This window comes from Pseudophryne corroboree, chromosome 3 (assembly GCF_028390025.1).
Source record: "Pseudophryne corroboree isolate aPseCor3 chromosome 3, aPseCor3.hap2, whole genome shotgun sequence".
Lineage (NCBI taxonomy): Eukaryota > Metazoa > Chordata > Amphibia > Anura > Myobatrachidae > Pseudophryne > Pseudophryne corroboree.
In genome coordinates, this window is record NC_086446.1 from 296,356,348 (window position 1) to 296,428,436 (window position 72,089).

At 43.8% G+C, this 72,089-nt stretch overlaps 1 pseudogene; it reads right to left on the bottom strand.

Moving 5' to 3' along the window:
• Positions 1–30,916: 30,916 nt before the first annotated feature.
• On the bottom strand, positions 30,917–31,035 carry LOC134893459 (5S ribosomal RNA; annotated as a pseudogene).
• Between the last annotated feature and the right edge of the window lie 41,054 nt (positions 31,036–72,089).

The window sequence follows — 72,089 nt, forward strand, 5'->3', positions numbered from 1 at the left end:
ACGATCGGGTCTGAATAAGGCCCTATGTTCAGAGGGTCCCCGTGTCTAATCTTCTGTCAAATCTTCTTACAGTCCTGACTATCACCTGGTCATTTGCTTTTATCAGGGGCCCTGATAACAGCATTTTCCCCGGCTAAATAGAGAAGTCACTTCCTGGAGTGGCTGAGGTGGAGCCCATACCCTGCTCTCAGGAAAACCCGGATTCCGGACCACATACAGGTTGTAAGCCTGAAACAATGGGTTCTCCCTGGATTCAGGCCACTTTTTAAGTCCTTAAGCTTTGGCACCCAAGTCTCTGCCACACAACCAAGACCCATTAATGAACTGAAGGCTGCTATATACCAAGGAATGACAATATTATATTCACATCCATTTGAAACTAAACTGTATTCCATGCACTTTTATAATATGTACTAACATTTTTAATCATTTTTTGATAACCTGTAAAATCAGAGTTTTTTTTGCCTCACCCTTTTCTTAGCTAACTCAACTCAGAAGTAAGTTTTGTGGAATTAGCATTTAAATATACCTGTTTAAAGTCACTGCCATGAAGAGATTTGAGATAATTCTAATTTAGTTCTGTAAATAATCTTAGAAAGTTGTATATTCTTATTGATAAACGTGTCAGTTTTTTCCCCCAAAGTAAAACTTTTGATAAATGACCTTAGTATTTCAAAAGTCGCCAGAAGAAGACATCAGAAGGGAAGTGTAAGGGAGCATTACATCTAGGTAATGTCGCCCTGAGGAGATCTGGAACAAGACGTGCCCTTGGACTGCGAAATGGCTCACATCTCATAGTGCTTCTCATAATGACCTGTCTGCCTGGGGCAGAGGGGCTCACCTATCCTGCTACTATAACCCCTTCCCTGCCTGGCAGGTCTGAGTTACAGCACACATGCGTCACCAGATGACCAGCTAAAACAGTTTGTTTTAATGCTATATTACAGTATGTCTGCATAAATTCCAAAAATGCTAAAATACACTTTGTTTTTCTGCAGAAATTCCTATTCAGAGATTCGGGTGGAAAGGTAGTGGCTGGGTAAAGGACAAGGGGTGTGTTGGCTTACGCAAAGCTTATTTTTTTAACACTAAAACACCATTCAGTATTATCAAATTGATCATTCATCATCATCATCATCATCATCATCGTGTCTTGAGTATGCTATCTTCATACAGATACATTTTCTTGTTAATTTTTTGAATTGTACCTGTGCACTTTTTTGTCAATATTATTTAATATGATTAAGGGGCATATTCATTATTGTGGTCTCTGAATCTGTATATGAAGTGCTATGATGCTGCAGCCATGGCTTTTTTTCCATGCCGAGTACATTGTACTTCATATAGAGACTCAGGGGTAAATTTACTAAGGTGGGAGATTTTTAGAACTGTTGCCCATGGCAACCAATCAGATTCTACTTACCATTTATCTAGCTGCTTCTAGCAGATAATAGATATAATCTGATTTCTAAAAATCTCCCACCTTAGTAAATATACCCCTCAGTCGCACACAGATATACAAGTTTCCTGGTGTGTCCTAGTCACATTGTGCTGCAACTAAAACTAATTTTCAGCAAAAAAGATGCCAGACGCTAGCAGAGTTGCATGTGACCTGGTGGCTCACTCCCACCAGGCATCTCGCTCTGTGGGGTGTAGCGAGGCTAGATATATGTGGACACATCTGTAGGCAGCCCCATTGGGTTACTAATGAAGAATGGGCCCGTTACTTAAAACATGCAGAAACTAGTGTTTCCGCATATGTGGCACGCCCATATCAGATGATGGAAAGGCCCCTAAGTATTTTGGTTTCAGCTAGGTTACACAGATTCCAGTTATGCCTATACATTCTGTTAGCATTACTTATAACATTTTCTTTACTTTCCAGTTAGTTCTGGGGGATCACAGGGCATCTGCTTTGCAGAGCTTGCAGTTTTTGCAACATTTATTTTGTGGTAGAGGAGCAAAATCTTAACTGTCTCTAGAGATCCAGGACTTATGGTCTCGCTGAAGTGTTGCTTGTTGGATGTTACAGGAGGAGTGTAGAGGGAAAACAGCTGGAATTTCTAGTGACACGCAACTTCCAACTGAGACAGTGCCCTGCTGATGGCCAGCTCATAAATCATGTCACCTAAATGGGCATATTAGCCACTGGTGCTCACATTAATAGCTGTCCTCTGGTACAGGAGCAGGCTAACCTTGCTTTATTTGTTCACTCTGGGGGCTCCTGTACAAAGTCAACTCAGAGTTCTCATTAACAGACCAAATCTGTGTAATAAGTTAAGGAGGCGATGATGACTCAAACCATGTAGGTGTATTAAAATTTAAAAATGAGCCAGAGAGTAGTCACACGTTATGAGTAAATGTCAGGCAAAAGACAATACATGATTAAACAAAAACTAATTAAATATGAGCTAAAAAAAGAGGCTACTTTGGTTTTCAGTACAGATTACCACTCACTGGAGATATGTATATATATATATATATATATATATACATATATTTATAAGTGAATTAGGCAAAGACCATGTATTTAAAGTTATCCAAAATTATTGAATTATATATCTATATACTGTATATATATGTTTATATATATATATATATATATATATATATATATATATATATTAGAGATGAGCGGGTTCGGTTTGTCGAGATCCAAACCCCCCCGAACTTCACGTGTTTTACAAGGGTCCGAGGCAGCCTCGGATCTTCCCGCCTTGCTTGGTTAACCCAAACAAGGCCGAACGTCATCATCCCGCTATCGGATTCTCGCGAGATTCGTATTCCATATAAAGAACCGTGTGTCGCCGCCATTTTCACTCGTGCATTGTAGATTGAGCGGAGAGGATGTGGCTACGTTCTCTGCCTGAAAAGCTCAATATCTGTGCTCAGTGTGCTGCATTGTGGTGACCACCAGTGTATTATAGTAGTACAGTACAGTAGGCCATTGCTGTATCTTGCAGCTCCGTGTCAGACTCAGTTCTAGTATCCTGATCAGTGCTAAATATCTGCTGCATTGTTGTGTGACCAGTATATAGTAGTACAGTGCAGCATTTTGGTGACCACCAGTATATAGTAGTACAGTACAGTAGGCCATTGCTGTATCTTGCAGCTCTATGTCACTTCAAGTATCCATATCTGTGCTGCATTGTTGTGAGCAGTATATAGTAGTACAGTGCAGCATTTTGGTGACCACCAGTATATAGTAGTACAGTACAGTAGGCCATTGCTGTATCTTGCAGCTCTGTGTCACTTCAAGTATCCATATCTGTGCTGCATTGTTGTGAGCAGTATATAGTAGTACAGTGCAGCATTTTGGTGACCACCAGTATATAGTAGTACAGTACAGTAGGCCATTGCTGTATCTTGCAGCTCTGTGTCACTTCAAGTATCCATATCTGTGCTGCATTGTTGTGAGCAGTATATAGTAGTACAGTGCAGCATTGTGGTAACCACCAGTATATAGTAGTACAGTACAGTAGGCCATTGCTATTGATATAATAATATTACTGGCATATAATTCCACACATTAAAAAATGGAGAACAAAAATGTGGAGGGTAAAATAGGGAAAGATCAAGATCCACTTCCACCTAGTGCTGAAGCTGCTGCCACTAGTCATGGCAGAGACAATTCAGTGCCATAAACGTCATCTGCCAAGGCCGATGCCCAATGTCATAGTAGAGAGCATGTAAAATCCAAAAAACAAAAGTTCAGTAAAATGACAAAGAAATCTAAATTAAAAGCATCTGAGGAGAAGCGTAAACCTGCCAATATGCCATTTACAACACAGAGTGGCAAGGAACGGCTGAGGCCCTGGCCTATGTTCATGGCTAGTGGTTCAGCTTCACATGAGGATGGAAGCACTCATCCTCCCACTAGAAAACTGAAAAGAGTTAAGCTGGCAAAAGCACAGCAAAGAACTGTGCATTCTTCTAAATCACAAATCCCCAAGGAGAGTCCAATTGTGTCGGTTGCGATGCCTGACCTTCCCAACACTGGACAGGAAGAGGTGGCTCCTTCCACCATTTGCACGCCCCCTGCAAGTGCTGGAAGGAGCACCCACAGTCCAGTTCCTGATATTCAAATTGAAGATGTCACTGCTGAAGTACACCAGGATGAGTATATGGGTGTTGCTGGCGCTGAGGAGGAAATTGACAAGGCGGAATCTGATGGAGAGGTGGTTTGTTTAAGTCAGGCACCCGGGGAGACACCTGTTATCCATGGGATGAATAAGGCCATTGACATGCCTGGTCAAAATACCAAAAAAAATCACCTCTTCGGTGTGGAATTATTTAACATAAATGCGGACAACTGGTGTCAAGCCGTGTGTTGACTTTGTCAAGCTGTAATAAGTAGGGGTAAGGACGTTAACCACCTAGGAACATCCTCCCTTATACGTCACCTGGAGCGCATTCATCAGAAGTCATTGACAAGTTCAAAAACTTTGGATGACAGCGGAAGCAGTCCACTGACCACTAAATCCCTTCTTCTTGCAACCAAGCTCCTGCAAACCACACCACCAACTCCCTCAGTGTCAATTTCCTCCTTAGACAGGAATGCCAATAGTCCTGCAGGCCATGTCACTGGCAAGTCTGACGAGTCCTCTCCTGACTGGGATTCCTCCGATGGATCCTTGAGTGTAATGCCTACTGCTGCTGGCGCTGCTGTTGTTGCTGCTGGGAGTCGATCATCAACCCAGAGGGGAAGTCGGAAGACCACTTGTACTACTTCCAGTAAGCAATTGACTGTCCAACAGTCCTTTGCGAGGAAGATGAAATATCACAGCAGTCATCCTGTTGCAAAGTGGATTACTCAGGCCTTGGCAGCTGTGCTGGTGTTAGACGTGCATCCGGTATCCGCCGTTAGTTCACAGGGACTTAGAGAATTTCTTGAGGTAGTGTGTCCCCAGTACCAAATGCCATCTAGGTTCCACTTCTCTAGGCAGGCGATACCGAGAATGTACACAGACGTCAGAAAAAGAGTCACCAGTGTCCTAAAAAATGCAGTTGTACCCAATGTTCACTTAACCACGGACATGTGCACAAGTGGAGCAGGGCAGACTAAGGACTATATTACTGTGACAGCCCACTGGGTAGATGTATTGCCTCCCGCAGCAAGAACAGCAGCGGCGGCTCCAGTAGCAGCATCTCGCAAACGCCTTGTTCCTAGGCAGGCTATGCTTTGTATCACCGCTTTCCATAAGAGGCACACAGCTGACAACCTCTTACGGAAACTGAGGAACATCATCGCAGATTGGCTTACCCCAATTGGACTCTCCTGGGGATTTGTGACATCGGACAACGCCACCAATATTGTGCGTGCATTACATGTGGGCAAATTCCAGCACGTCCCATGTTTTGCACATGCAATGAATTTGGTGGTGCAGAATTTTTTTTAAAAATGACAGGGGCGTGCAAGAGATGCTGTCAGTGGCCCAAAGAATTGCGGGCCACTTTCGGCATTCAGCCACCGCGTGCCAAAGACTGGAGCACCAGCAAAAACTCCTGAACCTGCCCCACCATCAGCTGAAGCAAGAGGTGGTAACAAGGTGGAATTCAACCCTCTATATGCTTCAGAGGATGGAGGAGCAGCAAAAGGCCATTCAAGCCTATACATCTGCCTACGATATAGGCAAAGGAGGGGGAATGCACCTGACTCAAGTGCAGTGGAGAATAATTTCAGCATTGTGCAAGGTTCTGCAACCCTTTGAACTTGCCACATGTGAAGTCAGTTCAGACACTGCCAGCCTGAGTCAGGTCATTCCCCTCATTAGGCTTTTGCAGAAGCAGCTGGAGAGATTGAAGGAGGAGCTAATATGGAGCGATTCTGCTAGGCATGTGGGACTTGTGGATGGAGCCCTTCATTCGCTTAACCAGGATTCATGGGTGGTCAATCTGTTGAAATCAGAGCACTACATTTTGGCCACCGTGCTCGATCCTAGGTTTAAAGCCTATGTTGTATCTCTCTTTCTGGCAGACACAAGTCTGCAGAATGTACAAAGACCTGCTGGTGAGACACTTGTCAAGTCACGCGGAACGTGACCCGCCAACAGCTCCTCCTTCATTTTCTACCACCACTGGAGCTGCCAGGAAAAGGATCAGATTTCCAAAACCACCCGCTGGCGGTGATGCAGGACAGTCAGGAGCAAAAACTGACATCTGGTCCAGACTGAAGGACCTGCCAATGATTACTGACATGTCATCTAATGTCACTACATATGATTCTGTCACCACTGAAAGAATGGTGGAGGATTATATGAGTGACAGCATCCAAGTAGGCACTTCAGACAGTCCGTACGTATACTGGCAGGAAAAAGAGGCAATTTGGAGGCCCTTGCACAAACTGGATTTATTTTACCTAAGTTGCCCCCCCTCCAGTGTGTACTCCGAAAGAATGTTTAGTGCAGCCGGTTACCTTGTCAGCGATTGGCGTACGAGGTTACTTCCAGAAAATGTGGAGAAGATGATGTTCATCAAAATGAATTATAATCAATCCCTCCGTGGAGACATTCACCAGCAATTGCCTCCAGAAAGTACACAGGGACCTGTGATGGTGGATTCCAGTGGGGACAAATTAATACTCTGTGAGGAGGGGGATGTACACAGTGAAAGGGGTGAGGAATCGGAGGATGATGATGAGGTCGACATCTTGCCTCTGTAGAGCCAGTTTGAGCAAGCAGAGATTGATTGCTTCTTTTTTTGGTGGGGGCCCAAACCAACCAGTCATTTCAGCCACAGTCATGTGGCAGACCCTGTGGCTGAAATGATGGGTTTGTTAAAGTGTGCATGTCCTGTTTATACAACATAAGGGTGGGTGGGATGGGTGGGAGGGCCCAAGGACACTTCCATCTTGCACCCCTTTTTCTTTCTTATCTTTGCATCATGTGATGTTTGGGGCCAATTTTTTTAAGTGCCATCCTGTCACTCCTAGATGGGCCAGGTGTTTGTGCCGCCCACTTGGGTCACTTAGCTTAGTTATCCAGCGACCTCGGTGCAAATTTTAGGACTAAAAATAATATTGTGAGGTGTGAGGTGTTCAGAATAGACTGGAAAAGAGTGGAAATTATGGTTATTGAGGTTAATAATACTATAGGATCAAAATTACCCCCAAATTCTGTGATTTAAGCTGTTTTTGAGGGGGTTTTGGAAAAAAACACCCGAATCCAAAACACACCCGAATCCGACAAAAAATTTTAAGTAAGGTTTTGCCAAATCGCGTCTGAATCCAAAATACGGCTGCGGAACCGAATCCAAAACCAAAACAGAAAACCCGAAAATTTCCGGTACACATCTCTAATATATACAGTATATATATAAAATATATATATCTATATCTATATCTATATTAATATATTAGAGATGTGCACCAGACTCTTTTTGGGTTTTGTGTTTTGGTTTTGGATCTGTATCTCCTGTCGAAGTCTGAAAATATTACAGTACACACATTACGTACAAACACCACATAGATGGCCTCCGTGTGTGTACTTATTCGGCCGTGCGTGCACATATTCGCAATTTGCGTATGGTCGCTTCTGCGGTCCTGCGTATTAGAGTGTGGTATGAGTAATTACAGTGGAATTTGTACTCGCATGGAAAAGCCACAAAGACATATCATATATCTGATCCATATATTGCATAAATCACCCACTGTCTGCTTTCTCTTCTAATAGCATGAAGATGGGTCACACATAAATTAAACTCCCAGAGACTCAAATACAATGGCCTTATTTACACAAAGCTTTGAAATTCTATGAAGAAGGCAAACACCTTTGTTTACTCCCATTGTTCTAGGGTAGCCCAGTTTCTGTCGAAGACAATAAATACTGGATTGTCATTGTCTTATCTGAAGACAAGACAAACAAAAAGACAATACCCAGGAACCTAGTTTGAAGAGAAACTCAATTAGCAATAGCTAACAAAATTACAAACCAAACATTTAGAAATCTGAGGTAATAACATTAATAGTCTAAACTCTTGGAGATATATATATTTGTATATATATATATATATATATATACATATTTATATAGAGATTTGGATATGCAAGCACTCACCAGTAAATTCCAACAGGTATTTATTAATAACTCACAGAGACATAAAGACGGTGTGTCGACGTTTCGGTCATCTCGTGACCTTCTTCAGGACATCATACAGGGACATCATGAAGACAACTGTCCAGTGCATCACCATTCACCATATGTCACACAGGCTTCCCTTAAATAGCAGAGACAGGCCCAAGCCACTCCCAACCAGTAATTGCCACAGGAAGTGCCGCAAAATGCACTAATTTCTGCACACAAACAACTATCTTAACAAGGACATAAAGCCTATATGGGCAATAATGCTATAATGTGACTCAAATCCTGATATCTCTACCTAGAATGTCACAAATAAATCAAAAACCAGCAAAACACGGCCGCGACCGGAAGTGCCATGCGTTCCACTGTCAGTGGAACGCATCATGACCGGAACCGGAAGTGACGGCCGGGACCGGAAGTGGTGCGATACGCGTCAGAAAGAGCTCATCATTATGTTAAAAAACAAGTGGGAGGTGCTACATAGATAGTAGGCCACACTCCGCCCCCCCCCTGGCTGACATATCACCATGGTAACCGACCACTTTAAATGTATATATGGAAGTAATGAATACTTACTTACTCTATCACAAACATGTATATTAAATGTATCAGACAGCTCCCAATACAACAAATAGACTATCATAACAAATTAGTCTAGCCAGGCGATTATTATGGGAGTGTCAAGTGCTGCAGCCTCACCTATAAAAGGGGAAAAGCCTGAGGACAAACACCACATAAAACAAATAAGTACAAAAATACCAGGAACTGCTTGTACGGAGGCAGGCAAAGTCAGACCCCCATCAGACAGCTCCCAATACAACAAATAGACTATCATAACAAAAAATTAATCCTAACAATTAACTGTAAAAATAAAAAATATAGAATGTATATCGTACATTCCACAGATTGGAATTCCTCGGGTCCCTACCCACCCCTAACAAAGAAAAATATTATATGGATTGTGTTCATTTTAACCACGAGGGAACAAAGTGTCCAATTGGTAAATCCAACGTGATTCACGCTGACGCAGCAATTTATCACGGTCACCACCGCGTAGAGGCATAGGAATAAAGTCAATCAGCATACACTTCACGCTTGAAACTGAGTGGCCCATTGTTAGAAAGTGCTTAGCCACTGGCTTATCCGTCTCTTTTGTGGCCAGTGCTGTACGGATGGAGTAACGATGATTCGCCATCCTATCCCGAAAGCAACGGGATGTCATACCGACATAATATAGGCCACACGGGCAGATGATTATGTATATTACATAGTCCATTTTACAATGGAGTCGATGTCGGATGTTGATTCTTTTCCCACTGTGTGGATGCGTGAAGTATGTCCCGGTCTGTAAGGATCTGCATGTGGTGCAGTCTGGACACCTGAAGCAACCCTTCCATCTAGTGGGTAGCCAACATGCAAGGGCTCCACTCGGTTGCACAGTAGGTCTCATCAATAATTGGTTCAAGTTTGGCCCCCGTCGGTAGGCACACATAGGTGGTTGTGCACTTAGAGCCTTGAAAGCAGGATCAGTAGAGATGATCGGCCAATGCCGCCTAATGGTCTTTTCCGAATAGATAGATTTAGTATCATATGTAGAAGTAAAGATCATTCTACCTGCGTTCTTGTTTGTTCATGAGTTATCAACCTGTTGTGCATATTTGTTTCTAGCCCTGGTGAGGCATCTGCAGATAGTCTTACGTGAATAGCCTCTTTCGATGAACCTCTCTGTCATATCTTGAATCTGTGCCTCCGTATTGATGGGAGATGTATTGTAGCGTAATATCCGTATCAACTGCGAAATCGGCAAGCTGTCCTTAAGTCTATTGGAGTGGTGGCTGCGAGCGTGTAACAATGTATTCCGATCTGTCTCTTTTCGATAGAGAGTAGATATCAACCGATTATTTTCAAAAGAAATAGTTACATCTGAAAAATTGAGTGAAGATTGACTAATCTGGTATGTAAACCGTATCGGGCTAGGTAGTGCATTCAGATACTCAACCATTGCCTTGAACTCAGTCTCGGTGTCACCCCAAACAAAAAATAAATCGTCAATATATCTCCCGAAGTTTATTATTTTATCCCCATACTTTGGTAGTATGAATGTATTCTCATACTGTTGCATGTAAAGATTTGCATAGGCGCGCGCCAGGTTAGACCCCATGGCTGTCCCTGCCACTTGCATAAAATAATCTTTACCATAAAGAAAATAATTGTTGGTCAAGACCAGCCTAGCCAAATCTACAAGAAACTCAGTGGGAGGACCAGTATGTGGACTTGAAATCAATGCTAGCTTCATAGCTTCCAGACCCTCATTATGCGGTATAACCGTATATAATGACTGTACATCCATAGATGCTAGCCATACATTAGCGGGCAGAACACCCAAAGATTTAATCTTGTCCAGGAAATCTGGAGTATCACGTATGTAGCTATGCATCCGCTGGACGTATGGCTGTAAGAGCTTATCCAAGAACACTGCTACTGGCTGAAGAGTCGAACCCCTGGCCGAAATAATTGGGCGGCCAGGTGGGTCAACCAGTGTCTTGTGGATCTTGGGAAGTGTGTATAATATGGGGCACACGGGGTGTTCAACTTTCAAATAAGCACTAATGCTGTCATCTAACCAACCGTGCTGTGCACCCAAATCTATAACAGAATCCACCAATTTTTGAACCCTGACAACAGGGCTAGCATGCAATTTATGATAGGTATTAGTATCGGCTAATTGGTGGCGGATTTCACGATCATAGGCGTGCCAGTCCTGAACGACAATGGCCCTGCCCTTGTCCGCCTTTCTAATCACCAAACTATCATTGTGCATTAGATCACGCAAAGCCTTCCGTTGTAAAGCCGTTAGATTGTCATAGCTAGGCTCACTATTTATGGTAGACATATCATGTTCAATCAATCTCAAAAATGATTTAATACTAGCATTAGAGGTTTGAGGGTCAAAAGAACTGGGTTTGTTGAGATTAAATTTGGTATTAGGAACAGATTCTTTATCAGCAAAAAATTCTCTCAATCTAAGTTTTCTACCGAACTTATACTGATCTACTGACCAACTGAAACTATCATGGTTAATTTTAGGCACAAAGGACAAACCAAGTGATAACAGTTCCATTTCATCGTACGTAAGTATGTGACTGGAGCGGTTAAACACTGCCGTATCTAGCGTTTGCCTCTCCCTCTTCTTCTTGAATTTGCCCCTCCGCGTTGGGTACCTGACCCGCGATTTCGGGACAGATTGGCGATATTCCTGGTTGTACGCCCTAAAAAAGATGGAGTGGGCACTGAACCACTTGGGGGACGATTATCAACAAATTCACTGTCTGAATTGGACTGAGAGGTGGAAGTGTCATCAGTATATGTTGTCCTAGATCTAGGATGAGGATTATATCTCCGCTGAGGGAAATTCCTAGTTTCTCCTCTAAGCCATCTATATACCTGATTGTTAGTATAATCCGAGTTTACCACAGTAAGTTTTTTCGTTTAAATGCCACCAATTCTTGCTGGTAAGTGTTGATCTGGTCACCCAAGTTGCTCAGACAATCCTTGGTCTTGTCACTGGATAATGTAGTTAAATGTAAGGTGTTAAAAGCGGTAATATCCTGGCGTACCTGTTTAAGTTTAGTGCCCACCTCTTCAATTACCAGAAGGATGAGATCAAGTGAGCACTTGTTTAAAACACCGCACCATTTGGTGCAAAATGTTAAGTTGTTCCTACTAATAGTGGGTACGTTATGTACGCGAAACCCCCTTGGGATTTTTTTATTTCTATAGTAGTCTGATAGAAATTGTCCGTGAAGGGTTAGATCCACTTCACTTCGTCGTAATCTTGAGATTTTATGAAATAAATCAATTGGTGTCTCATCTGGGAGTTTGGAAAATTCGGTGTGATCAAATAGGACTTTTTCTGCATCATCATCGGTCAGTGAGACCAAAGTACTATGAGCAATTTGGAAAATTGCTTCATCAGCACACATGCACGGTATCCGTGGACATGACAGAGCAAAGATGGAGGACCAGACCAAACACAGAGCTTCTAATATGTGGTAAAGCATACAATTACATCAATATAAAATTGACATCAAAGTTAGCAGAGATAGCAAGGAAATAGCAAACAATGTAATACCCAAAAAAATGATGAGGCGACACTCAAAACAATGTCAAGGCAAGGTCAGAGAGACCAAATGCATTTAGGGCCCGAGGAATCCCAAAAAAATATAAGTTTAAAAACAAGTTACATATTTAAAATAATATTTTTTACACTTTTTCTTAAAAAGATCCACAACTCTTAGATGTAATTAACGGGTGGAACAAGTGAATAGGTGTCCATCAGACATAGGCCTTCCAATGAAAAAGAGACTTCATCCAAATAGAATTATAAACTAGTGCGGGTGCTGGATCAAGGAAAACAGCCAAAAAAGACCATCCTCCATATACAAATACGGTAAAATCCACACTCCAGACTTGATAAGATCAACGATGGGGTGCTCCACAAAGGACCATAGGCCAGTATATATGATTCCTAACAAATTGTAATAGCAGGAGTATGTGTGTATATATATATATATATATATATATATATATATATATGTATATATGGATATATGTGGATCTTGAGGATGGAAATAGATAATCATATCATGTGTGGTATCATATTGTTCAGAGTCACGTAAAAATATTAATCTGGTGGGAATAAGAATATTATCATATATTACAACCTTAAATTATTAATAATACCAGATTTATGTATGATTAATGTGATGGGTTTATCTGGTCATGGGGCGGGAACTCAGATACAAACAACAGAAATCACATCTCAAGTCTTAGCCATCGCCCACCTCTTGAGCTGACCAATGATCCCTGGTGCACAGGATATGTCCCACCCCCGAACCAATGGAAGAAGAGCACACAGTGTCTATTGTATTATGTATTATGTTTTGATCCACTGTATAAAGAGCCAACTGCATGCCAGGTCACTATCACAGACTCTGAAGTATTTGTGTTTTGTTTTTTTCTTCCTACAGTATTATTAACCTCAATAACATGCATGCGCGTCGTACTCTTATAACGAACGATGTAGTTTCACACAGGGTCTAGCGATGCTTTTCAGTCGCACTGCTGACCGCAGAGTGATTGACAGGAAGTGGGTGTTTCTGGGTGTCAACTGACCGTTTTCAGGGAGTGAGTGAAAAAACGCAGGCGTGCCAGATAAAAACACAGGTGTGGCTGGGGAAATGTAGGCGTGGCTGGCCGAACGCAGGGTGTGTTACTGATGTCAAAACAGGAACTGAATAGTCTGAAGTGATCGCAAGCTAGGAGTAGGTCTGAGGCTACGCTGACACTGCACAAAATTATTTTGTAGCCGCTCTGCGAGCCTTTCGTTTGCACTTTTGCTAAGCTAAGATACACTCTCAGAGGACGGCAGCTTAGCGTTTGCACGGCTGCTAAAAGCAGCTAGCGAGTGAACAACTCGGAATGAGGGCCATTGTTTTTAGGCCAAAAGGTTGCACCGAGGTAGCTGGATGACTAAGCTAAGCGACACAAGTGGGTGGCACAAACACCTGGCCCATCTAGTAGTGGCACTGAAGTGGCAGACAGGATGTCAGTTTAAAAAACTAGGCCCCAAAGAGCACATAATGCAAAGAAAAAAAAAGAGGTGCAAGATGGAATTGTCCTTGGGCCCTTCCACTCACCCTTATGTTGTATAGACAGGACATGCACAAACCAATCATTTCCGCGACAGGGTCTGCCACACAACTGTTGCTGAAATGATTGGTTTGTTTTGGTCCACACCAAAAAAGAAGCAATTAATCTCTCCTTGCACAAACTGGCTCTACAGAGGCAAGATGTCGTCCTCATCCTCATCCTCCGATTCCTCACCCCTTTCACTGTTTACATCCTCATCCTCACAGAGTATTAATTCATCCCCACTGGTATCCACCATCACAGGTCCCTGTGTAATTTCTGGAGGCAGTTGCTGGTAAAGGTCTTCCTGGAGGAATTTATAATTCATTTTGATGAACATCATCTTCTCCACACTTTGTGGAAGTAATCTCCTACGCTGATCGCTGTGAAGGTTACCGGCTGCACTAAACACTCTTTTGGCGTACACAGTGGAGGGGGTGGGGGGCAACTTAGGTAAAATAAAGCCGGTTTGTGCAAGGGCCTCCAAATTGCCTCTTTTTCCTGCCAGTCTGACATGCCTACTTTGATGCTGTCGCTCATATAATCCTCCACCATTCTTTTAATGGTGACAGCATCATATGCAGTGACAGTAGACATGTCAGTAATCGTTGGCAGCTCCTTCAGTCCGGACCAGATGTCAACACTTGCTCATGACTGCCCTGCATCACCACCAGCGGGTCGGCTAGGAAATTTCATTCTTCCCTCACAGCCTTAGCTGTGGGAGAAAATGAATGAGGAGCTGTTGACTTGTCACATTCCACTTGGGCTGACAATTTTCTCACCAGCAGGTCTTTGCACCTCTGCAGACTTGTGTCTATCGGAAAGAGAGATACAGTACAACGTAGGCTTTAAACCTAGGATCGAGTATGGTGGCCAAAATGTAGTGCTCTGATTTCAACAGATTGACCACCCTTGAATCCTGGCAAAGCAGAAAAGTAATGGCTCCATCCTGTAGTCCCACATATTTAGCGGAATCACTCCGTCTTAGCTCTTCCTTCAATTTCTCCAGCTGCTTCTGCAAAAGCCTGATGAGGGAAATGACCTGACTCAAGCTGCAGTGTCTGAACTGACTTCACGTGCGGCAAGTTCGAGGAGTTGGAGAACCTTGCACAACACAGAAATCATTCTCTACTGCGCTTGAGTCAGGTGCATTCCCCCTCCTTTGCCTATGTCATAGGTAGATGTATAGGCTTTAATGGCCTTTTTCTGCTCCTCCATCCTCTGAAGCATATAGAGGGTTACTACTCATTACTACCTCTTGCTTCAGGTTATGGCAGGGCAGGTTCAAGAGTGTTTGCGGGTGCTCCAGTCTTCGGCACACAGTCGCTGAATGTCAAAAGTGACCCACATTTTTTTGCCCACTGTCAGCATCTCCTGCATGCCCCTGTCATTTAAAAAAAAATTCTGCACCAACAAATTAATTGTGTGTGCAAAACGTAGGACGTGCTGTAATTTGCCCAGATGTAATACATGCAAAATATTGGTGGTGTTGTCCGATATCACAAACCCTTAGGAGACTCTAAGTGGTGTAAGCCATTGTGTGATGATGTCCCTCAGTTTCTGTAAGAGGTTGTCAGCGGTGTGACTCTTACAGAAACCAGTGATACACAGTGTAGCCTGCCTAGGAACGAGTTGGTTTTTGTGAGATGCTGCTGCTAGTGCCGCTGCTGTTGTTGCTGTGCAAGGCAATACATCGACCCAGTGGGCTGTCTCAGTCATGGAGTCCTAAGTTTGATCTGCTCCACTTGTCCACATGTCTGTGTTTAAGTGGACAGTGGGTATAACCGCATTTTTTAGGACACTGAGGACACTTTTCTTAATGTCCCTGTACAGTCCGGGAATTACTTGCCTATTGAAGTGTAATCTAGACGGGATTTGGTACCTGGGACACAATGCATCCAACAACTTTCTAAATCCAACTGCACTAATGGCGGATATGGGACACACGTCTAACACCAGCATAGTTGTTATTGCCTCAGTAATCCGCTTTGCAACAGGGTGACTGCTGTCATATTTCATCTTCTTCGCAAAGGACTGTTGGACAGTCAATTGCTTATTTAAAGTAGTACAAGTGGTCTTCGGACTACCTCTCTGGGATGACAATCGACTCCCAGCAGCAACAGCAGCAGCGGCAGCAGTAGGTGAACCAATCAAGGATCCTCCGGGGGAATCCCAGACAGGAGAGGACTCGTCAGTCATGCTAGTGATAGGGCCTACAGGACTACTTCCGTTCCTGACTGAGGAGGAAATTGACATTGAGGGATTTGGTTGTGTGGCTTGCAGGAGCTTGGATAAAACAGGAAAAAGGGATTTAGGTGTCAGTGGACTGCATACGCTATTTCCCAAAGTTTCTGAACTTGACAATGACTTATGATGAATGTGCTGCAGGCAACATATAAATGAGGATGTTCCTAGGTGGTTTACGTCCTTACCCCTCCTTATTATGGATTGACAAAGGCAACATATGGCTTGACACTTGTTGTGCGGATTTGTGGAGAAATAATTCTACACCGAAGAGGTGGCTTTTTTAGTATTTTGCCCAGGCATGACAATGGACTTTTTTTATCCCATGGACAACAACTGTATCCACTGCTACCTTATTAAACTACATCACCATCAGACTCCTCTTCGTCAACTTCCTCCTCAGTGCCAGCTACACCAATATCTTCCTCATCCTGGTGTAGTTCTACAATGACATCCACGGTCTCAATATCAGTAACTGGACTGGCGGTGGTCCTCCCAGCACTTGCAGAGGGCGTGCAAATGGTGTTAGGAGCCTCCTCTTCTCATACAGTCTTGGGAAGGTCAGGCCTAGACATTGCAACCGCGGAAACACTTGGAATCTCCTTGGGGATTTGTGATATCTCTGAGGCTGAACGCACAGTTGTTTTTTCCTGTGCATTATCAAGCTTTATTTTGTTTATTTTTCGAGAGGGAGGAGAACTTCCATCTTCATGAGAAGCTGAACCACCAGACGTGAACCTTTCCTTGCCACTTCGTGTCATGAATGGCATATTGCCAATTTTACGTTTCTCATCAGATTTTATTTTTGTTATTAATTTTTGTTTCTTGGAATTTACATGCCCTCTATGACATTCAGCATTGACTTTAGCAGATGACATTGATGGAATTGCATCGTCAATGTCATGACTGGTGGCAGCAGCAGCTTCAGCACTACTGCCAGGAACTGGAAGTGGTTCCTGATCTTTCACTATATTTTCCTCCAAATTTGTGTTCTCCATTTCACAGGACAGCACCCCTTTATTATTACAGTACACAAAACAGTGCACCTTTATTTTTACAGCAAACAGCACAGTGTCCCTCATATTTACATCACCCCTGTATTTTTACAGCATACAGGACAGGGCCACTGTTCCTTTATTTTAACATAACCCCTGTATTTTTACAGCATAAAGGACAGGGTCAGTGTACCTTTTTTAACAACACCCCTGTATTTTTACAGCATACAGGACAAGGCCAGTGTACCTTTATTTTAACAACTGTGCATTTTTACAGCATACAGGACAGAGCCAGTGTACTTTTATAACAGCACCCCTGTTTTTTTACAGCATACAGGACAGATCTACAGCATAGAGGATAGGGCTAGGGTACCTTTTTTAATAACACCCTTGTATTTTTAGAGCATACAGGACTGTATTTTTACAGCATACAGGACAGGGCCAGAACCCCTGTATTTTAACAACACTCCTGTATTTTTACAGTATGCAAGACAGGGACACAGAACCCCTTTATTTTCACAGAACTCCTGCATTTTAACAACTCCCCTGTATTTTTACAGCATACAGGACAGGTCTAGTGTACCTTTATTTTAACAACACCCCTGTATTTTTACAGAATATTAGACATGATCAGTGTTCCTTCATTTTAGCAGCACCCCTGTATCTTTACAGCCTACAAGACGGGGGACACAGCACCCCTGTATTTTTACTGCACTCCTTTATTTTTACAGCATACAGGACAGGGCCAGAGTACTTTTTTTTAACAACACCCCTGTATTTTTACAGCAAACAAGACAGAGCCAGTGTAATTTTATTTTAAACTTTATTTGTGGTACTGCACTCAGCCCTAAATAATCTCCTGAATGTAGATGGTGAGTATGGAGTGTACTTTGTCTTTAGTAGTACTAGTCTCTGCTTTAAATCAGGTGCCTTTCTAAAACATACATCCCCATGCATGATAGTGTTAGGCTCAATACATGTTTAAGATATAAAGAAGGGAACACTCAAAGGTGTTTCTACTCTCAGGCGCTTGATGCGAGGTTCACCACAGCAGCTGTATATAAACAAGGGTTGGTCAGACCCCAATTAATACAAACAGTAAAAAAAGATATTAGCGCTTAAGATCACAAATGCAAAAGTGGGTCACATTCAAATCACAATTTATTGAAAAGATAAAATGCAATGCATAATAGTGGTTAATTACCACATATAGAAAATGCTAATAAAATGCTAATAGTAAAATTGTGTAGCTCCCAATACTGGTTTAGCCTGTTGGAATTTAGTAGGAAGCATGGACCTGTTCCTATATTAGTCCCCTTAGAAAGAAAAGTTCAATGTCCCAATTGTGGATTCAATAATTACCACCAGCGTGTCACGAGGCAATTAAGCGAATCTGCGTCCGCAAAGATGCTGTTCCTCGGTAGGTGATGAAAGGATGGCTTTCCACGATAATAGGGAGATCCTTGTATCCAAAGGAAATGTTCAACGGGGACTTGGTCCAGGTCCAGAAGTTCCAAAGGTGTGGGAGAATACACAAGTAGGCAGGCTACACCGACGCGTTTCGTTGCATCTGGGCAACTTTTTCAAGGTGCTGAGAGTCCTGCTGATGGTGGTTTATATACCTTACCAATATGGTTGCTCATTAGCATATGTGATTGACATGTGACCACTTGTATACATAAAATGACCAAATAATGACAGACATCGGAGAGATAATATATTATTAATTAATGGTAATGTAATTTATGCATTTTGTATATCATTATATTTAAAATTCAAAGAAATTCATTTAATAAAAACCAGTCACGTGACCTCTATTTGGTGTATCCTGATTGGGTTCTACAAATACCTGGAAAAATAATAAATAGCTAATGTGCTGTGGCTATTGATATAATAGTTAGGATATATCCCGTGTTTTCCAAAGAGCTAAGGGAACATCCCCCCCCCCTTCCCCTCCGCTTAAAATCGCGCGGGAATAGGGCCGATGACGTGGTATTAGGGAAGTGTAGCCCCAGCCAATAGGCTGTCCGTGGATGCGGATGGACACAGTGTATTTGTATCACGTCATTCTCCTGCGTCTGTGGAGACGATGTATGGCTAAGTTGCCATGGTGACGCGTGACGTCACCAGCGTGTTAACGCAGGTAACTGCCGCGATAACTGACTCCGGGATTATTTCCGGAAGCAACGTTGCTGTTATACATAGGATGCAGCCAGTTGCCATGGTGACGCCTGTCAACAAATGACGCCATGGCAACTAACCTGCTGACGTCTGATTTGTATGCAGTAAACTTTGAATAATATCGGTCTCAAATGAAAAATGATGATAATTAATAATGGGGCGTGTAAAAATGTATATTATGACCATATATAATGTTTTTATAGAAAGTAATGATTTTTAGCCACACAATATGAAAACAATTATCACGGCGACAAGCGCCCGTATTTAACCCGGTTCACTTTTATCGAACATATATTGTTTGTATTATGATTTGATTAAATCGGTCTTTTAAAAAAATTTATAATAATAATAAGTGCTGCAACTGGTTTGAATTAAAAAACATCTAACAATATGATAAATAAACATACAATGTTAACATTATGGAATAAAAGGGATGACAAAAGAAACAGTCAATATAAGGAGTGATAAATATGTATATATACACATATCTCTTCATACATCATTTTTTCTTATCCATTAAAATTCTTACAGCTTAATCCCTAATAATACAACATCTATATGTTATTTAATAGTACAATCATAAGTATATTACAAAAAATAAATGAAATAAAATAAAGTTTTTAAAAAAAAATATATATATAAAAAGAGAACATATAAAAATAGAGATATGCCCACAACTTTAATAAATAATCTCTGTAAAGAAACAATCTATGAATATCACATAAGAGAATTGTAACTCCAGTAAATAATCAATCATTAATTTAAATTAATCTAAAAAAGGTAATTGAGGTGGGAAAAACTAGATATATGAAACTAAAAAGGAAAGGGTGAGGTATTCAGGATATGTGCATCACAGTATAGAGTTAAGCTCCACCGCCTCATTCAATCCAGATGGATGAATGGTATCCAACCTATACATCCAATAAAGTTCCTGTTTACAAAGTATTTTATAACGGTCCCCTCCTCTTTTAGTTAGTGCTATATGTTCAATGGCTGTTAGGCTCAGGGAAATGGGGTCACCACCATGATTGTCCCTAAAGTGACGAGAGACACTATGGGTGGATACCTTGTTAATAATATTGCGGCGATGTTCCATGAAACGGATCTTAATGCTACGAGTGGTGCGACCCACATATTTCTGATTGCAGCCACATGTAAGGAGATAGATTATGTAATTGGTGTCGCAATTCATAAAACTAGTTAAACTGTATCTCTCTCAATTTTCAATGACAATGTGGGTGGTCTTTCTAGGGATGTGTTTACAAGTTGTGCATTTGGTAGCCCCACAACGATGGAAACCTTTCGGTCTGGAGGGTAACCAAGTATCTTGTATTGTACCCCCTGGTGTAGAGATGGATGTGTCTTTCAAGAAACTCGGTGCTAGAATATTCTTGAAAGAGCGATTTTTCTTAAAGATAAATTGAGGTCTTGGAGGTAGATAAGCCCTAAGTATATTATCTTGATTCAATATACCGAAATTTTTTGAGATTATTTTCTTGATTTGCATGCTATCCCTATTAAATGTGGATATAAAAGCTAAATTATCCAATTGGTCATTGGGAAGATCTAATCTAGTTTTATTTTTATTTTTATTTTTATTATTACCGAGGTTATTTTCAACAACTGGTTCCTTCGGGCAAAGTAAAATGTCTCTATCAAGATCTGCCACTTCTTTCATAGTTCTCTCTAGGTTCTGAACAAACAAGAGGGATTCCACTATTCTTGGCAGAATCTGCGATTATATTTAACCTTAGCCTGTCATAAGGCTAAGATCAACATATTTCAACAATATTCATCTAACCATTTAGAACAGTTTATGAATACTTGTCCAGTCGTACATTATTGTATTACGTATCAACCTTCTGGTGCATTTGCATGTGTCAATTTGAGAACTATAGAACAACAAATATGTTCCAGTTTAAGACCACAAGTCAAAACTGGAGTAACGAAAAGATTGAATTCAGTGCCAGTGTACCTTTATTTTAACAATACCCCTTTATTTTGACAGCATACAGAACAGGTCCAGTGTACCTTTGTTTTAATAACATCCCTGTATTTCTGCAGCATACAGAACAGGGCCAGTGTACCTTCATTTTAACAACACCCCTGTATTTTTACAGCATACAGGACAGTGCCAGTGTACCTTTATTTTAACAGCACCCCTGTTTTTTTTTTTTTACAGCATACAAGACAGGGCCTGTGAACCTTTACTTTAACAACTGCCCTGTATTTTTGAAAGCATACAGGACAGGGCTAGTGTACATTTTTTAACAACACATCTGGATTTGTACAGCATACAAGACGGACACAGCACCCCTGTATATTCACAGTACCCCTGTATTTTTACAGCATACAGGACAGGGCCAGTGTTCCTTTATTTTAACAGCATTCCTGTATTTTTACAGCATACAAGACAGGCACACTGCATCCCTGTATTTTAACTACACCCCTGTATTTTTACAGTATACAGGACAGGGCCAGTGTACCTTTTTTTAACAGCACCCCTGTATTTTTACAGCATGCAAGACAGGGACACAGCATCCCTGTATTTTCACAGCACCCCTGTATTCTTACAGCTTACAGGACAGGGCTAGTGTACCTTTATTTTAACAACACCCCTGTATTTTTACAGCATATAGGACAGGGCCAGTGTACCTTTATTTTAACAGCACCCCTGTATTTTATAGCATACAAGACATGGACACAGCACTCCTGTATTTTCACAGCACCCCTGGATTTTAACAACACCCTTGTATTTTTACAGTTTGCAAGACAGGGACACAGCACCCCTTTATTTTCACGGCACCCTTGTATTTTGTCAGCTTACAGGACAGGGTCAGTGTACCTTTATTTTAACAACACCCCTGTGTTTTTACAGCATACAGGACAGGGTCAGTGTACCTTTATTTTAACAACACCCCTGTATTTTTACAGCATACAAGACATGGACACAGCACCCCTGTATTTTCACAGCACCCCTGGATTTTAACAACACCCTTGTATTTTTACAGCATACAGGACAGGGCCAGAACTCCTGTATTTTAACAACACTCCTGTATCTTTACAGCATACAAGACAGGGACACAGCACCCCTTTATTTTCACAGCACCTCTGTATTTTAACAACTCCCCTGTATTTTTACAGCATACAGTACAGGGCTAGTGTACCTTTATTTTAACAACACACCTGCATTTTTACAGCATACAGGACAGGGTCAGTGTTCCTTCATTTTAACAGCACCCCTGTATCTTTACAGCCTACAAGAAAGGGACACAGCACCCTTGTATTTTTTTATCACACTCCAGTATTTTTACAGCATACAGGACAGGGCCATTGTGCCTTTATGTTAACAACACCACTGTATTTTTACAGCATACAGGACAGGGCCAGGATACCTTTATTTTAACAGCTCCCCTGTATTTTTACAGCATACAGGACAGGGCCAGCACCCCTGTACTTTTACAGCACCAATGGATTTTAACAACACCCCTGTATGTATTTTTACAGCATACAGGACAGGACCTGTGTTCCTTTATTTTAACAACACCCCTGTATTTTTTCAGCTTACATGACAGGGCCAGTGTACCTTTATTTTAACAACATCCCTTTTTGCAAGACAGGGACACAGCACCACTTTATTTTCACAGCACCCCTGTATTTGTACAGCATACAGGACAGGGCCAGTGTACCTTTATTTTAACAACACCCCTGTATTTTTACAGCAAATGGGATAGTGCCAATGTACCTTTATTTTAACAACACCCTTGTATTTTTAAAGTATACAAGACAGGCCAGTGTACCTTTATTTTAACAGCACCCCTTTATTTTTACAGCATATAGGACAGTACAGCACAGGACAGCCACACCCATGTACAGCACCTCTAACAGTACAGGACACCACAGGACAGCATACCTAACAGCACACTGGACAGCACCCCTAAAGAGCACACACTAACCTCACCTGAAGCCACCAAGCAGAGAGACAGAGGTCTGTCTCTCTTAGTCTATTTATCACCATCCGCATCCAGGATGCGAATGACAGGTGATAAAATCGCCCCAACTCGCACTGCGATAATTGATTACATTGCAGGGATGTATCAATTACATTGGTCTTGCGGTCAAGCTCTGTCCCTGCAATGCCTCTTCGCAGCATCATCTGGGTTTTTTCATAAAAAATACCCCGATGTCCTGCTGCGCATGCTCCGCCCCTGCTGACATCGCTGCGCTACCGCCGCCGTCCGGTAATACTAAAATAATATGAAAAGGGTGTGAAAACAACCTTTTTCACATTATTTTAGTAAAAATAATGTTAATAAATAGACCCCCAAGTCTGGAGTGAAAATGGCTGCGACACGCAGATCCTTATATGGAATCCAAAACCCGTGAGAATCTGACAGCGAAATGATGATGTTTTGCCTCATTCTGGGAGTCTGGTGGGAAGTCCCGAGCCGGACTCGGTTCCTGGCTCAGATCGTGAAGTTCGGAGGGTTTCTGATCTCAGAGATCTGAACCTTCTCATCTCTAATACATATATATATATATATATATATATATATATATACTTGGAAAATATTGTTGTTGTTTTTAAACACTGAATCACTGCCATCAGAACATTGAAAAATCGGAACCCATCGCAACTTTAATTTCCTCAGCAACTGCTCATCTGATCAGCCCCCAAGTACACACTGGGGGGGGGGGGGGGGGGGGCTGAGGGGTGTGTTTAATTTACATTTCCCAGGCGAATGTTCCTCTGCGCAGCTGCTAAGTGAGGGGTCCTAGCGGAGGGAGAGGGCATAGGAGGCCCTTCTTTGAGTGGTGGCTGCTAGAAGATTATCTTCCGTCAGCTGGTCTCTCTGTGTATCTGACTGGTTGCATCGTTTGCGACCAGCTCATAAAACGCAGTAACTCATGTTTCACAATATCACTAAAAAGGAGCATACACTAATGTGCAGCATGGTGACAGAGTGGTCATTGCTATCTCCCTGGTATCTTTAGTATTGCCCCTAGTTTGAGGGCAACAGAGAATATATCTTTTAACAAAAGGGAACTCACAAGGTCTCAGCAATGAAAGTACTATATTTTTTAATGGGACCCCTAAAGCACCCTCTGAATGCACTTGTAAATAGAATCTACTTTGATGACATAATAACATTTTTCAAACACACAAAATTGACATGCAATAAATGGCCACGACACCACTCACTGCCATGATAAATCTTAAACACAAATGAGGCTAAAACTAGAAATATTTTTGCATAAAAACAGAAAACAGATTAAATTAATGAACATAAAGATCCTGAAATGATAGTAGGCAGTTTTTACCATTCACACTATAGTAATTAATCCCTGATGAGCACAATTTAAAACGCTTACTGCATGCAACACACATATTGTATATTCTACATGAACAACAAAGATTAAAAGAAATGTTTGAAGGAGGTTTCAAGGAAAAGAAAATCAGCACGAGAATGGAATTACAGCTATAGGGCCAAGTCAGAATTGGGAGCAAAGCAAAAAAAAAAGTAGCAAGTACTCTAAGCACCCTGGCAAAAGGATATTGCAGGTGGGGCAGATTTAACATTTGCAGAGCGATTAAGGACCCCTCGACCAAAGTCATGCCCATTTCACATGAGGCCACACCCCTTTCCCGAGTTGCACGTGGCTTAGCCGCGTGAGCGTCCCAAACTACCTCAGATACAAAGTTAAGAGGTATGAGGGGCCCATTTATCATTAAATGTTTGTGGGATATTAATAAAAAACAACAACTTGCTGGGGTAATATAATTATTTAGTATCCCCCAGACGTTCTATGAAGGGATCTCAGCAGATATTTCCTATTTCTGTACGGCTCCTCTATTTCAGTTCGCTAATGCAGCTCCTATAGGTTTCAATGCTACCAGATTTACTAAGCGCTTGGCCCCGACAGGATAACACCATCTCCAGATTGCCTAACCCTATAGTAGCCTATGTTCTACTAATTTGCATGCACATTGGCTGCCAGGGACCCAAATCAGGAAGCAGTGTGTTAGTATATCAATCAGACTGTGTTCAGATTTCTCCAGGGCATAACTCATATCAGAGCCTATCTCCTGTCAAGAGGAGTTTTGTATATTTGCATAAAAATATTATTTTGAATTTTCCACATAGAGAATTTAGGTGAAAAATATTTATCACAACCGCATTAAAAATGCTGTTCAGCTGCAGTGTCAGAGAAAGAGAGAGGGAGAGAGAGAGAGAGAGAGAGAGAGAGAGAGAGAGAGAGAGAAGGAGAGAGAGAGAGAAGGAGAGGTGCATAAGAGATAGTGTCAGGGAGAGAGAGGAGGAAGACAGAACGGGTGATGTTGCCCATAGATTATATCTATTATCTTCTAGAAGCAGCTAGCTAAATGTTAAGTAGAATCTGATTGGTTGCTATGGGCAACATTGCCACCTCTTTAAATTTACCCCAGTGTGTGTGATATATATATATATATATATATATATATATTTATATATATATAGAGAGAGAGAGAGAGAGAGAGGGGGGGGGGGGAGCCAGCATGAGATACACTACCGACTACAGCAGCTCAGTCACAGGTCTCTGATGGAGGCAGGTACTTTACTGCATTAAGCTCCACCCCCTACATACCCACGAATTGCGGCATGCACTGCCCTGCTGCTGGCTAGAGCATGTAGGGTTGGGGCAGACCCGGCAGAGCAGGCTGAGCCAGGCTTGGTTCCCTCCACCGGTACATCCTCCGTGGCTGCCTCCAGCTGCCGCAATACACAGGTTGCAGCCACCGCGAGAGTTTGGAGAGTGGAGGGATGGGTCAGGTCAGTGCTGAACCGTGCCATATATTTAATAGGGTGGCTAGTCCCAGGGGAGGATCCAGCCATCTGGGAGGCAAAAAGCGTCCAATCATGCCAGGGGATGGGGAAGGGGAAAGGTACACTCCTCCGGTTGGACAGTCGCCTCACATCCTCCCTCTGCAATGGTCAGCAGTGAGGCCACCTGCCAATGCACTATAATGAGTCAGGCTGACTCATTGTACAGTAGTACCTGGCAGTCTTGCATAATTCTGCTGGGTGCGGGCACTTCCTTGTGTCTAGTTCTGCCCCTGCCCCCACTGTCTCTGCTGTTGTGGAAGTGGAGCTGAGCTGAGAGTTCCGATCACAGCAGACAGGCACAGCGGAGCCATCATTCTCTGCACCACAAACTTCATCCTCTGCTGTCAGCTGAGCCGGTCCTCGGCTTGCAAGGCATTCCCTTAAACTATCCAAATGCCCTAGGCAATTGCCTGGTTTGCCTATGCCTAGGGCCAGCTCTGCACCAGCCACAGATCCTACATTACAGGGAGCAGGTCCTACATGAAATATTATGTAGTTTCTGTTGTCATTATGATTTAAAAAGAGTAAACACAATTGTTTGACAATAAATGGCTTCACCCAACCACTAACCATGAGTGAAAGAAAAGTTTGTGAGCTATCATATTCTCTGACAAATGGCCAGAAAATCACAAATTCTGCTAGGGTATCTAAACTTATGAGCACAACTGTAAGAGGTACTCACAGGACTTGTATCAGAATCTACCATATTTCACATGCAGATTAACTTTTCAGGCACACAGTTGCCATGGCTGCAACTAGGGGAAGGGGGGCTAAGGGGGCATGAGCCCCAGGTGCAGAATCTGAGAGGGTGCAGAGATAGGTACTGTGCCTCCACTCCTTCCTCGCAGCCCTAAGAACCCTCAATGTAGTTACCCGCTCTCCAGCACCACCTATGAAGCTCCCCCCTCCCGGCAACGCTAATGAATGGGGCAGGGATTGTGACCAAGGACTCTCCAGCTACCCCCTCTCATTTCCAAAGCGCTGGTCCATGGCCGCTCACACGCGCCTGTGCCTGTGTAAGCGATGTCTGCCCCCAGGCCTATTCCCCAGTGCCACCCCCCTTTCTGCAGAGGAGGACAATGCCCTAAGAAGCTACCTACAGTCGGGTCCCAAAACCATCACTCCCAAATACCACCAATGTTGACTCCTGGGAAACCAACCCTTCCCCCCGGCAACTAGAACACTTATGAATGGGGTGGAGGTGGCCGTTCACACACTTCTGTGATTCTGTAAACTGTGTCGGGGCCTCCCCCTTTACTGCACGGAAGCTCCACCAGAGGGGGACATGGCGAAAGGAAGCAGCAGCAGCCGATGATAAGTCTGGGCACTGAGGTGAGGTCTCTATACGCCAGGACAGCTGCTGCCTCCCAAAGTGTGGTCCGAGGTTCCAACTTGCATGCAGGGCTTTATAGTCCTACAGCAGTTGGCCAGTTGGAGTCCCCCCCCCAGGGTGTGTGATACAGTGATTGCATGGCTTATATCAGCTATATAACACCAGCCAGTCCTAGGGACACCTCTCTGCAGCCAGGATAACCTACATTGTGTGTCCCCCCTCCCCAGAAGGTGGGTACTCCTTCTCTTTAATTGGTCGTAGGTCCTGACTGGCATACTGGGCTTTGTAGTCCTACAGCAGTTGGACAGTCAGAGTCCCCCCACAATGCTGTATCTGAGGTGCATATTAGTTTTCTTGTGTTCCTATCCATTTCCCCAGGCATTGTGTGCTGGATGCACGCTGACGGTGCTGGTTGTCACTTTGCCAACTGTTCATTACTGTGTTTTTGACATGGTTCCAAAGTGTGTGTGTGTGTGTATGGGGGGCGCCAAATGACTGCCTTGCCCCGGGTGCCAAAAATCTGAGTTTTGGCCCTGCAGTTACCCTAGAACCACCCTCCTCCTTGCTGTTCTGCTGCCCCTCTCCGTCATGGCCTCCCCCCCGCTCCACCATCAGCTCTTTGTTCTGACCCCCTGCTCACATATGTTCCCTGTTCACCTGACTAGTGTCTGTCACATACACACCCATTCACACACAAACACCATAGGAGACCCTTTAATAGCTCCTGTCCCGTGTAACTTTCTACAAATGATACACAACAGCTACTATAAAATGTTCCCATATATATGTAAATGTTTCAATAACTTGATATACTTGATGTATTTATTTGCAACAAAGCTGATTGCAAGCACTGATGACAGATACTGTATTTAAACTAAGTATTAATTCTGTCTACTACAAACTTGGGGGCTAAGTACTAAGACTTGGGGAGAGATAAAGTGGGTGGAGATAAAGTACCAGCCAATCAACTACAAACTGCCATGTTACAGGCTGTGTTTAAAACATGACAGGATCTGGTTGGCTGGTACTTTATCTTCATCCACTTTATCTCTTTCCAAGGTTTAGCACATAGACCCCTTGGTATTTACTGTGCTGTATGTGCACAGCATGCCTGTATATCAGTTCTCATATACTGTAGTATGTTCTTACAGTCTTTACATGTGTACTGGTGAATATTACTAGGAGATCCTTTACTGTATATATGACAAGATGTATTTTTTATTTTATTGGCCTTTTACATTTTCAAAAAACACTAAAAAGGTTTTATCTAGTGTGTTTCTGCTGAGAGAACTTTAAGTCAGTGTTATGCTCTTGGCCTCATGGCCTGACATATCCTGTAAAGTTTAAAACATCATAATGGCAATGGAGGACCCTTGGTTTAATTCCTTTGTATTAAGTGAGGAAAAGAACATTGGGAGCCTCAGAAAATGGACCATGCCAGCTGTTTGCTGTGCATTTTGTTTAACAGAATGAAAGTAATAGCGGGGCCTTTGCAAGAGGCTGAAGTGCTCCCATTAATCCCCGGTGCTGAGGAGAAAGCTGCTGTCTGCTCCACTGGACATTCCAGGTAATGAGACGCCTTTGCTGCATCTCCCAAACCTATCATTTGTGGCTATGTGTGAGACACAGATATTCTCATTGCTGTCTTGAGCTCTATCAAGTAAAGTGAACAGAACACAAACTTGTCCTTTTGTACTTTGTCTGTGATGCATTGTGCTGGGAGAGCTGGCTTCCTGCCATTCTGTGTCTTGTCTCATTTCCCCATTGGAGGTGGGAATCATTCTCACGCTGTAATAACCTGGCGTTTTTCTGGGAAGAACTTGCAATTGCGTTTGTGATAGGTGAAATGGAAAGAAATTACATAGCAGTAAGGGTCACAAATAGATCAGAATAATGTATTTTTCCATAACAAATTTAAAAAAATGATAAAGAGATACTGGTGGCAAAGATAATGATGGGGGCAACTAAGAAAGACTGCCATTGTCTTTTTCTTTTAATTACTGGTGACAGTGCTATGCTACAGAGGGCCGGTGGAGTTTATCAGCTTTTCTGTTGTTTCCATCCAGTTACCTCTCTAATGACCCATTAACAATCACAGCAGAGATTAACTGGTCAATAGAGAGCCCACCATCATATTGTAGTGATACAGGTCTCTCTTGCTCACACTGGAAGGTTGCAGTGTTGGGGTGGCTGGGACATCCACAGGGAAAATGTCTTTACAGACTGGATGAGTAATTACGGAAACAAGCTCTCCATCCTTTAATGTCATCATGGATATTAATTAAGCAATTAACTAATGGGGCATGCTGTGAGAGGTTGACTGTGCAAGCTCTGGAGCTATAGGACTTTTTTTCTGCTCATTAAGGGCCCCTGTGACTTCCTGTCTCCTTTGGTTATTTACCAAAACACAGGATACTGTGACTTTTCAGACAAATGTACTGTATTAACATTTATTTAACCTATTGCTGTATAGTCAGACACAACCACATAAGAATGTTTTTCTGTTGTGCATTATGAATTTTTATTTATTTATCACCTCTATATGCTATGGGGAAATGTATCAAGCCTTGGAGAGAGAAAACTGGAGACAAAGTGCCAACAAATCAGATTCTGTCATTTATCTATCACAGGGTTAACAGAAGGATTTGGTTTGGATCCGCACAGGAAAGTTATATAGAAAAATAATGAACATAGATTTGTACAAAGATTGTAGAAAACTGTTCAAGAAACCAACAATACCGAGCTAAATGATCCTTAATAGGGGTATCTCAAAATTATTGGTGGTTGGTGGTGCTCCCAGAGTCAGTAATAGTCGTATAGGGGAAAGAACAAAGAAAGACTCTGTGTTGGGGCACACTTTGAAATTTACAATGAATTTATTAAGACTTAACTTTTAATACAATAAAGTATAAAATAAAGAGAATTTGATACCAGAAAGTGTTCAAGATACACAAAATATGCATATAATAATAAACATAATAAATAAATACATATACAAAATTTAGATTGTACCAGTGAATTGGAAAAAGAATTCCTATATCGTTAGTTAACAAGGTCACTAATGAAAAACAGGTTACACTGATAAAGAGTATGGGGCACCTGTGGTGAAAAAATATGAATTAAGAGCAATTAATATGCCTTAGCTGATCTCAGAGATGAGGAGTACCAAACAAGACCATACACATATAATCTCAGTGGTGATAATTAAGGGTAGGTACAGAATTAATGATCTAATGAAACCAAGATAACAGGCATAAAAGGGAGTATAATTAATAATTAAAAAAGTCAATTAACGGAGGTTTAACCCCTGGTAGGAACTCTGTTTGCTATAAATAAGATCCAAAAAAGAAATTTTTCAATATCTAATTGGTATTCATGGCCAAAAAATAATAAACTTGCCTGAAAGAGTGTCATAGAGTTGAATACAATTCTATAAAATGTAGGGGATATAAATAAATAAAGCAAATGTAGGTATAGGAAGTTCAGAAATTGCTCTAACACTTCTACTGTTTGCAATCGAAGGTTCCTTTTTTACTGCACCTGATATTCCCAAATGGTCACCCAATAGGGTACTAATCAGGCTTACCAACGCTTAGCTTCCAAGATCGGATGAGGTTGGGTGTTTCCACTGGAATATGGCAGTAATTGAAACGATTGACACAAATGAGGGGGTGTAATTGAGGAGCAATAAGGGTACTTCTGCTGTCCAGTTAGTAATGTACTGTATTAACATTTATTTAACCTATTGCTGTATAGTCAGACACAACCACATAAGAATGTTTTTCTGTTGTGCATTATGATTTTTTATTTATTTATCACCTCTATATGCTATGGAGAAATGTATCAAGCCTTGGAGAGAGAAAACTGGAGACAAAGTGCCAACAAATCAGATTCTGTCATTTATCTATCACAGCCTGTAAAATAATAGAAGCTGATTGGTTGGTACTTTGTCTCTCACAAAGGCTTGATACTGTATATCTCCCCCTTGGAGAGCTCATGGGAAAAATCAATGTATGTAAGGAAAGTGTAGCATGTGCACTACTGAGGCATAACTCACAGCATTCTTGGTTGTAAAAGAAGGACAAATGAGGCCACAACCCAAAGCCACCAAACAACCCCTTAGTCCCCAGTCTGTTCATTTTGACCACTTGGTGTTGGTGGCAGATAGTTTTGTATATTATATGCTGTTTTGTTTATATTGGACAAATTATGCCCAGAAATGTAGATAGCACTTCACCGCTGAATAGAAACTTGCAGATATATAGAAAAGCTGATCTCCGCCAGATCAAGACTGTTGCAAATTTTAAAGTGACTTTGTGTAATTAAAAAATATCTCTGCCCTTCTGTCCCTTTAGCTCATTTCATTTATATAATTCTGCAAAGATCAATCTTGTTTTTACTCTTCTCCACAAATCTGTGTACATTACTGCATCTGCTCAGTACTTTTCAAGAGTTGTCAACACTTTGCTCATCTGCTTCTGGCTTTTTAAATGACTTCTACGGGGATATTCAATTGTTTGAAAAGACGGTTGGGTGTCTGTTTTTTACTGTCTTTTTGATAGGAAAAAACAGACAACCAACTGACTTTTCAAACAATTTAATACTGCCCCTAGAGTCCTCTGTTTGATGTACAAGATATTGATATTCAAACAGTCTGTCTTCGGCATCACCTACTAACCAGATGTATCTTTAAATAGGGTGCAAAGAGAAATCATGCAGGTGTCTTGGGAGAATGAAGAGTATGAGGAGACAAGTAAAGGTCCCTTAAAATTGCTGTCAATGGAGAGACAAGAGAGTGGCAGAGACAAAACCACTGTGGAGGGGGCAGCAGAAGAGGGCCCTGGGGCATACGGTATCGGGACGGGAAGAGAATGCAGGAACATGGATGGTGGATTGGATGCACAGGGAGAATGAATAGTGTAACCGATCAGGAGAACATTTTAATGGACAGTTAGTCAGGGAAGAGGGGGCAGTGTTCCAAGAGACGGAGATGGTGCCAGAGACTGTTGAATCCCAGCAGAAGCGACAGTATGCCAATGAAAAGGTCAGGGTGAATAAAGAGCAAACCAGGGGAAAGGAAGGGTGTTGCGGAGCATGGTTTCAATAGAAGGGTCTTTTTTATCACTCAAAAAAAACAAAACTGTACTCTCTAATTATATTCTATATTATAGCCATATTTGACTAACTCTACTAAATACTACATTTACTAAGTACTAAATGAACTTAAAAACATTTGTGTATATGTTTATGTACTTAAGATAATGCTGGTTTCCAATTCCACCTAAGCTTGAGTCCTTCAGGCTTATTTCTCAGGTCATTTATCTTATCTGACCAAATCATATAGGGTACAAGGTGAAATGACCATTACTTGGTCTTTGGCATCTTACAGTTGTACCTGGGCTGAAAACTAACTGCGCATCTCGGCAGAGCTGAGCTTTTATATTAAGAGAGAGAAAAGAAGGGAGGCTGAAATACATATACATTTTTCTATTACACAGCTGACAGCCTCTCTGGAAAACAATTATTTTCCGCTTAAAGACATACGCAAACCAACCTGTACCCTTTTAATATGTACAATTTATCAAAGGCTTACAGTACTTCGTTATTTGGTACGACTCTTTGACCCACAGCATACAATCAGGATTGAGAAGTTATTGTGTGTTTTATTCATCAGCAATGATATGTATCCAATTTTTTCCCCCTCTTTGTGATCAGTGCATAAAAACAACGAGTTACAGACAGTAAACTCCGGAGAGAGAACAGATTGTAAGGTACATACAAGATGTACTGGATAATATTTTACAGCATTAAAAATTTAGTATAATCACCAGACAGGTAATAGAGAAATTCCTGTAATATTTAATTAGGCTAAAACACTGCAGTGGCCTTACCTAAATGATTCTGTAAAGAAAAAAAAATAAAGAGAAAGAAAAAAATGAACCGTACTAATAGAAGAGACTTGCTATATTGAAAGCCTTGAATAGTTTAAAGAGTAATTAGCCGTTCAAGTTGGCAGATTTAGGGCTTTATTCTGCTGCTTTCTAAAAACAGCTCTGTGCATTATACAGTATATAGAAAACAATATATAATTTTAGTTAACAAGCAAAAGATGCTTTTAATAAAATATGAGTATGTAATGCTCACTAACAGCTGCCTTCAAAATTAATAGTTCAAGAAATCCTATTTTTAAATTGGTAATATCAATTATCTTGTTTGTTAGCAAGAGAAACGTAACCCTTTCACAAGTTCAGAAACAAACACTTAACATTCCATAATTAAAATAATATGGGTGCATGAACCTTAATATGGGTGCATGGTCCTTAATATAGGTACATGACCCTTGGTACCAAGTGCAAAATACTTCCAGGTTGAAAAACTGAAAAGATGAAAAAATTGAGATTAGAATTCAAGTAGTTTAATGTCCTATCCTAGCCAAGCTCCAGGGAGTTTGTCAGTGTGTGACTTGTGCCAAGTCCAAAACCATTGTTATAGACTTCACCTTATCGACCGCATGCATGTTGCACCAAGGACTGACTAAAGAGATGTCGAGAAAGCTGCAGCTGTGAGATACGCTAGCCAGAACGCTGAATGGGAGTCTGGCAAGAGCTGTAGAAAGTGAAACAGTGACTGCATTTGAGGCATGCAGAAACCAATAGTGTACAAAGCCTGAAATTGAGGTGTCAATATTTTTTCAGTAAGACTGCAATGCCAGGGAGCACAAGCATAACAACAAAGCTCACGTGTCTATGTAATACTTGAGAAAGGAACCTTAAATGTTGTGGGAACAATCTGATGCTGAGTGATCAGGAGAGGACAGTGTCATAGAAAGCAATGCAGAAGACAAGAGTGACAGTGATTATCCCCAAGGTGTGTGGTGTCAGGCTGTTGTGCAATGTCTGTGGGACATTGTCATATTAATGTGCAACTACTAAGAATGTGCTGGAGGTGGTCAATAAAGTAATGGAAATAAAACGGCCTGCCATCATTTTAACATAGCAACTGAGATGTTAGTGTAAATATAGACACATATGTGATATACCGTACAATTGCCAACATGGTGTTCAAACTAACACCTGAAAGGTTCAGATTTCAACCCAGCCCAAAGATATACATTGTATGACTGCAATGATAAGTGTTAAAAAAAAGGTCTTTCTTATTGCTTATATGATAAATGGGGGTATTTTTGATCAAAACTTGAAGAAAGATAAAGTTGAGTGAGATAAAGTACCAACTGACATAACTGTTTTGCAAACACAAGGTGGGATGTACTAAAGCGAAAATGTGGTAAAATGATAATTTTCAGGGTTTTTACAGAATTTCCGTATGTATTACCTCCATCCGCTGGGTCTCTGCCATGAACTACCCTGCAGTAGCCAATGGGGCTTCATACACAATGTGATGTGGAGAGAGTTCTGTCACGGAAGTGCCAGCCACTAAGAGCCGTAACTAGAATTTTTGGTGCCTTGTGCCAAAGAGAGAAAAGATTCCCACCACCCTCCCCCCCATTTTTCCAATAGGGACATAGGGCACATGCCTCTTGGGGAAGTGGCATGACAAGATTGATTCCTGAGGAAGCTTATGCTATGATGCCCCTTCTCACATTATATATATATCTATATATATATCTATATATATATATATATATATATATAAATATATATTAGTGATGAGCGGGTTCGTTTCCTCGGAAACCGAACCCCCCCGAACTTCACCCATTTTACACGGGTCCGAGGCATACTCGGATTCTCCCGTATGGCTCGGTTAACCCGAGCGCGCCCGAACGTCATCATCCCGCTGTCGGATTCTCACGAGATTCGGATTCTATATAAGCAGCCGCACGTCGCCGCCATTTTCACTCGTGCATTGGAAATGTTAGGGATAGGACGTGGCTGGCGTCCTCTCCGTTTATTAATGTTGATGCAAATATTTGTGCTTATTGCTTAATTGTGGGGACTGGGGAGCAGCTGTATTATATAGGAGGAGTACAGTGCAGAGTTTTGCTGATCAGAGACCACCAGTTTTATCCGTTCTCTGTCTGAAAAACGCTCCATATCTGTGCTCAGTGTGCTGCATATATCTGTGCTCACACTGCTTTATTGTGGGGACTGGGGACCAGTAGTATTATATAGGAGGAGTACAGTGCAGAGTTTTGCTGACCAGTGACCACCAGTATTATACGTTGTCTGCCTGAAAAACGCTCCATATCTGTGCTCAGTGTGCTGCATATATCTGTGCTCACACTGCTTTATTGTGGGGACTGGGGACCAGCAGTATTATATAGGAGGAGTACAGTGCAGAGTTTTGCTGACAGTGACCACCAGTATATATAGCAGTACGGTACGGAAGGCCACTGGTCTACCTACCTCTGTGTCGTCAAGTATACTATCCATCTAGATTCTATACCTGTGGTGCATTTTAGTTTTGCAGTTTGCGGACAGTGACCACCAGTATATATAGCAGTACGGTACGGAAGGCCACTGCTCTACCTACCTCTGTGTCGTCAAGTATACTATCCATCCATACCTGTGGTGCATTTCAGTTGTGCGCAGTATATATAGTAGTAGGCCATTGCTATTGATACTGGCATATAATTCCACACATTAAAAAATGGAGAACAAAAATGTGGAGGTTAAAATAGGGAAAGATCAAGATCCACTTCCACCTCGTGCTGAAGCTGCTGCCACTAGTCATGGCCGAGACGATGAAATGCCATCAACGTCGTCTGCCATGCCCAATGTCATAGTAGAGAGCATGTAAAATCCAAAAAACAAAAGTTCAGTAAAATGACCCAAAAATCAAAATTGAAAGCGTCTGATGAGAAGCGTAAACTTGCCAATATGCCATTTACGGCACGGAGTGGCAAGGAACGGCTGAGGCCCTGGCCTGGTTCATGGCTAGTGGTTCAGATTCACATGAGGATGGAAGCACTCATCCTCTCACTAGAAAACTGCAGTGCCACTCCTAGATGGGCCAGGTGTTTGTGTCGGCCACTTGTGTCGCTTAGCTTAGTCACACAGCGACCTTGGTGTGCCTCTTTTTTTCTTTGCATCATGTGCTGTTTGGGGACTATTTTTTTGAAGTGCCATCCTGCCTGCCACTGCAGTGCCACTCCTAGATGGGCCAGGTGTTTGTGTCGGCCACTTGTGTCGCTTAGCTTAGTCACACAGCGACCTTGGTGCGCCTCTTTTTTTCTTTGCATCATGTGCTGTTTGGGGACTATATTTTTGAAGTGCCATCCTGCCTGACACTGCAGTGCCACTCCTAGATGGGCCAGGTGTTTGTGTCGGCCACTTGGGTCGCTTAGCTTAGTCACACAGCTACCTCATTGCGCCTCTTTTTTTCTTTGCATCATGTGCTGTTTGGGGACTATATTTTTGAAGTGCCATCCTGCCTGACACTGCAGTGCCACTCCTAGATGGGCCAGGTGTTTGTGTCGGCCACTTGGGTCGCTTAGCTTAGTCACACAGCTGCCTCATTGCGCCTCTTTTTTTCTTTGCATCATGTGCTGTTTGGGGACAATTTTTTTGAAGTACCATCCTGCCTGACACTGCAATGCCACTCCTAGATGGGCCAGGTGTTTGTGTCGGCCACTTGTGTCGCTTAGCTTAGTCACACAGCGACCTTGGTGCGCCTCTTTTTTTCTTTGCATCATGTGCTGTTTGGGGACTATTTTTTGAAGTGCCATCCTGTCTGACACTGCAGTGCCACTCCTAGATGGGCCAGGTGTTTGTGTCGGCCACTTGAGTCGCTTAGCTTAGTCACATAGCTACCTCATTGCGCCTCTTTTTTTCTTTGCATCATGTGCTGTTTGGGGACTATTTTTTTGAAGTGCCATCCTGTCTGACACTGCAGTGCCACTCCTAGATGGGCCAGGTGTTTGTGTCGGCCACTTGTGTTGCTTAGCTTAGTCACACAGCGACCTTGGTGCGCCTCTTTTTTTTCTTTGCATCATGTGTTGTTTGGGGACTATTTTTTTGAAGTGCCATCCTGCCTGACACTGCAGTGCCACTCCTAGATGGGCCAGGTGTTTGTGTCGGCCACTTGTGTCACTTAGCTTAGCCATCCAGCGACCTCGGTGCAAATTTTAGGACTAAAAATAATATTCTGAGGTGTGAGGTTTTCAGAATAGACTGAAAATGAGTGTAAATTATGGTTATTGAGGTTAATAATACTATGGGATCAAAATGACCCCCAAATTCTATGATTTAAGCTGTTTTTGAGGGTTTTTTGTAAAAAACACCCGAATCCGACAAAAAAATTTCAGGGAGGTTTTGCCAAAACGCGTCTGAATCCAAAACACGGCTGCGGAACCGAATCCAAAACCAAAACCCGAAAAATTTCCGGTGCATATCACTAATATATATATACTGTATATACACAGAGAGTAGGTGCGGCACTCGCAGAAAAAGATGACAAACTCAATAATCTCTTTATCAAGAGATATAGAGATTATTGAGTTTGTCATCTTTTTCTGCGAGTGCCGCACCTACTCTCTGTGTATGTATTGCTGGTGATCCAGCATGTGAAGGCACCGGGACAGTTACAGTATGGATTCAGTGAGTGCCAGTTACTTTGTATAGTGTGTGTATATATATATATATATATATATATATATACAGCAAGGGAGAAGCGGCGGCACTCAGAGACTTTCACTTTCACGGATAATAAAGCAAAGGGTGCATTTATTAGGTCAACGTTTCGGGGGACAGACCCCCTTCTTCAGGACACTGCAAACTAGTGAATGTGCATAAAAAACAACTTAAATACCTTACCTTTACCGTGAACCTGCGTCCGCCTCCACGTCCCAGCCGTCCGGTGTACGGAGCCCGCGCTTCCGGCAGCGTGTGGCATGCAGTATCCGGAAGTCGCGTCATCCCGCGCCTCGGACCTCCCTGTGACGTGGCTGTGGACAGAGGACAAACGGTAACTATGGAGATGCGACGCAGCGTCGCAACGCTGTGCTGCCACGCATAACAAATGTGACATGTAGTACAGAATAAAAATCTAACAAAACTATTATGAATGAATATATATAAAAATACATGAAAAGCAAGTGTGATACCGTGTAAGAAATAACAAACGAGTAAAAAATAAAACATATATATAAAAATGAATGTGAACAAACAATGCTGGTGTATAAATAAAACTATGCAAATTTATCATAAATATTGACTACTAATAACCCAGCAGGGTCCAGATTGGACCATATAGGGTCCTGTCACAACAAAACTGGTCGGACCAGAGCTCAATGAAAAAAATAAAAATAAATGTAAATATACAACAACATCATCATAATCATGACATCGCTAAGCATCAGATATTAACTGTATGGCAGGTATATTACCCATCTCATCCCTGGAACCAAACTGTCTAAATATACTTTTGAGAATGCACATGCCCGAGCTAGATGATTGAGAACAGGGCATTAGCAGAGGGCATGTTTACCTATGCCAACCCTGGCTAAAGGAAACACTGTAAATTCAGCTGTTCATTGAGGCCCCTGGGGTAGATGGTATCTAATTTAAAGATCCAACGGGCCTCTAGTTGTAATAGTTGGGCCGCTCTATCCCCTCCTCGGGCAGAGGCAGGGACCTGGTCCACTATTTTGTACCTAACCGTGGCCAAGCTGTGCCGCATCTGGGCAAAGTGGCGTGCGACCGGTTGGTCGCTTTTGCCAGTGTTGAGGGCAGCCCTGATGGCCGACCTGTGTAGAGCCATACGTTCCTTAAAAAGGCATTGTGTCTTACCGACGTAATAAAGACTGCAGGGGCAGACCAAAACGTACACTACATATGTAGAACTACAGGTCAGTGGCCATCGGATGCTTATTTTTCTCCCTGTGTGGGGGTGCTGGATGAAATCTCCCGTAAGCATGTAGCTACAGGTCGTGCAGCCTAAACATTTGAAGCAGCCGGGCTTCCGGCTCAAAAAATGCTTGGCTGCCGTAGCTGTTTTAAATCCCGAAATGTCATTTTTGACCACAAGGTCCTTAATATTGGCACTGCGAGTATAGCATGGCATGATTCTCGAGTGTTTCAAAGATGGTAAGCTCGGATCAGAGCTAATAATGGGCCACATCTGTTTGACCCTCTTATTAGTCCTGGAACTGTTAGTGTTAAATTCATTAACCCAAGTTGTTCTATCAGTGTTAGCCTTGGGATTTTGCCCTTTCAGAGCATCACACCTACTCAGAGCCATGACCTTTTTGCGTGCCTGTCTTAAAATGTTATTGGGATAACCCCTCTGGCGGAATTTCTCAGACATCAGATCTAACTGTTGTTCAAAGTCCCCAGGGTCGCTGCAGATTCTGCGAACCCTGAGGAACTGGGAAAACGGCAAGCCTCTAACCAACGATCTAGGGTGAAAACTGTCGTAACGTAACAGGGAATTTCGGTCGGTGGGTTTGCTGTATAGTGAAGTGTGGATCAAGCCATCATTCACAGTGATTTTGATATCAAGAAAACAAATTTCAGTGACATGCGAAGTGAGTGTGAATTTAACCGGGCTGGTTGATACATTGTGTTCCTCTATTAAAGTGTAAAAAACTTGGGGGTCATGTGTCCAAAACAAAATTAAATCATCTATATATCGAAAATATAGAGAAATATGGTCAGCAATGGATGTCTGTTCAAAAAACAGTCCACGTTCTATTTCCCACATGTAGGCATTAGCCAGTGACGGAGCCACTGCCGACCCCATTGCACATCCTTTCTTCTGTATGAAGAACCGGCCATTAAACAAAAAATAATTATGTGTAAGTGTAAACTCTAATAACGTGATGAAAAAATCTATGTCTGGCCCGGTGTACAATGGATTGTTGGTAATAAGGTGTCTTACTGCCATGAGGCCAGCTTGGTGCGGAATGCACGTATATAAGCTGGTAACATCTAACGTGTGTAATGTGGTGTCTGGATCAACCGGCCCGAATTCAACCAACTTCCTCAAAAGCATGTTGGAGTCCTTCAAGTGGGTGAAGGTAGCCTGGATGCAGGGCTGTAAATATGCGTCCAGGAAAATGGCCAGTGCTTCACATAATGAACCCCTGGCGGAAATGATGGGCCGGCCAGGGGGGTGTTGGGCATTTTTGTGCAGTTTGGGGATGGCGTAAAATATGGGGGTGACTGGGAACCTGCAACATAACTTGTGAAATATTTCTTGAGAGATAAGCCCTTCAGACAAAGCTGAATTTAGAAAGACATCTAGCTCAGATTTAAACTCTAGGGTGGGGTCAACTGGCAATTCGCTATATGTCTCACTATCAGCCAATAGGCTGTCACATTCTGCAATATAGAAATCTATGTCCAAAACGACAATCCCCCCACCCTTATCGGCTCCCCTAATGACTATGTCCTGTCGACCCTGGAGTGACTTAAGCGCCAACTGTTCTTCTCGTGAGAGGTTTTTATTAGTCCAGGGGGCAGGTGCATTCTGGAGACCGTCCATCATCCGGGTAAAGGTCTTGATGGACGAATTCGTAGAAATAGGATCAAATCTGGAAGTCATACCAAGTTTCCCAATCTGCGGCGGCAGACTTGACTTAGCTTGAGGCACGGTGGATTTGTCAAAATGTTCACGCAATTTGAGAGTTCTATTGAACTTGTAAGTCTCTACTTTCCACTTAAATTTATCCGGGGACTTGGTGGGGACATATGCCAGTCCTTTGGCTAAAACAGATGTCTCTGCCTGGGAAAGAGGCACCGAGGATAAGTTGAAGATAACATCTGTGTCTACCTTGGGGGACGGCCGCCCCTTTTGCCGCCTCGACTGCCCACCCCTGCGGGTTGGCGTTTTCTTCTGCCAGAGGCCACTGCGCGGGTGATTGCCCCTAAAGGGGCCCCCTGTGAGGAAGGGGTTTGATCCACATTGGGTGCATCATCGGTTTCGCTGGCTGACGTGCTACGTTGCGAATACTGGATGCGTTGTCTTCGGAAACCTCTGCCTCGATGTTGTCCAGAGGGAGCTGAGGTGTTGGATAACCAAGTGTAGACACGGTGTTGCTCATAGTCAGCCTGCACTTTCTTCAGTTTGTCCTTTTTAAACTTAATTAACTCGGTGCGATACCCCTCTATCTGGGTAGATAACTTTTCAAGCCAATTTGTAGACTTGTCTCCAGTGAGAGTATTCATGTGTTGATCCTCAAATGTTTTCAATTTGTCCCGTGTGCAGGTGACCTCTCTGGTGGACTCTTCGATGACAAGTAACATTAGGTCCATCGCACACTTGTTGAGGACTGCAATCCATCTTTTGCAGAAGGTGGGATTGTGCCGTCCAATGGTGGGGGAGTTCTGCACTCGAAACCCCCTAGGGATTTGCTTATTTCTGAAGTAGTCCGATAGTGTGCGGCCATGAAACATGAAATCTATTTCACGTTTCTTTAATTTAAAAAGTTCTCGGTAGAACTTTTTAAATTAAAGAAACGTGAAATAGATTTCATGTTTCATGGCCGCACACTATCGGACTACTTCAGAAATAAGCAAATCCCTAGGGGGTTTCGAGTGCAGAACTCCCCCACCATTGGACGGCACAATCCCACCTTCTGCAAAAGATGGATTGCAGTCCTCAACAAGTGTGCGATGGACCTAATGTTACTTGTCATCGAAGAGTCCACCAGAGAGGTCACCTGCACACGGGACAAATTGAAAACATTTGAGGATCAACACATGAATACTCTCACTGGAGACAAGTCTACAAATTGGCTTGAAAAGTTATCTACCCAGATAGAGGGGTATCGCACCGAGTTAATTAAGTTTAAAAAGGACAAACTGAAGAAAGTGCAGGCTGACTATGAGCAACACCGTGTCTACACTTGGTTATCCAACACCTCAGCTCCCTCTGGACAACATCGAGGCAGAGGTTTCCGAAGACAACGCATCCAGTATTCGCAACGTAGCACGTCAGCCAGCGAAACCGATGATGCACCCAATGTGGATCAAACCCCTTCCTCACAGGGGGCCCCTTTAGGGGCAATCACCCGCGCAGTGGCCTCTGGCAGAAGAAAACGCCAACCCGCAGGGGTGGGCAGTCGAGGCGGCAAAAGGGGCGGCCGTCCCCCAAGGTAGACACAGATGTTATCTTCAACTTATCCTCGGTGCCTCTTTCCCAGGCAGAGACATCTGTTTTAGCCAAAGGACTGGCATATGTCCCCACCAAGTCCCCGGATAAATTTAAGTGGAAAGTAGAGACTTACAAGTTCAATAGAACTCTCAAATTGCGTGAACATTTTGACAAATCCACCGTGCCTCAAGCTAAGTCAAGTCTGCCGCCGCAGATTGGGAAACTTGGTATGACTTCCAGATTTGATCCTATTTCTACGAATTCGTCCATCAAGACCTTTACCCGGATGATGGACGGTCTCCAGAATGCACCTGCCCCCTGGACTAATAAAAACCTCTCACGAGAAGAACAGTTGGCGCTTAAGTCACTCCAGGGTCGACAGGACATAGTCATTAGGGGAGCCGATAAGGGTGGGGGGATTGTCGTTTTGGACATAGATTTCTATATTGCAGAATGTGACAGCCTATTGGCTGATAGTGAGACATATAGCGAATTGCCAGTTGACCCCACCCTAGAGTTTAAATCTGAGCTAGATGTCTTTCTAAATTCAGCTTTGTCTGAAGGGCTTATCTCTCAAGAAATATTTCACAAGTTATGTTGCAGGTTCCCAGTCACCCCCATATTTTACGCCATCCCCAAACTGCACAAAAATGCCCAACACCCCCCTGGCCGGCCCATCATTTCCGCCAGGGGTTCATTATGTGAAGCACTGGCCATTTTCCTGGACGCATATTTACAGCCCTGCATCCAGGCTACCTTCACCCACTTGAAGGACTCCAACATGCTTTTGAGGAAGTTGGTTGAATTCGGGCCGGTTGATCCAGACACCACATTACACACGTTAGATGTTACCAGCTTATATACGTGCATTCCGCACCAAGCTGGCCTCATGGCAGTAAGACACCTTATTACCAACAATCCATTGTACACCGGGCCAGACATAGATTTTTTCATCACGTTATTAGAGTTTACACTTACACATAATTATTTTTTGTTTAATGGCCGGTTCTTCATACAGAAGAAAGGATGTGCAATGGGGTCGGCAGTGGCTCCGTCACTGGCTAATGCCTACATGTGGGAAATAGAACGTGGACTGTTTTTTGAACAGACATCCATTGCTGACCATATTTCTCTATATTTTCGATATATAGATGATTTAATTTTGTTTTGGACACATGACCCCCAAGTTTTTTACACTTTAATAGAGGAACACAATGTATCAACCAGCCCGGTTAAATTCACACTCACTTCGCATGTCACTGAAATTTGTTTTCTTGATATCAAAATCACTGTGAATGATGGCTTGATCCACACTTCACTATACAGCAAACCCACCGACCGAAATTCCCTGTTACGTTACGACAGTTTTCACCCTAGATCGTTGGTTAGAGGCTTGCCGTTTTCCCAGTTCCTCAGGGTTCGCAGAATCTGCAGCGACCCTGGGGACTTTGAACAACAGTTAGATCTGATGTCTGAGAAATTCCGCCAGAGGGGTTATCCCAATAACATTTTAAGACAGGCACGCAAAAAGGTCATGGCTCTGAGTAGGTGTGATGCTCTGAAAGGGCAAAATCCCAAGGCTAACACTGATAGAACAACTTGGGTTAATGAATTTAACACTAACAGTTCCAGGACTAATAAGAGGGTCAAACAGATGTGGCCCATTATTAGCTCTGATCCGAGCTTACCATCTTTGAAACACTCGAGAATCATGCCATGCTATACTCGCAGTGCCAATATTAAGGACCTTGTGGTCAAAAATGACATTTCGGGATTTAAAACAGCTACGGCAGCCAAGCATTTTTTGAGCCGGAAGCCCGGCTGCTTCAAATGTTTAGGCTGCACGACCTGTAGCTACATGCTTACGGGAGATTTCATCCAGCACCCCCACACAGGGAGAAAAATAAGCATCCGATGGCCACTGACCTGTAGTTCTACATATGTAGTGTACGTTTTGGTCTGCCCCTGCAGTCTTTATTACGTCGGTAAGACACAATGCCTTTTTAAGGAACGTATGGCTCTACACAGGTCGGCCATCAGGGCTGCCCTCAACACTGGCAAAAGCGACCAACCGGTCGCACGCCACTTTGCCCAGATGCGGCACAGCTTGGCCACGGTTAGGTACAAAATAGTGGACCAGGTCCCTGCCTCTGCCCGAGGAGGGGATAGAGCGGCCCAACTATTACAACTAGAGGCCCGTTGGATCTTTAAATTAGATACCATCTACCCCAGGGGCCTCAATGAACAGCTGAATTTACAGTGTTTCCTTTAGCCAGGGTTGGCATAGGTAAACATGCCCTCTGCTAATGCCCTGTTCTCAATCATCTAGCTCGGGCATGTGCATTCTCAAAAGTATATTTAGACAGTTTGGTTCCAGGGATGAGATGGGTAATATACCTGCCATACAGTTAATATCTGATGCTTAGCGATGTCATGATTATGATGATGTTGTTGTATATTTACATTTATTTTTATTTTTTTCATTGAGCTCTGGTCCGACCAGTTTTGTTGTGACAGGACCCTATATGGTCCAATCTGGACCCTGCTGGGTTATTAGTAGTCAATATTTATGATAAATTTGCATAGTTTTATTTATACACCAGCATTGTTTGTTCACATTCATTTTTATATATATGTTTTATTTTTTACTCGTTTGTTATTTCTTACACGGTATCACACTTGCTTTTCATGTATTTTTATATATATTCATTCATAATAGTTTTGTTAGATTTTTATTCTGTACTACATGTCACATTTGTTATGCGTGGCAGCACAGCGTTGCGACGCTGCGTCGCATCTCCATAGTTACCGTTTGTCCTCTGTCCACAGCCACGTCACAGGGAGGTCCGAGGCGCGGGATGACGCGACTTCCGGATACTGCATGCCACACGCTGCCGGAAGCGCGGGCTCCGTACACCGGACGGCTGGGACGTGGAGGCGGACGCAGGTTCACGGTAAAGGTAAGGTATTTAAGTTGTTTTTTATGCACATTCACTAGTTTGCAGTGTCCTGAAGAAGGGGGTCTGTCCCCCGAAACGTTGACCTAATAAATGCACCCTTTGCTTTATTATCCGTGAAAGTGAAAGTCTCTGAGTGCTGCCGCTTCTCCCTTGCTGTACATATTGGGGTTGCCATACCCCTAGGAGGGCACCGGAGCATTATCCCGCTGGGGACAACGGAGTGCCGGGCTGCTTCCATGTTCTATATATATATATATATATATAAAACACAAATCCTCTGTATATCACAATCATGTACTTAATTTGAGAGCTCGTTGTTATTCAGTTACAATACCGTTTATTAAATAGCACTTTCTGAATTCTAATCAAACACCCTACTCATTGAGCTTTTTGTTCCTGCATAAAAACTATGAACACTATACGAAGCTACTGGTGCTTTGTAAAAACATAATCAGCATTGCAATTGAGCAGATCTATGTAGTGTGCAGCCACACATCCAATCTCTTGCAGCCACACACTTCATAGATCTGCTCAGCCACAATGCTGATCATTTTTCTGCAAAGTACAAGGTGAGCTTCAAATAGTTAGAAAATTATCTACCTTTCTATGCAAGGGCAGATACAGTAGCTCAATGAGTTTGAATCCCGGGTATGTCAGCATCTTGAAATGTAATAAAGGACAGTGTGACTGAATAAAAAATAAATATCAAGTTGAATCCATGAATGTTGTCATGATTCTGGCGCAGCAATTCTCCAGATACACCAATCTGAGAACCACTGCCCATGACACTTTACTGATTACCTCAGAGCATGTGGTAAATCAATGCGGTTACTGCCACCAGCAGAAGTACTGGTCACTGCACCAGTCAGGCCAAGTGACTTTGAGGGACCACACCCAGGGCAAGCTTCTGCTCTCACCCGCAAACACAATTATTAATACTTAACAAATTAGGTAATATGAGCCTCTTGGGGTTTAGGTGTTAAACCACAGAATCCAGTACTAACATTAAGATTTTTAATTCAAGTAAAAACTTCAAAGCTTATAGTTAGTGAGATCTCTCTTCATATCCTGGACATTATATGCCCCAAATTTCTCCCTGTATGCCACCTCAATGACAATGACAACTTTTGGTCTGTGTTTCTCATATTTAAACCTCCATGCTACAGCTAGCCCCAGCCCCAACCTCTTCAGGATTCCTTTAACCATCCCAAAACCAGAGGATTGAGTCTCAGTTTACACTTTGGAGTTTCTCAGCCACTCTAGCAGTAGCATGGAGGTTTAAATATGAGAAACACAGACCAAAAGTTGTCATTGTCATTGAGGTGGCACACCTATTTATGGCCCTGCAGTGCATGGGATGTCCCCTATAAGCCTAGGCTGGCCATGCTTGGGCGTCAGGCACATTATCACTCACAAAAGTCTCTTTATGTATTTTTGACGAAGTCCAGTGACAAAATGCGTTAGAGCGTAGCTCTGTGATGCCACTACCTTCCGGCAACCCCATACCCGATCTCAGCGGTAACTGTGATCCGACCTGCGGTAATCTCCATGTGCGGTCAGCAGCAGGTGTTTAGAGTCCGTGTTTCCCTATAGCAGTGATCCGGGTTTGCCAGTTAGATTATGTGTAACATCATGTGGTAACCAGCCCACACTGGTTACAGTTTGGTATGAGCATTTGAGTGTTATATTGTGTGCAGTGCCGTTTTAATGTTTTAAAAATATAACTTTTACCCAATGTGGAGCACCCCCTTTCCTTGCTTTTTTAACACACATATATATATATATATATTTTTAACAGAAGCAATGTCAGCCTTTAGGAAGGATAACTTTGAAAATTTGAGTCTCAGGCAGCAGTTCATGTTTGAATACTAATACTGTCTGTGAAAGATTGCTAAATCTATGATTTTAGCTAGGGGGCATGGCCTCATGGGAAATGTTGTGCCTGCGAGCCACATACCTATTTTCTGTCACTGCGGGGAAATGTCCAGCGCGCTTGGAGCTGCCGTGCATGCACCCAGTCTTTATCGCCATGGAATAGACGGTGTGCGCTTGCATGAAGCATCTGCTCACAGCTGTCAGCAAAGGGAGCTTCCCAACTTACCCCCAACCATGGGGCGACCTGTAGGTGGTATAGAGACACAGTGTCCAAATAACGGAACTGTGCCACCAAAATCAGGACAGTTGTGAGATATGCATAATAGAGGTATTCACAAACTCCCAAAATAAATAAATCACTTCACAGTAGTTATTCACTAACATTCATAGTTATTCCCCTAGATTGTAAGCTCCTTAGAGCAGGACCCTCTTCTCTTGCACTTCAGTTACAGCTCTCTCCCACTCAGTGACTCTCTATACCTGCATTTCCACTTGCTGGTGACTGTTCATCTCTCCCAATGGCTGCTCACCCCCAGTAGTATGCCGATTACTCCTTTGCTTCCTTACATCTCAGCTGTATTGTGTACTGAGAACTGTGGTGCTTATTGTTACCTGTGCTCTGTTTTAGTTTTCTGTAATGTTAAGTGCTATATACCCTGTATTGAGGAGGAGGAGAAGGAGAAGGAGAAGGAGGAGGAGAAGGAGGAGGAGAAGGAGAAGGAGAAGGAGAAGGAGGAGGAGGAGGAGGAGGTGGAGGAGGAGGAGGAGGAGGAGAAGGAGAAGGAGAAGGAGAAGGAGAAGAAGAAGAAGAAGGAGAAGAAGAAGAAGAAGAAGAAGAAGAAGAAGAAGAAGGAGAAGAAGAAGAAGAAGAAGACACATAGGACTATTGTGTAATAACCCACACAAACCCCGGAGTATGGTGATCACTTTTTAGACTCAGAATGAAAACAAGCTTGTGTCCTTGCATGATTTTTTTGATACATTGCCCTGAAAAATAAATTCTTCTTTCTGTCATATATAATATAAATCCACTTTTAATGCAAATATTTACCAAAAAGAAAAAGTCATAAATGTCTTTCAGGTTTTAAAATGAACACTGTGCTTACAGTATATATAAACATTGCTCAGCTACACTCTCATGTGATCTGTACACCTTTCTGGCTGTGTGTAGGGTGTCCATTCCCTTCCCCCACGCCTCCAGCACTAGGAGTGCAGTGAATGCAGACAAAATAGGATTTTAATACCTACCGGTAAATCCTTTTCTCTTAGTCTGTAGAGGATGCTGGGGACTCCGTAAGGACCATGGGGTATAGACGGGATCCGCAGGAGACATGGGCACACTATAAGACTTTGAATGGGTGTGAACTGGCTCCTCCCTCTATGCCCCTCCTCCAGACCTCAGTTAGAAAACTGTGCCCAGGGAGACGGACATTTCGAGGAAAGAATTTATTGTTGAAACACGGTGAGCATCATACCAGCTCACACCATGAACATACCGCAGAATGTGGCATTCAAAGAATACCAGCCAACGGCATGAAAAATACACAGCCACATGCTGAGAGAATATGTAACACAACCAGTGTGTCAACACAACCAATAAAAAAGCACCGCCTGCCATGGCATGCACAACATCAGCAACAGCCTGACAGAAAAGGAACACCACAAGTGTGTAACCAGAACCAATTACTGCAGACACAGTACGCACTGAGACGGGTGCCCAGCATCCTCTACGGAGTAAGAGAAAAGGATTTACCGGTAGGTATTAAAATCCTATTTTCTCCTACGTCCTAGAGGATGCTGGGGACTCCGTAAGGACCATGGGGTTTATACTAAAGCTCCAGACCGGGCGGGAGAGTGCGGAGACTCTGCAGCACCGATTGAGCAACAAGAGGACCCCATCAGCCAGGGTATCAAACTTGTAGAGCTTAGAAAAAGTGTTTGAACCCGACCAAGTATCCGCTCGGCAAAGTTGAATCGCCGAGACTCCTCGGGCATCCGCCCAAGAAAAGCCCACTTTCCAAGTAGAATGGGTCACCACCGAATTCGGTAACGGCAATCCATCCATAGAACTAGCACGCCGAATCGGATCACAGATCTAGCGTGTAACCGACTGCAGAGACGCAGGCGCCCCAATCATGCTGGGAGCATACCGGACAAACTGAGCCTCTGTTTCCGCAATCTGAGCCAAAATGAATATTCAAAGCTCTGACTACATCGAGAGACCTTGAATCAGCTCAAGTAACCACAGGCATTAAATAGGCTGGTTTCTGCGAAACACCTAAACCACTGTTGGCAGAACTATTATCCGAGTTCTCAATTTCGCTCTATTCACCTGGAAGATCAAACAGGGGCTCTTGTGAGCCCCAGCCGCCACTTCCGACACCCGCCTTGCGGGCGCCAAAGCCAAAAGCATGACCACTCTCCAAGAGAGAAAATTTAACACAACCTTTCAGAAAGGTTCCAATCATTGTGACACAAGAAAACTCAACACTACGTCAAGGTCCCACGTTGCCAATGGGGGCACATATGGAGGTTGGATGTGCAGTACTCCTTCCACGAAGGTCCGACCTTCCGGAAAGGTCGCCAATTTTTTCTTGAAAGAAAATTTATAAGGCCAAAACCGCACTTGAATGGAGCCTAACTTTAGGCCTGCACCCACACCTGGTTGCAAAGAATGGAGAAGAACGACCCAGCTGAAGCTTCCGTAGCAGCCTTCTTGGATTCACACCAAGACACATATTTTCTCCAAACACGGTGGTAAGGCTTCGCCGTTACTTCTGTTCTAGCCTGAAGAAAAGTGGAAATGACTTCACTGGGAATACCCTTTCTGGCTAGGATATGGCGTTCAACCGCCACACCGCCAAACGCAGCCGCGGTAAGTCTTGATACATGCCCTGATCTTGCTGTAACACTTCCTCACATAGAGGAAGAAGCCAGGGATCTTCTATGAGTAAATCTTGAAGAACTGGATACCAAACCCTCCATGTTCAGACCGGACGTTCTGAACCTTTGTACGTCTTACGTTTATCACCTTCAGAAGAGTGAAAACGGAGGGGACACATAGACCGACTGAAAACACCCATGGTGTCCCGAGGACGTCCACTGCTATAGCTTGAGTGTCCCCTGACCTGGAACAATATCCCTGAGATCTTTCGTTGAGGCGAGACGCCAACATGTCCAATTGAGGCACTCCTCAAAGACTTGTCACTTCTGTGAAACTTTTCGATGACGACTGTATTTCTCCCGGATGGAGATCACGTCTGCAGAGGAAATCTATCTCTTTGTCGTTTACATCTGGAACGAAGACCGCTAATATAGCGTTCACCAGTCTTTCCACCCAGCGGAAAACCTTTTGTGGCTTCTGCCATTGCCGCTTTGCTTACACCACTGCTGTCAAGTCGTCCGACAGAATTAACACGGGCAGATCACTAAGCTTATGTTCACTGAAAATAACTCTTAATCCAAGAAAGCTTATTGCAGACAAGCTTCCCAGCTTGACCGTTTCCTCTGGAAATACTTCCCTTGCAAGGACTGCTCCCCAGTACCGGAGGTCTGCATGCATGGACACCAGGATCTCCACTTGGATTCCGAACCTTCGTCCCTCTAGGAGGTAAGAACTGAGCAGACACAACAGGAGCGATATCCTGCCCATTAGGATTATATTGTTGTGCATGTGCAGGTGAGACCCGGACCACATTTCCAACTGGCCCCGTGAAAACCACTCTGGCATTTGACCTGCTCACTGAAAAGCCTCTTAAGCCGCACCATCTTCTTCATCAACGGAACATATTGATGGATTATCACTGCAAATCTGATCTGACTCTGGATCCTCAGACCTCTTTCCACAGGAAAACACAGAACCTCAACCGTTCAGTATCTACTCTGATACCCACCTCCAACATCTGCGTCACAGCCATTCCCTGTGTTGAAGAACAGTCAGAGAGAAACAAGGTTTTGCACCACTTGTTTCTTTACCTCGTCTTAATCAGGAGAGCGTCTCAGTACAGAATAACAATGGCTCTTACTATTGAAAGAAACCCATCATAGTGCCATCACTCTGGTGAAATGGCAAAGACAATCCTGGATTTCAACCCGGGGAAAGCCGAATGCGGAGAAAAACGCCTTTAACCCCTTTTCTACCTTTACGTGCTGAAGCTCCGTTCGTAAGTAGAAAACTTTGATTCTTTTTTTTTTTTTTGGACAGCAGGACAATGTCCTGAACCTGACGCAACTCTGGTATGGCGTTGCGTACTACCTCCCCTTCCAGAGGGGAATCGCTAAGATCTATAAAAAAAATCAGTGAGGGGAATCATCTGTAAACTCCAGCATGTCCCCTTTTGGATCTATTAGTAACTCACAGGTCCAAGTCCATTCCCGGAATGACTGAAGTATAGTAGACGAGTTCCCACCAGAGTGGGCTCCAGCCAGATAGACCCAGCGACATGCGGTGGATGTGGTAGAAGCAGAAAACAACATCCGCTTCTGCGAACCTAACAAGGCTGCAGAACTCTTACCTTGTCACCTTCCACAATCTGCACCGAAAAGGAAAAAAGAAAGGTATCAAACCGGTTAAAATGACTGCATCCCACAACTGAATGCGTCACCAACCGTTGTGAGGGAATCTAACTCACGAAGTTAGACTTAACCGCGGTATCAGCCGAGTTTGACTGAACTGAGGCCCCCCCAACAGCGATATACCGTCCCAGGGAAACACTCCAGTATCTCTCGGATTCAGCTTCAGCATTTCTTCTGCAGTCGCACGGCAACCTGCCGCCATGTTATAGAGAAGAATCAACATAAGACACATCCCCTCTTTCGGGTAATTCTATCGGATGCCTTTCCGAATGCAAACACTCCCCCATGTGCAGGTAATGTAAATAACTCCAAAGTAAAGAATAAAATATCACTTAGCTTCCTGTGTACGATCCTTTGCGACAGGGACCCGTGTCGACCAGGAGTTGACTTTACAGTATTCTATCCGCAGCGGGAAAAGAATAAACATTCGGACTCCTTGTGAGGATCTGAGACCAACTCGTCACGGCCGACCTAGAGCTTTGCCAACAGAGCGACCAGCACATGAGAAGGAATACTATTATTTCAGCATTCATTAAAAATCATAATATGAATATACATAATGTAATACACAATTACACACATATCCTATATATATATATATATATATATATATACATACATACATATATATAAGCGGGTTATCCGGAACCGTCGGGTCCCTAGTGACATTAATGTGTTCTGAATGTGTATGACCATATACTGAATGCCCCAGTTGTGGATCTACCAGGAAACATTATGGTCGACAGAAAACCTAGTATTCGTCGACAGCAGGGAGTAGTAACCAGGCAAAATAACAGTCTTGCAACTCCGAGGGGACCGAGGGAAGTATACATAAATAAGTTCAATAACACTCCCCCACATATACTACCATGTCTGTGCTCGTACCATACATATACATATAAACATATATACAGGTATAAGGTAGTTACCGCATGTTAATTTACACCCACAGTTGGTGCCGACAGAGTCACCCACATACTACTGTGTCTCCCATACAGTGTTTACTTTTGACAAGTATACAACTACCAACCTGCTGATACTGCATCTACAGAATCAAGTACCAACAGCAGTCGGCGATGCCGACTGTGATCCCCATAAGTGACAGAGCTCTCACTCCTGTCGACACATGTCGACTAAAGCTATAGTGGGTATCCGACAGGGAACACACACACATATATATATATATATTCATAACACACAGATTACATGCCCATTTGTCTGTTTCCATTGCTTTTGGCGGGGACATGTAGAAAATGGCGCTGTAACCTGAAGTGAGGGCTAAGCCCCGCCCCTTCTTGGCGCGCTTCAGTACGCTAATAATATAGCTTTATGTATGCCTATACAGTGTCTACATACTGTATAGATGTGTTGTCACCCTCAAAGAGGTATATATATATTGCTGCCCAGGGCGCTCCCCCCTAGCGCCCTGCACCCTTGTGGGAGCAATGGCACGCAGCGTGACTGCTGCGTTATCTGGCGGGGGTATCGTAAACGGTGCCCAGGCACCAAATATGTACTTTTGCCAGCGGTAAAACTTTCAGTAACTTGCTGCCCAGGGCGCTCCCCCCCCCCAGTGCCCTGCACCCTGTGAGTGCCGTTGGTGTGTGGGAGCATGGAGCGCAGCGCGACCACCGCGCTGTACCTCCGTTACTGAAGACTTCTGCCGTCACTGAAGTCTTCTTTTCTTCCAATACTCACCCGGCTTCTTTCTTCTGGCTTCTGTGAGTGGGGTGACGGTTGCGGCTCCGGGAACAAGCAGCTACTGTAGGCGAACCAAGTGATCGAACCCTCTGGAGCTAATGGTGTCCAGTAGCCAAAGAAGCAGAGCCTTTAACTAAGAAGAAGTAGGTCTGACTTCTCTCCCTCAGTCCCACAATGCAGGGAGCCTGTAGCCAGCAAGTCTCCCTGAAAATAAAAAACCTAACATAAAGTCTTTTAGAGAAAATCAGTAGAGCTCCCCTAGTGTGTGTCCAGTCACTCCTGGGCACAAAGTCTAACTGAGGTCTGGAGGAGGGGCATAGAGGGAGGAGCCAGTTCACACCCATTCAAAGTCTTATAGTGTGTCCATGTCTCCTGCGGATCCCGTCTTTACCCCATGGTCCTTACGGAGTCTCCAGCATCCTCTAGGACGTAGGAGAAATAAGGGTTTCTCATAAAAAAAACAAAACCCATGAGCCATTACATTTAACTATGTAAAAACAAATGTCAATAATTATATCCTTAAAGGTATTCATTTGCAATTTGTTTTTCCTTTAAATGTTCAGCAAAATCTATGAATATAAATGACTATACACCAAGACTATTGTTTCTGTCAGGGTTGCCACCCTCTGCAGAAATGAAATTTTTACTGTATAGTGACAATGATCACCAGGAAAAGCATGAAGCTCAGCAGATTTGGACTTGTATTATTATTCTCTATTAAATTATTTAGGATTTTTTTCTGCTACCTTTCTTAACCCCATTTTCTGCATTGATTTTTTTTATCTACTTTGTGCACTTGTAGGCAATTATTCTAGTGTAATTTAGGACTGTGGCACGTGAAACAATTGGTTTCTTAAAATCATTTAAATATAAAAGTGTTCTGAAAGCTGGAGATAACTGGGGAGAATTGTTTTATTCGCACAATTACCAGCTATCCCTAATATCCAGGGACTGAGGGACAGTCCCAGATTTTAAAGAATTGTTCCTGTCTTGCAGTTTCAAACTACTGCACAATTCCTCTTGTAAATTAAATGCATTTCAATCTACAGTATTCACATTCTCTGGGCTTTGCATTATATATATTTAAATCGTGTGCTTAAAAAGCAACAATTTTCATTATAACTGAGTGAAATGAAGGTCGTAATGGGCCCAATGACGACTTTAACATATGCCAATTTGCAGAACTTATCTAACAGATGTAGCCATACTCATCTTACTGCAATGCGGCATGTTGCATGGCATGCCAGGCTGTGACTATTCAGAGCTGTTGATCGCTTCATTAATTCCAGCTTTAGTACATTTGCCCCAAGCTGAGGGCATTTTGATAGAACTGCAAGAAGATCTGGATTGGTTACAAGGCAGTACAAGCGGGTGCCTAGGACCCACAGAGACAGGGCCGGATTAAGCCTTGTAGAAAGGGGGGTGGGTGTATATTAGATAGATTGTGCATACTTTAAAAAATGACCCATTCCAGGAGGGACAAAATGCTCTGCTCCTGGACTTACCTTTTAATATATAATTGACGTTACCTCTGTTGTACTATTTAATTCATAAGAAAGGTATTTCAACACAGGTGATTGCAATCATAAATTAAGAAGGAAGTCCAGCAAGAGAACATTTTGTCCCTCCTGGAATGGGTCATGTCGGCAGATATTGATTGTGTATATTAAATTTAAACCACAGTTTAATAATGCCTGGGTACTTTTTATAACTCCACCTACAGTAAGTTAAAGACAACTATATTATAAAGTTTTTTTTGTAGTGGAACAAAGACAATATAACAACTTTAAAATACACATAGAAAAATAAAACATATAATTTATCTTGCCACATGCAAGAATAGCAGCAGCCTCTATGCCTCTATGCTACTTACACACTGGGACAGAACTTAGGAGGACTCTCTGTGTCTCTCTCACTCTCTGAAACCTGATACTCCTGTGTACTGCTTGCACTACATACTGTCCTTTCACATTCTGGCTGCCTGGTTTTGCTGCTGCACAAGAAGGAGAGCTAGTGATGTCAGTGTGCTCTGGCCGAGAGGGGCTCGGGGTACACTATCCCCTGCACCTCTCCCTTAATCTAGCTATGCCTAGAATTCCCACCTACTGCCATATATCAACAAATAAGCAGCCACACCTGTACCCACAGAGCAAAGCTCCAGTACCTGAGAACAGCGGTAAGAGACCCAGCCATGGATGCATCAGCCGATTCACCTTGGACAGGGGGAGAGAACACTGAAGAGACTGTGACAGCTATTGGCACAGGTAAGTGTGATACCCCCAGGATAGTACAAGGTACCTTACCAGTCAAGGGGCAGGATGTACTAAACGCAAAATGAGTTAAACTCCCATTTACCGCATTTACCTCAAGCAGGAACCCCCGGCCGGCAGGCCAGCTTTTGCTGGCGATATCCCATAGAAGCCTATGTGAGGGATTCAATCTGATCCCTCCAAGCATGCCCCGTGGCTGGCCCCGTCATAGAGTGACTCCCAGGGCTGAATCCCAGAAGTCAGGCAGCCTCTGTGCATCGCAGAGGACAGCTCTAATCAGAAGAGCTGTCCTCTGCAATGCTGATGGCAAATGTAAGTACATATGCGATCAGCATCGTGGCACTGGGCGGTGATGGGCGGCGATGTACGTTAGTACATCCCGCCCTAGGTGAGGTAATGTTTATGTGTGGCTGCTGGCCCCAAGTCGAGTTATAAAAGGGAGACCAACTCTAATTGTTGGACTGCCTATGATGCAGCGCTCTGAGATGGAGAACTTGTCTGGAGAGAGGAACGTGTGAAATGGCGAGAACTGCGTTGCTGTGGTGCCATTGGCTGACTAACCGGCGTGATGTTAGTCTACCTGGGAGGAAGGTAGTTGCAGTGAGACAGTGCAGAGAGATGAACTCTGGGAGCCACTGTGAGGCAGGCATTGCTTCCAGTAGGAGACTCATCCATGGTGTCATTGGAGCGGAGTTAGGATTGCATCCAGAGCTGGCCATCAGATCCATAAATATACGGTCATAAAAAAATTACCGAAAATATAGGGACGTAAATTAATTATGATGCACAGTGGTCAACACTATTCAAAATGACACCACACAATAGTACCACTTATATACATTACGCCAGGTAGTGCCCCTTATATTCATTATGCCAGATACAGCCCCCTGTTACATATTGCACCAGGTAGATCCAGTCACACATTATTCCAGGTAGAGCGCCCTTTTACACACTGAGCCAGGTAGAGTTCCCTTTTACACTTTGCGCCAGGTAGAGCACCCTTTTACACATGCCACTTCCCCCAGCAGGGGGAAGAGCCAAAAATATAGGGGCCACAGAATAGTAACAATTCACATTACACCGCATAGTAGTGTCCGTTAGTCACATTACACTGCATAGTAATGTCCGTTAGTCACATTATACCTCATAGTAGTGTCTGTTAGTCACATTACACCGCATAGTAGTGTCCGTTAGTCACATTACACCTCATAGTAGTGTCCATTAGTCACTTTACACCGCATAGTAGTGTCCGTTAGTCACATTACACCGCACAGTAGTGTCCGTTAGTCACATTACACCGCACAGTAGTGTCCGTTAGTCACATTACACCTCATAGTAGTGTCCATTAGTGTTATGCACACCAGTGCCTGCAGGAAAGTACTGGTGTCAGAACTGTTATGCACTCCAGTGTCTGCAGGAATGTACTGGTGTTTGAACTGTTATGCAAAACAAATGGACTCACAGACAAACTGGGGAATATGACATAACGTACACAGAAGGTAATAGGGTAACAAAATACACACAAAGTGAACAGAGAAGCCCAGAGGCTAAGGAACTGGGTATCTCCCTTGTATTAGAACTGCACAGATGGAAAAAGCAAGATGTTGTGTTTTAATACGTAGAGAACCCGAAATGCTGTTGCTAAGGGCAACAGCAAAACCCTAAAGGGTTACCAGTGGGTGTGGCAGTAAACTCCTTTGTCAGAGATGGAATGATAGACACAAGGAGAGTCTCCACAATCCTATTTCTCACTTGCAGTGCACAGGTTTTAGTTTACTGCCACTAAACTGACCCCTGACACCTAGCACAGTGAGACAGGATTAGACAGGCAAGTCTTAGAATACAGCCGCAAACTTGCTAAGTTCACAGAGTAGTAACAGAACCCCAGCAAGCTAAACGACTGACTCCAGTCTTACTGCTAGGTCTGGATTGGCAGAGTGTAATACCAAATCCCCAGGCCTATTTGCAGTAAGCAACAAACAAATACAAAGCTACACAGTACTGGCTAACTTTCATGAACTGACTAACCAACAAAGATTCAGCAGCATCTGCTTACCCTGAAAAGAGGCCTTATAAAGCAGGTGCTGTCCACGCCCCACTCAGACCTCACAGACTGTGAGCACAAAAACCAGCACCGGATCCCCTGCCGTGCACAGAGCCTATAACCACTGCACAGCAAAAGACCCGAACCGGAGTATCAGCTGCGCTCAGGTTACTCCACTAGCACTTGTCTCCCGGTTGCCATGACGACGTGGCAGCACAGGGCAGGAGACCCTAACAATTAGTCACATTACACTGCACAGTAGTGTCCGCTAGTTATATTACACCGCACAGTAGTGTCCATTAGTCACTTTACACCGCATAGTAGTGTCCGTTAGTCACATTATACCTCATAGTAGTGTCTGTTAGTCACATTACACCGCATAGTAGTGTCCGTTAGTCACATTACACCTCATAGTAGTGTCCATTAGTCACTTTACACCGCACAGTAGTGTCCGTTAGTCACATTACACCGCACAGTAGTGTCCGTTAGTCACATTACACCTCATAGTAGTGTCCATTAGTCACATAACACTGCACAGTAGTGTCCGCTAGTCACATTACACCGCACAGTAGTGTCCATTAGTCACTTTACACCGCACAGTAGTGTCCGTTAGTCACATTACACCGCATAGTAGTGTCCGTTAGTCACATTACACCGCACAGTAGTGTCCGTTAGTCACATTACACCGCACAGTAGTGTCCGTTAGTCACATTACACCTCATAGTAGTGTCCATTAGTCACATTACACCGCACAGTAGTGTCCATTAGTCACTTTACACCGCATAGTAGTGTCCGTTAGTCACATTATACCTCATAGTAGTGTCTGTTAGTCACATTACACCGCATAGTAGTGTCCGTTAGTCACATTACACCTCATAGTAGTGTCCATTAGTCACTTTACACCGCACAGTAGTGTCCGTTAGTCACATTACACCGCACAGTAGTGTCCGTTAGTCACATTACACCTCATAGTAGTGTCCATTAGTCACATAACACTGCACAGTAGTGTCCGCTAGTCACATTACACCGCACAGTAGTGTCCATTAGTCACTTTACACCGCATAGTAGTGTCCGTTAGTCACATTACACCGCACAGTAGTGTCCGTTAGTCACATTACACCGCACAGTAGTGTCCGTTAGTCACATTACACTGCATAGTAGTGTTCATTAGTCACATTACACCGCACAGTAGTGTCCTTTAGTCACATTACACCTCATAGTAGTGTCCATTAGTCACATTACACTGCACAGTAGTGTCCGCTAGTCACATTACACTGCACAGTAGTGTCCGCTAGTCACATTACACTGCACAGTAGTGTCCGTTAGTCACATTACACTGCATAGTAGTGTCCGTTAGTCACATTACACCGCACAGTAGTGTCCGTTAGTCACATTACACCGCACAGTAGTGTCCATTAGTCACATTACACCGCACAGTAGTGTCCGCTAGTCACATTACACTGCACAGTTGTGTCCGGCAGGGTGGCCTTGAGCATGTGCAGAGATGAACGTAGATCCGGATGCGTATGCAGCGATCTGCGTTCATCTCTGAATTACCCCCTATGCCAGGTACAGCCCTCATTTCCTCCACAGTGCGGCCTCGGCACCTGCAGGAGGTCCCGGCTCGGGTGCTGCTCCTCCTCTTCCTTCTTCTCCGGTTTCTCACAGGATCCGTTACTCCAGTGGCTCTGTAGGATGTTGTCAGTGACCCCGAGAGGGGGAGGGAGTGGGTACTAATTACTTGGGCCTGGGACTGATGGAGGGGCCCAGAGGGGCCCTGGTCCCCTGCACTCCCAACCCCCTCCCACCTTACTGGGCAGCAGCAGCAGCCAGGGTCGTAACTAGGTGTGTGCGGAAGGGGCACCGCACATAGCGCTGCAAGATAGGGGGCGCTGTTGGTAGCACTTGTAAATTATCTATTTTCATTCCTTTTCACTTGCAGCTTTCTCCCTTTGTGAAACCCAGCATCTCCTGTCAGCCCCTGTCTCCTACCCTGACCCATTCTGTCTCTAATACCAATACAACATTCATGAACTCAACTTGAGATTTCTTTGTTAGTCAGTCACACTGTCCTTTATTACATTTCAAGATGCTGACGTATCTGGGATTCAAACCCATTGCCTGTGGCATTTCAGTCAGACAATCTATTAATTGAGCTGTTGGCCCTGGCATAGAAAGTTAGAGAATTTTAAGCTAGAGAATTCTAACTATTTGAAGCTTACCTTGTACTTTGTTAAAAATATTCAGCATTGCAGCTGAGCAGATCTATGTAGTGTGTGGCTACAAGGGATTGGATGTGTGGCTGCACACTACATAGATCTGCTCAATTGCAATGCTGATTATTTTTTTATACAAAGCACCAGTAGCTTCATATAGTGTTCATAGTTTTAATGTAGGATCAAATAGCTCAATGAGTAGGGTGTGTGATTAGAATTCAACAGGTTATAGGTTTGAATCCTAGATATGGCAGTATATTCAATACTGCCTTACCCAGAATTTAATAAAGGGTATTGTAACTGAATAACAACGAGCTCTCAAGTTAAGTGCATGAATGTGGTATAAAGAGAATTCTTGTTAAATGTGTGTGTAATATATTACTATATATATAATGTGGGAATGGGCATCATAACATGGGCTTTCTCTTTGTATCAATCTTGTCATGCTCCTTCCCCATGAGGCATGTACCTTATGCCCCTATTGGGCATACTATGCAGCGGACTATAAATTGGTATTATTTTGTGGCCACGCCCCTTCCCCATGAAGCCACACTCCTATATTTTGCCTTATTCAAAATATGAATGGGGGGGGGGGGGTGATTATATTTCTTGCACACAGCGCTAAAATGTGTAGTTACGGCACTGGCAGCAGCTCTTATGTTGGCAGCACAGCACATGCTGCAGTGTGGTGTGCAGCAGTGGGGCAGAGAGGCTGCTGCTATTGTTATTGTTCCTGTATGGATGAGTGGATTGTGATCACAGTGATCACACTCCCCCCTCGAATTGACCCCGGCTCAGGGGCTGAGGGGCTGAGGTCTGGGGGCTCAGGGACTACACCTACCCTGCTCTGTACAGCAAATACTGTTTTTTAAACAATTTTTCCTATAAAGGGGCGTAGCCACGGCTCCCGCGATTGGGCCACGCCCCCAACCCGCTAGGCAACTCCGCATGTCAGTGGCAGCGGCGCTGTGTGTGGGCCTAGGCTGCACACTGCGTGCACGCTGTCTGGGGAGGAGGAGAAGGGGGGTGAGCCGCGCTGCTCGCTGCCAGCGCCGCTACCTGTCATCCAGTGTGACAGGCACAGCGGCAGCTGGCAGCAGCAGGGATGCAGAGCAGGGAGAGGCTGAGCGCCTCTTCAGTTTGGCGCCTCCCTGCACTGCATCCCTTTGCTGAGCGGTTAGCGCCGGCTCTGTATATAGGGGTCTATTTACTAAGCCTTAGATGGAGATAAAGTGCATGGAGATAAAGTACCAGCCAATCAGCTTCTAACTACCATGTCACAGGCTGGGTTTGAAAAATGACAGTTACGAGCTGGTTGGCTGGTTCTTTATCTCCTGCACTTTATGTTAGTTAATAGGAAAAGTACAGAGTGACAAGCTCTGCAGTTAGAGATACTTTGTTGTAGTGTGATGTGTCACATAAGAATACAATTTAGTTACTTTGTTGTTGTGTAATGTTTAGGTAAGAGTGTAATCTGTTGCAAAATAAATTTACTCTGAGTGAGCCAGTATTTATATCTACTGTATGTCACAACTGAGGGCCTGAGCTGACGGGAGGCAGCCTCAGTTGTAGGGGCTGAGATGTAACGGAACCTGGGAGGTTGTATCAGACCCCTAGACATGTAAGTAACATGTAGAATAACTGCCCGAAGGCGTGACCACGACAACCAGGATAAAAGTCAATGATGTTTATTATGACAAACTCAGTAACACAGCAGCAGTAAAAGGAAACATAAAAGTCAACAGAGGATAAATACAATTCCTGGGTACTACAGGGTGGCAAGGGCCACAGGCACTGGTAGTGTGAGACAGTTCTTATAATCTTCTAGTTGGAAAGTCCTTACCAGGCCTGACTGTAGCAATGGAGAGAACCCAGGATCGTACCAGCTGATGTTCCAGGAAAGGCTGGGCTGCTGAAGGTAAAACGGCTGCTGTGGATACTGGCTGGAACCAGACTGTTGTTGGTACGGAGTGGATACTGGCTGGAACCAGTTAAATAATAAACGAACTTGAGAGCGATGAAATAATAATGAAGTTTGGAGTTTGAGAGCGGTGAAATAATAATACCGGTGGAGAGTGGTAAACTGCAGAAAAGGACACCGGCCCTTTAAGAGAAGCTATACACTGCTGGAAGCTGGGCTGGAAGCAGGTGATTGTTTGAGAGCGGTGAAATAATAATACCGGTGGAGAGTGGTAAACTGCAGAAAAGGACACCGGCCCTTTAAGAGAAGCTATACACTGCTGGAAGCTGGGCTGGAAGCAGGTGATTGTTTGAGAGCGGTGAAATAATAATACCGGTGGAGAGTGGTAAACTGCAGAAAGGACACCGGCCCTTTAAGAGAAGCTGTACACTGCTGGAAGCTGGGCTGGAAGCAGGTGATTGTTGTAGCTGGAAACAGGTGAGTCCAGAATGGATCGGAGAGTCAGGCTACACCGCAGATGGAATGCTGGTGCGGGTCTCTATAGCAGAAGTCTGGAGACAGGAGCTGGAACCTGGAAGACAACCACAGGAGAGAGACAAACTGGAACTAGGTTAGACAACCAAAGCACTGACGCCTTCCTTGCTCAGGTACAGCTTACTTATACCTGCAGCAAGGAAGGGCTCGGCTAGGCAATTATGCAAATCAACAATACAGACAGCAGATTGGTGGAAATGATCAGATGACAAAATCCAAGATGGCTGCGCCCATGCAGACACTTGGAGGGAAGTTTGGTTTGTAATCCATGTGAGAATTGAAACAGTAATGGCGACGCCGGCCACAGGAGACAGGAGACGCCAGACTGACAAGCGCACATTTAACCACGCGGGCACAGCGGAGGCCGCGGCTGATGAAATCACCACTCTGACATTCTGCATGTGGAAACTCAGGAACAGCGGGATCCGGTCCTGGAATGCTGAGCCAGCCTTAGGAGGCATCTGAAGGGTAAGTAATGGCGTCCAGATACCCGGATCGTGACAGCACCCCCCCCTTTAGGAGTGGCCCCAGGACACTTCTTAGGCTTTAAAGGAAACTTTGCGTGGAAATTTCGGACCAAGGCAGGAGCATGGACGTCTGAGGCATTGGTCCAAGAGCGTTCTTCAGGACCATAGCCCTTCCAGTCAATGAGGTATTGTAACTGACCGTAACGGAAACGTGAGTCCAAAATCTTGGCCACCTCGTACTCGACAACCCCGTTGAGTCTGAACTTTGGGAGCTGGAGGAAGTGCGGAATGAAACCGATTCAGGATCAGCGGTTTCAACAAAGAAACATGAAATGTCCTGGGTATTTTCAAGAAGGATGGTAACTGTAACCTGTAGGCAACAGAATTGATGACTTGTTCAATCTTGAAGGGTCCGATGTAGCGAGGTGCAAATTTCATGCTGGGAACTCTCAACCTCAAATTCTTCGTGGACAGCCACACACGATCACCCACCTTGAGAGCAGGAACCGCTCTACGCTTCCTATCGGCAAACTTCTTATACCTGAATGAGGCTTTAAGCAGGGCTGCGCGGACGTTCCTCCAGTTATTTGAAAACTGACGCAAGGTGACATCCACTGCTGGAACAGAAGTTGCGGGAAGCGGTTGGAATTCTGGGACTTTAGGGTGGAATCCATAATTAATGAAGAATGGTGTAGAAGAAGATGAGGAATGGTATTGATTGTTGTGGCTGAACTCGGCCCAAGGAAGGAGTTGAACCCAGTCATCTTGAGAGGAAGACACATATATACGGAGGAAGGCCTCCAAGTCCTGATTCACCCTCTCGGTTTGACCATTGGTCTGAGGATGGTAAGCCGTGGAAAACTTTAACTTGACTTGGAGGGCTTGACACAAACTTCGCCAAAATTTGGCTACAAATTGTACTCCACGATCCGAGATGATCTCTTCAGGAAGACCGTGAAGTCGGAAGATCTCTTGTATAAACACTTGAGCCAACTTGGAAGCTGACGGAAGACCGGTGAGAGGGATGAAATGTGCCATCTTGGTGAACCGGTCAACTACCACCCAGATGGTATTAAACTTGTTGCAGATAGGTAGATCGGAAACAAAGTCCATCGACAAATGGGTCCAAGGTCGACGGGGAACAGATAATGGAACCAGTTGCCCCGCAGGCGACTGGTGGGAGACTTTGTGTTGGGCACACTTTGGGCAGGAGGCAATAAATTCCATAACGTCCTTCTTCAGAGTTGGCCACCAGTAGGACCTAGAAATAAATTCAAGGGTTTTCTGAATGCCTGTATGTCCAGAAAAACGGGAAGCATGGGCCCAATGCATGAGCTTCTTCCTTAGAACTGGCTTAACAAAACTTTTCCCTGGTGGAGGCGTAGAGTCCATCCCTACCGTGGAGAATGCCAACGGATTAATAATAGGATGCTTGTCTGCAGACTCGGACTCATTTTCTTGCTCCCATGAGCGGGAAAGGGCATCGGCCTTACGATTCTGAGAACCCGGACAGAATTGGAGTTTAAAGTCAAACCTAGAGAAGAAAAGTGCCCATCTGGCCTGACGAGGATTCAGACATTGTGCGCCTTTGAGATATAAAAGATTTTTGTGGTCGGTAAGTATGGTGATTGAGTGGGAAGCTCCCTCCAACAGGTATCTCCACTCCTCCAGAGCGAGCTTGATGGCTAGCAACTCCTGATCGCCAATGGCATAGTTGCGCTCAGCTGGGGAGAACTTCCGGGAGAAGAAACTGCAAGGATGTAGATGTCCATCTTTGGCCCTCTGGGATAACACTGCTCCTACTCCAAAGGAGGAGGCATCTACCTCTAAGATAAAAGGAGAGTCGGTGTCGGGCTGTTTCAGAACTGGTGCAGAGATGAACCGTTGCTTCAGAAGGTGAAAGGCCTGTGTAGCTTCCTCGGACCACTTGGACGGATTAGCACCTTTCTTGGTTAATGCAGTGATAGGCGCCACGATGGTGGAAAAGTCTCGTATAAATTTTCTATAATAATTGGCGAACCCTAAGAACCTCTGGACCCCTTTGAGGCTTAAGGGTATAGGCCAATTCTGGATTGCTTGGAGTTTCTCAGGATCCATCTCTAGTCCGGAACCGGACACAATGTAACCTAGAAACGGAAATGGTTTTAACTTCAAACACACACTTCTCCAATTTACAATAGAGGTGATTGACACGGAGACGGGAAAGAACCTCTTTTACCCAGAAACGATGATCTTCGAGATTATTAGCAAAGATGAGGATGTCGTCTAGATAAACCACGACATGGCGGTACAAGATGTCCCTGAAAATCTCATTCACGAAGTGCTGGAAGACTGCTGGAGCGTTGCTCAATCCGAAGGGCATGACGAGTTACTCATAATGTCCGTCACGGGTGTTAAAGGCGGTCTTCCACTCGTCACCCTCACGGATTCGGATGAGATTGTAGGCACCCCTCAAGTCCAGCTTTGTGAAAATAGTTGCACCACTAACTCTATCAAAGAGCTCGGTAATCAGGGGTAAAGGGTATCGGTTCTTGACGGTAATGTCGTTCAGACCTCTGTAGTCGATGCACGGACGCAAACCACCATCTTTCTTCTTAACGAAGAAGAAGCCTGCGCCGGCTGGAGAAGAAGATGGTCGGATGAAACCCTTCGCCAGGTTATCTTTGATGTACTCTTCCATGGAGTGTGTCTCAGGCAGAGACAACGGATAAGTTCGGCCTCGCGGTGGAACCTTCCCTGGAATGAGGTCGATTGGGCAGTCCCATTCTCTATGAGGAGGAAGGATATCAGCAGAGGCTTTACTGAACACGTCCGTGAAGTCTTGATATGGAGGAGGCGGAACATCAGATGACCTGGGGAAGGAAGAACAAACAGGAAGAACTTTGGCTAAGCAAGTCTCAGCACAGGAGGGACCCCATGCCAGTATTTGCGTAGTCGTCCAGTCAATTGATGGGTTGTGGAGACGGAGCCATGGAAGGCCTAAAACCACTGGATGTGTGGCTCTTGGAATCACTAAAAAAGAAATATACTCAGAATGAAGAACTCCCACTCTCAGACGAACTGGAAGAGTCCTTAAGGAAATTACTGCGTCAAAAATCTTGCTGCCATCCACGGCAGTCAAAGAGATGGACGAGGACAGTCTCTCGGTGGGTAGGGACCACCGTTTAACATAAGCTTCGGTTATGAAATTCCCAGCTGCTCCGGAATCAAGGAGGGCAATGACGTTCCTGTAACGTTGAGCAATTTGGAGCGACACTGGGAGGTTACAGTCATGAGGAGATGGATAGGAGATCATTACTCCTAGCCGGCCCTCTCCTTGGCGAGCTAGGATCTGGAGTTTCCCGGACGTTTGGGACAGGCATTGATAGTGTGCGACGGAGCTGCACAGTAGAGACAGAGAGACTCAGAGAGACGTCTTCGGCGCTCAGCGGGAGATAGACGGGAACGACTAATTTGCATAGGCTCATCCTTGGATGGAGATGGTTGACGAGGAGGAGGAGCAGAAGATTTAGGAGTAGATGATCTTCCTCGCTCGGTTGCTCTCTCTCTGAAACGTAGATCAACCTTCGTGCAAAGAGAAATTAGCTCATCCAACTTAGAGGGCAAGTCTCTGGTAGCTAACTCATCCTTGATGCGTTCCGATAAGCCATGCCAGAATGCAGCATACAGGGCCTCGTCGTTCCATGCCAGTTCGGATGCCAGGATTTTAAACTGTATAAGATACTGTCCCACAGTACGTGTTCCCTGGCGTAAACGGAGAATCTCAGATGAAGCAGATGTTATCCGGCCTGGCTCGTCGAAGATGCGCCTGAATGTAACTACAAAGTCAGTATAGGAGGATAGCAGGGGATCAGACTTCTCCCATAAAGGTGATGCCCAGTCAAGGGCTGAGCCACTGAGAAGGGAGATGATATAGGCAATTTTGGTACGGTCACTGAAGAAATTGCCAGGTAGAAGCTCAAAGTGGATTTCACATTGATTGAGAAATCCCCTGCAGAACCTTGGAGATCCATCAAATTTTGCTGGCGTTGGAAGATGAAGATGTGGACTGGAAATGGGTAAGGTGGGTGGGGTTACAGCTGGTGTTACTGTAGTGGACGCACCGGACGTGCCAGGTCCATGGAGGGTCGTTTGAATCCCATCCAGTCGTGTAGAGAGATCCTGGAGACAGCGGATGATGTGGCCCTGTGCAGCCTCCTGATGTTCAAGTCGGGCTGCCAGTTCTTGCATCGGCCTGGCCGCTTGATCCTGGTCTCCGGCTGGATTCATTAGGTCAGTGCTTACTGTCACAACTGAGGGCCTGAGCTGACGGGAGGCAGCCTCAGTTGTAGGGGCTGAGATGTAACGGAATCTGGGAGGTTGTATCAGACCCCTAGACATGTAAGTAACATGTAGAATAACTGCCCGAAGGCGTGACCACGACAACCAGGATAAAAGTCAATGATGTTTATTATGACAAACTCCGTAACACAGCAGCAGTAAAAGGAAACATAAAAGTCAACAGAGGATAAATACAATTCCTGGGTACTACAGGGTGGCAAGGGCCACAGGCACTGGTAGTGTGAGACAGTTCTTATAATCTTCTAGTTGGAAAGTCCTTACCAGGCCTGACTGTAGCAATGGAGAGAACCCAGGATCGTACCAGCTGATGTTCCAGGAAAGGCTGGGCTGCTGAAGGTAAAACGGCTGCTGTGGATACTGGCTGGAACCAGACTGTTGTTGGTACGGAGTGGATACTGGCTGGAACCAGTTAAATAATAAACGAACTTGAGAGCGATGAAATAATAATGAAGTTTGGAGTTTGAGAGCGGTGAAATAATAATACCGGTGGAGAGTGGTAAACTGCAGAAAAGGACACCGGCCCTTTAAGAGAAGCTATACACTGCTGGAAGCTGGGCTGGAAGCAGGTGATTGAGAGCGGTGAAATAATAATACCGGTGGAGAGTGGTAAACTGCAGAAAAGGACACCGGCCCTTTAAGAGAAGCTATACACTGCTGGAAGCTGGGCTGGAAGCAGGTGATTGTTTGAGAGCGGTGAAATAATAATACCGGTGGAGAGTGGTAAACTGCAGAAAGGACACCGGCCCTTTAAGAGAAGCTGTACACTGCTGGAAGCTGGGCTGGAAGCAGGTGATTGTTGTAGCTGGAAACAGGTGAGTCCAGAATGGATCGGAGAGTCAGGCTACACCGCAGATGGAATGCTGGTGCGGGTCTCTATAGCAGAAGTCTGGAGACAGGAGCTGGAACCTGGAAGACAACCACAGGAGAGAGACAAACTGGAACTAGGTTAGACAACCAAAGCACTGACGCCTTCCTTGCTCAGGTACAGCTTACTTATACCTGCAGCAAGGAAGGGGTCGGCTAGGCAATTATGCAAATCAACAATACAGACAGCAGATTGGTGGAAATGATCAGATGACAAAATCCAAGATGGCTGCGCCCATGCAGACACTTGGAGGGAAGTTTGGTTTGTAATCCATGTGAGAATTGAAACAGTAATGGCGACGCCGGCCACAGGAGACAGGAGACGCCAGACTGACAAGCGCACATTTAACCACGCGGGCACAGCGGAGGCCGCGGCTGATGAAATCACCACTCTGACATTCTGCATGTGGAAACTCAGGAACAGCGGGATCCGGTCCTGGAATGCTGAGCCAGCCTTAGGAGGCATCTGAAGGGTAAGTAATGGCGTCCAGATACCCGGATCGTGACACTGTACATGAGCTGGTAACCCAAAATTGCCTTCACTATATCAGTATGAAAGTACCTAAACTTCCAGAACTTGGTGGTGTGCATTATCTATGTTATTATGAAATCCTGTCTTTGGGGCTGATTCAGACCTGATTGCTAGGCTGCGTTTTCTCACAGCCTGCGATTAGATCTGAACTGCGCATGCGTATGCACCACAATGCGCGATGGTCCGCAGCAACGGGGATCGCCAGTTAGTGACAGGATGGTGCGGAAATTCCGAACGCACCAGTGATCGCAAGGAGATTGACAGGAAGAGGGCCTTTGTGGGTGGCAACTGACTGTTTTAAAGGAGTGTCCGGGAAAACGCAGGAGGGACCAGGCATTTGGTGGGAGGGATTCTTACATCAGCTCCGGCCCCGATCATCGCAGCGCCTTAGTAAGTCCTGGGCTGAGCAGAAACTGCACAAACTTATGTTTGTACAGTTCTGCTACACATGTGATCGCACACCTGCACACAAACATAACCTCCCACTGTAGGCGGCAACTACCTGATCGCAGGGATGCAAAAACACAGCCTAATGATCAGGTCTGAATTACCCACTTTGTATATAATGTGATTAGAGAAGCTGTTTGACTATATTTATTGACAGAGTTCATCAGAAAAGATAACTTTTCTCTGAATAAAGACATTTTACTTATAAAAAAGGGTAAAATGATTGTGTCAGGGACAATTCCCCTTTCCTCCCTAGTGGTAAGAAGGCACAAAGAGAAAGTGAACTGAGGTGAGACAGTGTGGAGGGATTCACCCCTAGTAAGTAAAATACGTGAAGCATCTCATTGCACTTCAGACCATCTGTAGGGAAAGTACATAAGCACTGCCTCTTAAAAAAGCAGAGAGAAAACATAGAGGGGGGTAAAAAATAAATAAAAAAAATTGAGTTTAGAAAGAATATTTAGTTTTGTATCACAGTGATCCATCAGTATTTAACAAAACTTATTTGTCATCCATAGAAGGCATTAGCAATACATGGTATGTAGGGCATACTGTACTGCTGTTTGTTACATGAGTATACTGCTATTTGTTACATACTGTACAGAGGACATAACATATTTAGTGAGTGCTAAAGAGTTTATGTCTTGTTGTTAAATGTAGCCCTAGGTATGTTATACAATACTGAGCTCTTATACAGGTATGGAATTGTCAGTTTTGCTGTTAACATTTTACATTCACATTTGCATTCAGTGGGTGGGGTTGTATGTTTACTGATTTAACAGTTAGCGGCGACTACCTGATCGCTGGGATGCAAAAAATGCACCCTGTTCTATATGCTGCACTGAGCTGTTCTTCATGCTGCACTGTCTCTAAATCACTCGGCTCCTGTCACAGATAAGAGCCGGCACTGCACGCTGAGCAGTCTCCGGGGGCAGCCAGCATCTTCGGGGAAGCTGGACATGCCCCCTTAGCGAAGAAAAAAAAGATCCACGAGGTCACGCCCCCTTTTTTTATTAGGTCACGCCCCCTTTTTGGACGCCCGCGGGGAGGAGGGGGTGATAATACAGAGTGCGCTCCGGGTGTCACCACACCTGGTGACGCCTCTGGACACATCTGGTATCTGGGCACTCTGATGATGAGGACTAGTGAGAAGCCAAGCATAGGGACAGACACACCTCAAAACGCTTACAACACTGCACACCAGCAAAAATACACACTTTTGTCAGAGTATGCAGTAAGGGCCAGAACATCCTGCGCAAACATTCTGCTTAAAGATAGACTAAAAATATTATGAATTTTATTTATTTTTTCCTTTAGCTAAGCTAGTGCTGATCAAACTCATTTTTTAATTCCCACAAAACAATTGAAAATTCTGGAAAGTTCTGATCATACAGTACTTGAGGTTCCTTGGGCCCTTTTCTACGCTTTCATTGAACACTCGCTATATACTCAATGAATCGATGGCTGTTCATACAGCATGTTTGCATTCTATTTATCAATTTAAGATAATTTTCAGGATAAACTGAGAGCGACAACATGTTTATAGTAATTAGCTTCAGGGTCATAGTTCATTTACCCTTTGAGAGTGTTTGACAATAAGATTGATTCTAAATTTATATCCTACTTGGTAGGTTCTTGATAAGGAGCAAATTAGCTTTACAAAGGGCTCCACACGTAGTTTCATAGTTTAATATCTTTGTGTAATCACCGTGGGGCACATTCACACATAACGATCTTCTGAGCCTGAAATGCAGGAACAAGGCATTGTCAACTGTCTTACATTTTCCTAGTATGCACATTAATTTTATGTCTACAAAGAATGATAACAGAAACATAAAATTGTAGTATGGACACAAATCTCTAACTTCCATTAATGACTCAGGGGAAACTATAAATGGAGATTACACCATTATTATTTATTTACTTTTTCATATAAAACATATAATTTTATGTAGTGTTTTACACATAATATTCCCTGCCCAATTGTGCTTATAAAATAGCTTTTAGTGCCTGCGATATAAGATGAAGCAAGTAATTTGTCCAGGGGACTCCACCAAGTGTTTGAGTTCTACTGCATGTTATATGGTCAGCGTTCTTAACCACTGAGCCATCCTTCTCCCCTGGCTTTTTCTATTAGACCTGCGGAATCTCTCGTGCAGCTGTGGAATGATGAAAATATTCTGTGGAAGAGTTTTGAAAATCACTTCAGTATAGTAACAGGTTAACCAGATCTGGATGTGTGAGAAATTAAAAGCTAAACAGAGTTCCCAAATATAAAAAAAGCAATGATCCCTAGTCTGGATATAAGGAAACATTCTTACAATATGCATGCTCAATATAGTTGACAAGACCATGTTTACCAACAGCAATCTTTAAATATTCAGACCCTGGGGAGTGTCAATCATTTCAGACCAAGATGCTGACACGTCTTTGTTGGATATAGGAGCCCCAGGGAAAAAATACAATGTAAAGTAAGGGCCAGAGATGTATCTGCTGGCACAGAACATGGGGATGGCAGGTTCTGCTACATTTTAAGATTTAAGTCAATTATCAAGTTTCTGGGGACCAGACAATGCCCAAGGGAAAGTCTGTGTCCCTGGTACAATATGGCTTATATTGGCAAATACGGTAGCTTTTATTTTATATTCACTGGAAATTAAACATGCTAGTTTGACATCTGCTAGGTAAGGACAGGAGGATTCTAGATTCTAATAATATACTTGTACGGATATAGCCATGTTCATCATGGCTGCGACTAGGCTCAGGTGCGACTTGTTTGCTGCGATGCGTGCGCACACTAGCATGCATGTGCAACTTAGTCGCACCTGTGCCCATTAACATTGCATTAAGCAACAAAAGCTGCAGCCTGGCCCAGTGACGGTGTGCGACTAGGCGTGCCA